Source organism: Musa acuminata, chromosome BXJ3-9 (assembly GCF_036884655.1).
Source record: "Musa acuminata AAA Group cultivar baxijiao chromosome BXJ3-9, Cavendish_Baxijiao_AAA, whole genome shotgun sequence".
NCBI lineage: Eukaryota > Viridiplantae > Streptophyta > Magnoliopsida > Zingiberales > Musaceae > Musa > Musa acuminata.
In genome coordinates this window covers 35,444,600-35,516,688 of record NC_088357.1, presented here as the reverse complement: position 1 = coordinate 35,516,688, position 72,089 = coordinate 35,444,600, and the positions used below count along the sequence as shown (strand labels likewise).

Genomic DNA, 72,089 nt, shown 5'->3' with positions numbered 1-72,089 from the left:
GGAAATATATCAAAGAACAAAACATGAATAGAAGCTCAAATGTCACATGACGATGCATTCATTTCATTCTTATCCAAAGCATGCATAGAAACATAGCCAAAGCTTTGGATATCATATCAAACACATAGAAGGTGAAGTGGGATCATAACATAAAATGGTCCATCCATTTCTGAATGACCAACAAACATAAGTCTCCCACGTCTGGGAGCTCCATCCACCCACGTCTGAGTGAAGTCATAGGGGGCCGGCAGAGCATCGCGGGCTCTAAGCATAACTCCCTTTACCATTTCTGGCAAAGGTTCACATTTATCCCACAAACACCGGAGTACAAAGGGACAGTATGAATACTGAAATTAGCATATATTAGAAGCACATGCGGAACAATGAAATGTACATATGCCTTTCGAGTCAATACGATACAAACATAATCTTTCACAATCTATTCAGATTTGAAAGGAAACAAAAGCAAGAGCATACAAGGATTCCAAGAAACCATATATAGCTCAATTGAAATAAGAAAGTTAGATAAGTTCAATGTCCAAAGAAATGAAACTGGAAGAGGCACATATCGAAAGCAAATGCGGAACAATGGGATGCATGTGTCGAATCATTACGATGCAAACATGATCTTTAGATGATAGCTGCAGATGTACAAATAAATAAAGGACAAAAGTATTGATAGAACCCTTGCAGATTCTAAACTTGGGGTTGATCTCTTTAGGGGATCGGCCTCCTTGGAACTCTATAGGGGTTCCTCCCTCCAAGTTGCTGCTCAAAGGCTGCAGAAAAGATTCATCTATTGCTTAAGAAAAGAAAAGGAATACATGGCTATTTATAGGGCTTCTAAACCCTAACTCCTAATAGGACTCCTACTTAAGACTCTTACTTCTAACTAACTCCTAATAGGACTCATACTCAAGACTCATATTCCCTTACAACTCCTAATTCTTCTCTAAGAAAAAACCTCCTACATGAATGCCCCTTACAATTAGGACTCTCCTAGCTAGAGTCCTAACATTTTTACATGAATGTCCCTCTCAATTAGGACTCTCCAAGCTAGAGTCCTAACAGACCCGCCCTCTTCAAATCAGCCTTGTCCTCGAGGCTGATGATTCATGAATTCTGGGAATTTGATTTTCAAGTCGTCATAGTTCTCCCAAGTGGCATCTTCTTTTGGTAGGTTCGCCCACTGTATTAGCACTTCATTAGTGGGTCGTCGTCGTCGAGTCACGATCCGTCGATCAATAATGGCACTTGGCTAGGTCTGGAGTTCTCTTTGGGTAGTCATATTTGGTGGGTGTCTTTGGGCTGTCTCCAAGCACCTGTTTAAAACTTTCGATTGGTTGTTGGTTTGTGGGTGATATGTCGTACTCCTTTTCAATTTAGTACCCTTATAGTGTAATTCTTTTGAGTCTCAATTGTAATGATCCATGGGCTTGGTGCTTCCTCCAATTTTTTTTTATAATCTTACTAGTATCTGAATCTTCCTACCATTCCATCTTAATATCCTTAAGGAAGTCGCTGGTCGGAAGTGAAACGGTCGAAACTTCAACTTGCTCGGGTAGCCATTTTTGCTGCTCGGGGGAAGATATCTTCTGCTCCAAGAGATATTTTAGGCTTTTATGGTCGGTCTTGATTTGAAAGTATCGCCTGATCAAGTACAATCTCCACCTCGTTGCTGCGCGCACAATGGTGAGCATCTCCTTATCATATGTTGACATATTTTGATCGGAGGGAGATAATGCCTTGCTAGTGTATGCGAGTGGTCGACCATCTTGCATGAGAATGGCTCCAATTCTGACTCCAGATGTGTCGGCCTCAATAATGAAGGGTCGGTTGAAATCTGGTAGTGTTAGCACCGGCGTCGTCATCATGGCTGCCTTAAGTTTGTCGAAGGCAGCGGAGGCTCTGTCCAACCATTGGAAGACATCTTTTTCTAGTAAGGAAGTAAGTGGTGCACTGATCTTTCCATAGTTTTTCACGAACTTGCGGTAGTAGCCTGTTAAACCCAGAAAGCCATGTAGCAATTTTATGTTTCTCGAGGTCGGCCAGTTTTGCATTGCTCCAATTTTGAAGGGGTCCACTGCCACACCTTCCTCTGATATGATATGCCCAAGATATTCCACCTTTTGTTGAAGAAAGCAAAAATTCGTGGTTGTTGTGTGTTCAAAAGGTGGTTTTCCGTATGTCTTCTTCGCATGCTCGTATTTGATGATACCCGGATCAAAGGTCCAGCTTTGTAAAGATTTGTGCTCCCTTTCATCTAGCAATTCATCTACTATTGGAATAAAGTATTTGTCCTTGATGATTATGCCATTGAGAGCTCGGTAATCAACACATATTCGTCTTGTTCCGTCCTTCTTGCGTACAAGTAGCACCGGTGAAGAGTAGAGGTTGCAACTTGGCCGAATAACTCCTGTTTCGAGCATCTCTTTTATAATCCTTTCTATTTTATCCTTCTGGAGATGTGGATACTGATATGGCTGAGCATTTGCTGAAGATTTGCCTGGAAGAATCATTATACAATGATCATGCCGACAGGTAAGAGGTAGGTTGCGCGGTTCGTCAAATATATTTGAAAATTCAGCAAGCAAAGGAAGTAGATTTGGATCTTCAAATTCTGTTGGCTCTCCCTTAGTTTGCTACTCAAGTTGTACCAAAAAGCCGCTACATGCTTTATGCAAAACATTCTCCATTTGTTGTGTGCAAATCGTTGTTATGTCGCCCTCACGTTTTCCGTGCAATGTCACCTGTTTCTCCTTACTGTAAAATTTCATAATTAGTTTCATAAAATTCCAAGAAATATCACCTAATGTCGTCAACCATTTAATTCTGAGCATGGCCTCATAATTGTTAAGAGGGAGAAGGAAGAAATCTGCAATTATCTCTTGGTCCTACAGCAATAGTTTCTCCTGCAAGCGCCTATGATCACAATTCAAAATCCGTCCGTTGGTGACCTTAACATCAAACCTGCAGCGATTCTCGATAGGTAATGATATCCGAACAGCAAACTTACTATTTAGGAAGTTAGTAGTACTGCCCGTGTCGATGAGAACAGTGATTGGTTGTTGTTTGAGAAGGCCTCCAATTTTCATCGTTTGCGGGTTTGAGTAGCTAGCTAGTGTATGTACCGTAACTTCGGTCGGTTGTGGCTCTTCTTCTGTATCTTCTTCTTCATGTTCAAGGCTCTCTTTTGGATGTTCAATGACCTCTTCTTCTATCGGTTCAATCATAAGAAGTCCCCCTTTACTACAGCGATGCTCACGGCTCCACGGCTCGTCACAATGCCAACATAACCCCTTCGCATATCGCTCCCGAAGCTCTTCTCTTGTTGACCTCTTTGGTGTAGGGACTTGGTCGATAGTAGGGTGGGCTGAGGGCTTCAATATTACTGGTTGAGGAGTGACCCTAGTCCTCCGAGCTTCATGGTTCAATTGCTCCTCTTGATATCGTGCGAAAGAGATGGCTGCCATAAGTGTATACGGTTGTCGCGCTTTAACTTCTCCTCGGATCTCCGGCTTCAAGCCCTCAATGAAGGTCCTCAATAACTGTTTTTGAGACCAATCACGAGTTTGATTAGATAACCTTTCAAACCTAGTTTGGTACTCTTGAATGGTGGAGGTTTGTCGGATCTTTGCTAGTTGTTCGTCAATATTCTCGTAATCGATTGGTCTGAAGCGAATCAGTAGTCCTTCTTTGAATTGTCGCCATGAAAGGACTCCATAAGTATGTTCAAACTAGTCAAACAACTGTATAGCATCCCCTTCAAGATGTATAGCTGCAATTTTCACCATAGATACATCCGCGATTTTGTGGTACCGAAAATATTGCTAGTCATAAGTGCCCAGCAAGCCAATCACGTGAGTGATGGCACGTGTGACTTGATACAGAATCTTTTTGCTTATTATATTTTTGGCGTATATCACTTTATAACTATTGCATAAATGCATATGTATTGTGATGTCCTTGGATTTGTGCAATGGGAATCGGATCGTGATGAGATCACGATAATGAGATCGATTCACCTTTAAACACATATCCTAAATAATCCCGGTCATAGGTTACTCGAGAGGGACATCGTGATAACCGGATAGACTGGTGTGCTGTATACCCGTCCATATGATGGATGCAGCTGGTCTCATAGTTGCTCGTGTAGGGACACTAGGGATACAGTACAGGTGCTCATTGGAGAATGAGTTCACTGATTGATCCGCTTACGGAATGCTGGATGGTTGATGATGCCTTATTGTCAGACAACGATTCCGTAGTCCTAGTGGTGTATCTGGTTCTTAGACTTGAGACACCAAGGATGTCCTGTATGAGTGCTCCACTCTTTGATACCAGACTTATAGGTTTGGCTGTTCCCAGATCTAGTACAGCTGGTCATTGGGAGTGGTAGTCGACCTTACGAGGGCTATTGAGTGTCGATAGAGGATCATCCACTCTCGGTATCATGAGAGGAATATCCCATGTGTTCTTGCTCAGACAAATCCCTGGCCAGGGTCATTCGGGTTGAGAGAGAAAGAGTTCTCCGGGAGAATCCGATTAGAGCGAGACTCAAGTAGAAATCGTATGGGTCTGACAGCACCATGCTCGATATACGGTCTCTGGGATATTAGATGGATGAGGGACTATAGGTACATGGTAACTGAGGACAGACAGGTCCAATGGATTGGATTCCCCTGTATCGTCTAGGGACTACGGCGTAGTGGCCTAGTACTTCCGTAGTCGATGAGTCGAGTGAATTATTACAGAGATAATAATTCACTTAGTTAGAAGGAGTTCTGACAGGTATGACTCACGGCCAGCTCGATATTGGGCCTAGAGGGTCACACACATATGGTAGGCATTGCGATGAGTAGAGGTTCGGATATGAGATATCCGACGGAGCCCTTGTCTTATTGGATGCAGATCCAATACCCACTAGGGAAAGGACCCATTAGGGTTTTGACACGGGATCTCTATAAATAGGAGGGATTCACAGCCTCATAGGCTAGAGTCTTTGCTTGCCCTTCCTATTCTCCTCTCCCTCTCCACCTCAGAGTAGGCCTGGAGTTTTGAGGAGCGTCGTCGCAACCCTGCTGTGTGGATCACCGCTAGAGAGGAGGACGCTTGACCTCCTTCACCCTCTCCTGAGGATCTGCAAGGAAACAGGGATATACGATCTCCCTAGGTAACACAATCTCTATACGCAGTTTTGTGTTTTGCGGATTTTGCGCACCAATCTTCGCACGACGACGAACATCTTTTTGGGAATCGGGGATTTTTGTTTTTCTTGTTCTTCCGCTGCGCATATGATGTCGCCCCCCCATGATTTCCCAACAAATATCGCTCCACGCGCGAGATCCAACCAATCGGGTCTCCTTCTTCCCATCTAGGGAAGTCCACCCTTATGTGTGGATAGTTGGGATCGATCATAGAGCCTCTCCTCCCTTGGAACTCATCTCTTCGGGCCTGGTGCGATTGGGCAAAGCTCTCTCCGTGATATGATTTTTTCGGGCTTAGTAGTCGGCCCAATCTGAGTTCGGTAAAGAGCGTCCGAATCTTATCCTCCATTCACGCCTCCAAGGCTTCGAATTTAGCATCGATTGCCTCCTTAAATGCCATAGTATATGCCTCCAAATCTATGATGTTAATATCTCTCTTTTGTTGTCAGGTTAAAGGCATGTATAGGTTGAGAGAAGTGATGGTCGAAAGGGTTGGTGGATCGGTGGATGTAGGCTACGATTTAGGCTTGTTTTGTGGCTGTTTTGGGTGCAGTTTGAGGGTGTGGTTTGGTAGAGTTTTAGGGCTATGGATGAAAGTTTTGGATCTATGGTAGATGGTAGCAAAGGTTTGACAGAAATCCGTGGAAGTTGCAGCAAGTATGTGCTGTCTTGTAAGAGTAGAATTGTCGTCGAAGAAACAACGGTTTCTCGACGTAATTTCCACCAAAAACTTGAGAGAATTGAGGAGGGAATTGATAGCAAAATCACATTTTATATGACAGCAAGGATATCTAATTTAATCAAGAAAATTTCAGCAGTAAAACAGCAAGGAAATTGGTGCAAGTTGCAATTGAAGAATTGTTGTCGAAAAATTTCAGCGGGTTACGATGAAAATTTGCAGCAACATAAAATCATTTTTAGAGATGAATTTCTTAATAGATCAATCTTAGATGGAAGCCAAGATGATCTATGAAGTGTATAAGAAATTTCATTCAAAAAAGATTGCAAATAGATGGGTTAAGGCAACGATATGCAGCTGAAATTTTCTGCAGCATAGATTTTCAAGTGCAGCAGATTGGACATAAAAGATCAGTAGTTTATATTAAGAATTTTTTGATGAAACTAAAGGGAAATCTACTGTTAGGAAGTGTTAAAAATTTCATAAAAATTTCGTAGAAATTTGGATAGAAAAAGCACAGTAGCAAGATCAAACATATGGTGCTATGCGACTTGAATTCTGCAATTCAAGTGCAGCAGATTGGACATAAAAGATCAGTAGTTTATATTGAGAATTTTTTGATGAAACCAAACGGAAATCCACTGTTAGGAAGTGTCAAAGATATCATAAAAATTTCGTAAAAATTTGGATAGAAAAAGCACAGTAGCAATATCAAACAGATGGTGCTATGCGGCTGGAATTCTACAATGTATCTTTCGTCGTAGAGATGAAAACTTTATGACGAAAAGTTTATGCAGTAATATAGGAACGATTTTTTTTTTTTTTTGGATTTTCGAATAAGGATAACTAAATTGCAGCAGCAGTAAGGTAGGAAACCAGAACCTATTGCAATTCACGGGGAGATCAAAGGATGATCCGCGGTGGTGGAGATGATGGCGGAATTCGGTGACGATCTTTTAAGCAATTGTGGGAATTGCTTTGGATGGTTGTAGAGGGTTGATGGATGGCTGTGGAAGGGCAGTGAGATGCCAAGAACACTGCTCTGATACCAGGTGATAGAACCCTTGCAGATTCTAAACTTGGGGTTGATCTCTTTAGGGGATCGGCCTCCTTGGAACTCTATAGGGGTTCCTCCCTCCAAGTTGCTGCTCAAAGGCTGCAGAAAAGATTCATCTATTGCTTAAGAAAAGAAAAGGAATACATGGCTATTTATAGGGCTTCTAAACCCTAACTCATAATAGGACTCCTACTTAAGACTCTTACTTCTAACCAACTCCTAATAGGACTCCTACTCAAGACTCCTATTCCCTTACAACTCATAATTCTTCTCTAAGAAAAAACCTCCTATATGAATGCCCCTCACAATTAGGACTCTCCTAGCTAGAGTCCTAACAGAATGTCCCTCTCAATTAGGACTCTCCTAGCTAGAGTCCTAACATTTTTACATGAATGTCCCTCTCAATTAGGACTCTCCAAGCTAGAGTCCTAACAAGTATACAGGAATTTAAGGTAATAATGTAAAGCTTAAATGAAGTAAGAGTTTTTTTCCAAAATCGATTTCCAAAGAGAAGAAACAAGGAAAGCCGAAATCGACCAAAGCTCGATTCTGGCAGAATTTGATAGGAACATTGTATGAACTATTTGGATAACCAATTATGCTTCAATTTATACAAAATAGGTGTCATTAGAAAGCTTTATCAATCTAGTTTTAGGAAAATTAAGTTTAACAAGAATTGGAATTTACAACAGGAGTTACAGATAATTTTGTAGCGTATGGTCTGAAAATATTAGCTCTATTTTACTGAATCCATAGGGTCGATGAAAGCAGATGTTTCAGTTAGCAATTGTACTCCAAAAATTTCAAATCAGGTATATACAGAAAGCATTTTGAGTCTAGCTTCGAATAAATCATACTTTATATGAATCTGAGTTCACAGCAGAAAGTTATAAGTAGTTAAGCAATAAGAGGTCAGAAATTTCGGTCCCTGTTTTACAGAATCTGTAGGGTTAATTTAAGCAGAAGTCTTAGTAGGCATTTAAATTCCAAATCGTTCGATCTTAGTATCAAAATAAAGGTTTTTTTGTCTACTTTCAAATGGAACAGGTTTGTCTAAATCAGAGTTTATTACAAAATGTTATGACCGAAATATTGCATAGAGGTCAGATTATCGAAAAATTACAGATTCATAGCTTTATATCAAAACGAAAGGAGGTCTGGTTCTTAGTTGAAATCTTTCAAATTTTGCAGAATAAAAATGGAAAAAGAGATTAAGGTTACTGTGGGATGGGGTTAGAACACTTGCCTTAAAATTATTTGAATCCCAAATGTGAGAAAATTGATGAAAAACCTCAAGCTCTTCTTCTTCTTCTTCTTCTTCTTCTTCTTTTTCTCAAACTCACGTTGGCTGCAACTCTTCAGGTTTGTTTTCTTTAACCTTTCATCTAATTATTTGGATTTTGGCTAATGCAAAAGTTGCAAGGTGTCATGCATGCATGAAAGGAGCTAGGTGTCATCTTTAGAGCAAAGATAAGTGGCACCAACCTTAGGTTAGCTAGTGACACATGTCCACTATATATATATATATATATATATATATATATATATATATATATATATATATATATATATATATATATATATATATATATATATATAAAACTTAAATCTGAATCTTTTATAAATTATATCAAACTTCTAATATTTACTCTTAGGTCCCTAGCCATAAACTTTTAATATATTATCATTGAATATAAAATAATTATTAAATAATCCTTATTTTTTACAAACAAATCTTTTACTAAATTTTTAAAAATGGGGGATGTTACAAATATTATGCATAATGCTTTAAGTTTTACAGTTTTATTAGTCATATTGAGGATGTGATCCGGAATTCCTTAAGTGCCATCATATTGAGCCATAGTCAGTTCTTTCATTAGCGTGCCAACTAATGACTTATCAGTAGATTTAAATTTGTCTTCAATAACCTTTAAATATTCATGTGCACTCGTTGAAATCGGTAACGAAGCCTTTATGTTATTTGCAATCGTCATTCTTATGAATATTAAACTAAGCTTATCAGCTCTTTCCTAAGCCTTCATTTCATTAACTTATTCCATAGTACTTTCATCAGTCAAGTCTGCGGGCTTTTCAATAAGTACGTCTATTGTGAATTGCACATGGTCTATGTTGAATATCGAATTTTGACGATGAAATTAATTGATGAGTTTATGATCTAATCTACGTTTTGAGTGACACGGGACTAACTTCAATTAGAAAAGTCTAATCAATTAAAATAGGAGGAATCAGACATTGGGCCAGAGTGGAACATGTCAGAAGATTGGACGTCGAGCCTAAGGATCGGTCGACGTATTGGCAGAAGGCTTCGTGCCATGAGTTCAGGCATCGGGGCAAAAGGATCGGACATTACACCAAGGAGATCATATGTTACGGAGGTCAATATGCAAATTGGAAAATACACCGTAAGAGAGGACGATGCACCAAAAGGATCAGACGAAGCGCCAAATGAACTAATGACATGCCGGACAACATATGATTCATGCTTGTAATCGTGTGTGTCTAGATCAAGTTAGTTAGGTCTACTTGAGTTGGATTTAGGTGTAACCATGCTAACTTAATTAGGGGTCAATTATGCCTGAATCGAGGCTAAATTAAGCCTACTATTTGGTCCATTCAGTGTCCTATAGTAGGGTCTAGCGATGGTACCGTCTAGACACAGTCTTCAAGACTGTGTTAAGCGGTGGTATCACTAAACTAAGCGATGGTACCGTCAGACTGGCCAGTGGCACCACCCAATACTAGTGATGGTACCGCCTAGTATTGGCGTTGGTACTGCCAGTACATCGAAATCTCAGGGATTTAAATTTTAGCTCCACCTTTTGAAGTCATTTTGGACCTACAAATAACCCACTCATCCCTGTTTAGTAAAAAAAAAAACTAAGAACATAAATTGGGGAAAACACTATTATAATCTTGAGAGTTCCCCTCCTCTTCTCTAAATGTATAATTTCCATTCAAGGGAGGGTTGAGTGGTTGTAAATGTTATCTCCTAAACCTGTGAAAAGAAGAAAAGGATTATAAGAGGGTAGTTGGTCTTCGCCCACTGAAGAAAGACTGTTAGTGGATGTCGGTGGCCTCAATAGATAAGGAATCAAGAGTGGACATAGGTTACGATGACCGAACCACTATACAACTCAGTTTGCATTTCTGTTTTGCTTTTCATTGTCATTGAGATTGCTTTAATTACTTATTGTACTTATTTTAAGTCAAGTACACCTTTTATCTTTTTCAATATCTTTTTTATCAAATGAAAGTTTTTGAATCGTTGAGGTTTGTATCAAAGTACTAATTCACCACCCCCTCTTAGTGCCAACTTATTTTTAATAGTTGGTATCAGAGCCAGTTTCTCTCTATTTGGTTTAACACCCAAGAGAGATAACTTTTTTCAGCTTTCAAGAGGGTCACTCTATCATTCATCCTCCTATGTTCAATGGGACGAACTACACATATTGAAAAACTCGAATGAGAGTTTTCTTGCTTTCTATAAATTTCGATTTATGAAACATTGTTGAAAGCAGTTTTGAAAAGTCTTTCAAACCAATGAAAGAATGGAATGATTTGGAGAAGATGACTTTTTCTTTGAATGCTAAAGTGATGAACGCTTTATTTTGTGCCTTAGACAAAAACAAATTTAGTCGGGTTTCTATTTATGAAACTGCATATGAGATTTGGCACACTCTTAAAATTACACATGAAGACATGAGTAGAGTTAAAGATTCTAAAATTAATCTTTTGATGCATGATTTTGAACTATTTCGAATGAATCCAAGCGAAACTAGTATTGACATGTACACCCGTTTTACGGATGTCATCAATGGTTTAAAAGCTCTTAGTAAATATTTTTCGAATCTTGAACTTGTTAATAAAGTATTATGATCTCTTTCTAAAAATTGGGATTTGAAAGTAACTGCTATAAAAGAGACAAAGAACCTAAATAACTTTTCGCTTGAAAAACTTATCGGGTCTTTGATAACCTATGAAATGATGTGTATAGTACATAATAAACTTGAGAACAACCTTCCAAAGAACATGAAGGATTTGGCACTTAGAACAAAAGAAGACCACTCGAGTGAAAGCTCAAGTGGTGATGACCTTGAACTCCTTACAATAAAATTAAAAAGGTTCATAAAACAAGAATTAAAAAATAAAAATGAACTTAAAAATGACAAAACAACTTACTATGAATGCAATTGATGAGGGCACTTCAAAAGCGAATGTCCGCAAGTGAAGAAGAAGCTACAAAAGAAGAAAAAAGCACTCAAAGTGACTTGAGATGATTCGAGTATATCTGAAGACGAGAAGTAAACTGACAAAGAAAAGATGGCGAACTATGCCTTGGTAGTTTTTGATAACGAGGTAAATGATTCAACCAAAACCCCTTTACTTTACTATGAAATTAATTGATATATTTCATGAGTTATTTTTAAATTAGTATATAAAATACAAAAAGGAGGGGGATAATGCTTCTCTTTTTAGTAATTTTAAAATATAAAAAAAATTGAGCATGACAATTGCATGTTAACTCCTTACACTAAGTATAAAGAGTTAGATTTACTTAAGAAGAAAAATGTGTTACTACAACAAACAAAATGATTTAATGATGCATATTGATTTGAAGTAATGATAATTTTTTGTGTTATACTATTGATCTTTGTCTTGATGAAATTTGTTTTTTTGATTTTAAATGATGATGCATGGTTTTGGCTTAAAGAACAATGGCATGAAATTAATCACATAGAGGAATGCATTATTTTTCTTGAAAATGACTCTATCCCAAAAGCTTATTAAAATTTTCAATAAGGGATTAATGAATCTATTTATGTTATGAATCTTGCGAACTATGAAAGTGATTTTGAAGATTTGAATTTAATGAATTTTATCAAAATCATTATCTTGATTGCTCGAGATTTATAACTTGAAATCATTTATGAATCAAGATCTCTTATAATGTGTTCTTGTATCATTCATTCTTATTGAGATTTATTTAAATGAATCATGGTTTCTCTTTGATTTCTCGGAATCATAACTTAAATTTTTTTCATGAATCAATATTTTTTATGACTCATTCTTTTACTAAAGAGGAGAATTATGCAAACAAACCATGATCTTGATAACTATAACTTGAGATTTTTATATAACTTAATATCATTCACTATGATTCCTTCGTTTTGCTAAAGAGAATGTTTATTCAAAATTTTCTCTTAATTTCTTGAAATTTATAACATAAGATTACCTTTGAAGATCATTGACTATTTAATTTCCTAAGATTTTTTTTGTTATTTACTAAAGAGGAGATTTGTCAAAAATGACTCATGGTCTTTTAGTATTCATGACTTGATCTTTCATTTTTTATGATTGAAATATTGATGTAAACTTATCGTTGTTATTAATATTTGTTATGAGTAGAGTATTGATGTAAAGGGAAATGAATTGCACCATTATATTATTCTCCTCTTCTCCCTTCTTTTTGACAATAACAAAGGGGAGAAAGTATGGTCTTTTAGTATTTATGACTTAATCTTTTAGTTTTTATGATTGAAATATTGATGTAAACTTATCGTTGTTATTAATATTTGTTATGAGTAGAGCATTGATGTAAAGGGAAATGAATTACACCATTATATTATTCCCCTTTTCTTCCTTCTTTTTGACAATAACAAAGGGGGAGAAAGTATTGCTAGCTTACACATTTCAAGGAGAAAACTTACTAGCTTGTATATTTCAAAAAGAAGAAAACTTGCTAGCTTGCATATTCTAAAATGATGTGAAATTTGCTAGCTTGCATGTTGTAAAATGATATAAATTTTACTAGCTTGCATGATATAAAACTTACTAAAATTGCTAACTTGCTCATATTAAAAGAGAAGCAAAGTTTGTTAGCTTGCACTTTTCAAAAAGATGCAAAAACATGCTATCTTGCATATCTCAAAAGATGCAAAAATTTGCTAACTTCCATATGTTCAAAACTTGCTAGCTTACATGTTCAAAACTTGTTATCTTACTAGCTTGCATATCTAAAAACTTGCTAGTTATACATTTCCTTTTTGTTGATGACAAAGAGGGAGAAGATATGATGATAATCATGCATATTATGCCTAAAATGATGATTTGAAATTATGTATAATGATTTAGAATCATGCATGTAATAATGATTTTGAAAATATACATATGAATTGGTATTATGCATGCAATACTCATGATTTTAAGATGCATGCAATGATGTGATTAATTGGTTCTTTCAATATTCATGATGCATGCAATGATGAAATAGTCATGATTTTCTAAATTTGAAGTTTCTATCAATATGGCATATTGATGGGGGAGTTTGGTTTAAACTCCATCGTCAAATTGTTGCATCATCAAAAAGGGGGAGATTGTTGAATCTCGGATTTTGATGATGAAATTAATTGATGAGTTTATGATCTAATCTATGTTTTGAGTGACGTAGGACTAACTTCGATCAAAAAAGGCAAATCGATTAAAGCAAGAGGAAACGGACGTTGGCTGGAGTGGAACATATCCGAAGATTGGACGTCGAGCTGGAGAATCGATTGACATATCGGCATAAGACTTTATGCATCAGACTAGAAGGATCGAATATTGCGCCAAGGAGATCGGATGTTACGAAGGTCAACATGCTGATTGGGTAATATGCCGCAAGAGAGGATGATGCGTCAAAAGGATCGGATGAAGCGCCAAATGAACCAATGATATGCCGGATAACATAGGATTCATGCTTGTAATCGTGTGTGTCTAGACACAGTCTTCAAGACTGTGTCAAGCAGTGGTACCACCAAACTGGGCGGTGGTACCGCTCAAACACAATCTCCCAAATTGTGTCAGGTAGTGGTACCGCCCAGTGTTAGAGAGTACTGGTGGTGGTACCGCTAGTACCCTGAATTCTCAGAGATTTAAATTTTGCCTCTACCTTTTGAAGCTATTTGGGGCCTATAAATACCCAACTCATCTCTACTAAGTAAAAAAAAAAAATGAGAACATAAATTGGGGAAAACATTATTATAATCTTGAGAGTTCCCCTCCTCTTCTCTAAAAGTGTAATTTCTATTTAAGGGAGGGTTGAGTGGTTGTAAAGGTTATCTCCTAAACCTATGAAAAGGAGAAAAAGGTTGTAAGAGGATAGTTGGTCTTCGCCCACTGAAGAAATACTATTAGTGGATGTTGGTGGCCTCAATGGATAAGAAATCGGGAGTGGACGTAGGTCACAATGACCGAACCACTATAAAACTCAGTTTATATTTCTATTTTTCTTTTTATTATCATTGATATTGCTTTAATTGTTTATTGCACTTATTCTAAGTCAAGCATATTTTTATCTTTTTCGATACATTTTTTATCAAATGAAAGTTTTTGAATCGTTGAGGTTTTTATCGAAGCACTAATTTACCCCCCTAAATGTTAACTTGATTTAAATACTCTAACTATTCTGAATAATTTGATCCGAGTAAAGGGACTCTAGACGCATGAGAATATATGGACGGAAATACCATTGCAAAATATAAAATAATATTAATGCTTTGAGTTTTTAAAATTTGATGAATTATTAAAATCATCCATATTTCACCTTTGGGTGAAATATTGACATATTTAGTGTTCATTCAAGATCATCTATGGAGGACTGATACCATCCTTATGGAATAGTATTGTTACCTTTGGGTATACAACTCTAAACTGCAAGAATATCTAAAATAGTATTATCCTACCTCATCACATAATTATTTGAAGTAGATTCTTCTTTGAGATTATCTAAATCTCTTAATTATGTATGTCATTATGAATATTATTTCTTTATTATCATTTAGGACTGATTTCTTAATATAATTTTATAAGTCATTGATCTAGGCCACTTTAATGACTATAAGACCAATACAATTAATATAAAATATAATTTAAAATACCCTATAAATGATAAAATTTTTATTATAATTCACATCCCATAAATCCATCATCCCAAGCTGCTTTGATAGCTACAAGTCAGATAAAACTTAAGGAGATGAGTTATAAATAATATTCATCTAATTTATTTAATTTAATTTATGCTAAATAGTTCAATAATAGAATAACGACCATAATAATTATTGAACATTAATCTGCAAAAAAAAAAACTCATATGATGATTATAATCATGATAACATAAGTCTATCATCCCAAGCCACTTTAGTAGTACAAATCATATAAAACTTAGGGAGATGAGTTATAAATAACATTCATCAAATTTTTTAAATTTAATTTATACTATACAGTTCAATAATAGAATAACAATCATAATAATTATTGAACATTAATATGTAAAAGAAAAAAACTTATATAATAATTATAATGATGAAAACATATAAATCATGTGTGAAAGATAAATATTATTTCATAATTTTAAATACATGCATGTGAATAACCAAAGAAATATCCAAGAACAATAATTGGATTTTATTTACCACATACAAAATATAATCAATAAGTCATTTGAGAAAACTCTAAAAATAAACCATAATTTATATTTTTTTATCAAAATTAAATCTAATCAAATAATCAAAATATAATTATGATCAAATTCAATCATAATTAAAATAAATCATATTTATCAATTTTATAATTAAGGATATAAATTAGAAATGCTCCATTTTATAAGGGCAAAACTATAATTTTATTGATAAGATATAAGGTGTAATTATGACATTATTAAAGAGCAAACCTATCAAAATACTAAAATGTATTAATAAAATATAGAAGGGTAAATATGTAATTTGACTAAAAGAAAATCCTAATCTCAAAGAAAGGGTAAAATTATAATTTGCCCAAAAAACCTAATATGTTGCATAGTCACTGCCTATAAGCGACTACCGATTGTACGACTGCCATCGGTGCGGTCATCGCTTGCGCATGGCTACCCCTATAGTACCAACTTGGTGCACGTTTATCGCTTGGGGGTGGTTGTTGCCCTCGCGCAGTCGTTGCCTGGATGTAGCTTCTACTTGTGCGTGGTCGTCGCTATGCAATCATCGCGTATGTGCGCTGTCGCCTGTGCACGTTTGCTACCCACGCTCGGTCATCGCTTACGCAATCGACATAGCATTCGGTCCGCAGCCATCACCAGCGTGGCCGTCGTGATGTGCGGTCGCCCACGACCGCTGTTGCTGCTACGGTGCGCACACTGCCCGACGCAACCACTATCGTCAGTAGATCCAGTGTAGCAGCAGAACACAGCGAGGTCGACAGCGGTGCTACACAACGACCGTCATTGCTTTGCGATCATTGAATATCACGTTACAAGGAATCTAACATCATCCGCAATCATGTTACAAGAAAGATCACGTTATAGGAATTTAGATCGATAAAATATGGATCATTCAACCATCGTAAATCAGAAAATAATATATCTAAAATATTTGATTTCAAGAACCTAGGCTCTGATACCAATTGTAAGTATAAAATATGTGATATGCTATATATAATACGGAAAAACTTTTATGTTAGAATTAAAATCAAATAGCATTAGATTGATTTTTATGATACCTACTTTTTGGTGTCATTTGAAAAAGATTTTTGTGTGATTTAGGCACAATCTTTAGATCTAAAAAATCGCTATCAATCTGTAAAGAAAATTAGACTCTCTCAACTGTGTCCTCTATGATATACGTCATATAGTTTCTAGATGTCATGTCTATTTATAGACGAGAACATAAGGTCTAGGATAAGTTATTAGGAGAGTTCTCCTCATCAAGTACATCCCCTAAGAAATTTTATTATAATCTAATTTTTTTTTATTAATCAATATTTATTATCAGAATCTAATTAATTTTATTATATATCTTATTCAATTATAAAGATCACAGTTTTTTTTTTTTTTTTTTTGCTGTTCGATGTCAAATCCATAAACGGTGACCAGGGTTTTATCAAGTTCCAACACATCCAGATACATGGATGTGTGATCTGGCGTTATGTTTCATGCACTGCACTGATGCAATCTTTAAAGTTTCAAGCATGTTTCATGCACATGCATGTTTCACATGAGGGACAAACTTTTGAACATTACAAGTTTGAGAGTAGGATCTCTGGATATTAGATTAGAACTTTGGATGTTTATGCTACGGATATGTTCAGATGTTGTGGGTATGGTTTACAAGTTGAGGTCGTAGCACATAGAGCTGCTGCATGAGGAGACAAAACAGTCGCACTTCTTTTTTCCTTTTCATGTGATGGAAAGCTTTGTCAAGTTTTGCAAGTGACTTCTGCCCATGTGTGAAACACTTGTTGTACTCGTTTGCTTTTAATGCAGCTTGAATTATTTCTTCGTTGATTTGATGAGTTTTTTTCTGGGAGTCATTTGTATATGATTGCTCTATGTTCTGGTTGGTGCAACTCACATTAGTTGTCTTTGACATGTATAACATATTTGCTTGTGAGAAGTTGAATTGAAAGTGTTAATTTGTTTGTCGTTTTTTCAGTTTTATTAGATTGGCAGTCTTATCATCATAAGACATGATTAGGAGAGGCTTGATTTGTCATTATCACCTCATTTTTTCCTGCAAGTTTTCAGAGTTCATTTGCGTTCGTCCAAACTAAACGCAAATTGCACTGACAACGATGTTTGAGGTCTTTCGAAATGGGAACAGGGGGGGAGTCAACCCTGCAATTAGATAAGAACTCAATATGTGGGTACCGGACAATGGTGATGAGGGTTGTAAGAGGTCCCTTCACTTGATTAAGCACTCTATCTGCTGAATACCATAATTTGATATTTAAAATCAAGCGTATCCAGGATGTTAACCTTTTTATAATGAAAAACAGAGTACAATAATTCTGTGTGCTTCAACCAAGGAAAACATTGTCTTGTTTAAAAGATAAAAACTATTCTGCAGCTTGTCCTCATCACAATTCTTAGATGACCGGAACAAGAAGATGACACGTTATATCGTTCGATCTCTCGGTTGCAAAGGTGTTCATTTGACAGCATTTCATAGAGCGATCATGTTTTGGGTGTTTAAAGTTTGTAGTGGAATGTTTATCACCTTCCAAGTTGCATCAAAATCTGACAGTTTAGTCACTTTTCAGATCTCTAAGGCTTTGAGATAACAGCATTGTATCGTAACTTTAAGACGATCAGTTCACTGCTGTCCATTCTTCTCTCTTTCTCTCTCTCTCTCTCTCTCTCTCTCTCACTCTCACACACACGTATACATACATATGTATATGTATATGTATATATACATATATATAACAATACACCTGCAATGAGTGTTAGTTTTAAGCATTTGGAGATTAATATTTCTTTTAACTTCTTTTCTCAAATTTGATTATTTTGAAATTCTAAACCTTAACCAATTTCTTTTGTTGCTATTAGTCCTAGAAAGATAAATTTACAATACAATTCTTGCTGAAAATAAAAACTTCATGTGACTGTTCTATAAATTAGTCCGAAACATTATCTTTTCTTGTATTATGGCTCCTCCTGCCAGATGTTGATGAAATGGGTCTTATAAGAAAACCTTATGTCGCGGAAGCCAACACAAAACAGGCGGGCGGCCAAGGTGACAGGGGTGGCAGGGCGTGGCCACCGGAACGTGTTGGGTGACAGTGCGCGCACGAGAGACGTCCCCATGCATGCACATCGGCGCGTGTCGAGTCCCGCCCACATGACCACACACCGCCCGCCTCAATTCCCTCCCCACTCCCACCACCGCCACCCTCATCATCATCATCGTCGTCGGTTTCCCTCCCCACCTTATCACCATTTCTCACGCTAACTCGCCGACTCACTTCGCTCCAAGTCGGTCTGCGTCGGACACCGTTCACGCCTCCCTGCGTGCATGGCGGCGTCTGGTACGTCCAACTCGGGCACTGCCACGCGAGGGAGATGCACACGTCGGGCGTGAGACGGTCCGGAGCCCGTAACCCAATCCGAAGGGCCGCGGACCCGGCTCGCGGCGTGGATTCGACCACGTCGCCGTCCGCGCCACGCCGGTCAAATCACGTTGGTGGCGTCGTCTCGCCGACGGTCGACACGCCGGCCACGTCACGTGGGTGGCGCCCTTATGCACCCTCATCTACGTACACGTACCCGCCGCCCCTGGACCCTGTAGCGGTATCCCATCACAAGGGACCGTCTTGCTCTCTCGCTTCCTATATATGTTCTCTGCTCGAGAATTTTCCTGGTGCCGCTCCTTCTGTGGTAGAAGGTAAGGGAGTCGGAGATGATGGCGGTGGGATGGCTGTTGGAGAAGGCCACAGAGAAGCTCACGTCCCCTTCTCCAGTACACCGGTAAGAGTTGTGGAGAGAGGATGGGTGGAGAAGTTGACAAAGGATAAATCCAGGCCATGATCATAAGCTCCTGAGAGAGGTGGCATGAGACGCACACCGCGTCGTACGATCACCGTTGAGGATTCCGGTCGTGCCACGCTGTGTGCGTCTGATGCGCCCCCTCCGGTATCACCCACCATTCGACCATTAACGCCTTCTTTCTTCTTCTGCGTCGGGAGCTTCACCTTCTTCACTTCAGGCGCTTCGTCTCCTCCGTCGTCGTTGTTGACGGCGCAGAGAAGAGCTCAAACAGAATGTCTCCGTGGGTTCTGTTGTTGATTTTTCTGGTTATCTTTTACGTTGCCTACATCGTTTCTGATGGCTGTAGGATCGATCGAACGAGCTGCTCACGGCAGATGGAAGAACACAACGTTGGACGGGCGCTTCTCCATGGCGTCTCCTGCATGCATGGGGGGCATGGTCGCCGTAGGTACGTGCCCCGATCGCGAAATCATAGAAAAGCCCCTAAACATTCGTAGAATCACGCAGGAATCCTCGTAATAGTGGAATTCTTCTTTATCACCAGAGATATCCTAAATTACACGACTAAATCTGTAAATTTCAAGATTTCCTACACATATAAATACTCTAAAAACATTTAATCCTCGGGTTACATAATTATTGTCTATATTTGCATGGATCCTTTCAACACAAGTATGTACTCCATGAAGCTTATAGAACGAACTCGTTATCATAAAAGAATTATGAAACTGCATGGTTAAGGTCAGTTCATAATTAAGATAAAAATGGGGGCATGTAGGTAATTTTATGCTTTATATGCAAATTACAAATTTCTTATCATGATAGGTATTTTATGTTTTATGTCCTTTAACAAGACAATAATAATGTCGTGTGTTTTAACGAATCCTATTATACAATAGGGAGATATACGAAAGGATCTTAATATTTTGGAAAGATGTATATAATATTGATTTATATGATAAGTATAATATAATCGAACTTTCATTTCAGACGTATAATTTCTGGAGGAGCGAGTAAACAGAAAATTAGGAGGATGTCTATTATATAGTATTTAGAAGAGTATGTGTGAAAATATAATTATGTGATGGGTTTATAAGTAAGTATGTCGCGTTATGCAAATTATGTAAATCATCGTTATGATGTCGGTTTATGTAACGTTTCGGTTACGTTACATCGCCTGCGTTATAAACTCCTCCCATAAATGCTCCTCCAGTGGTCGCCCGCTTTTCCTCAAGCCCACAGGGATCGACCACCGGCGGGAAGGGAGTAGAGGGAGGACGCATCCTTGCGTCGATGACCGGGGGCAAGATCCAGAAGAAGGGGCTGCGTCGGCAGAAGCAGTAGCAGAGCGGGGAAAGGCAACACATCCTGAAGAACCCGATGTTGGCGGAGGCCAGCGACCACTAGATCGGCTCCGGCAGCGGAGTGGAGCATACCAGGGAGCTCCTCGAGGTTGCTGTGTCCGCCTTCGACAATCGACACGATGGTTTCGCGGTGCCCGGCACGCGAGTTGCCTCAAGGTATCTTCTTACCATCGTTCGTAATGTCCTGAAGCCCTACATCGCATCCAAGCTTTTAGTTTCCGAGGGACAATTTGGTCTGCAGTTGTACCCATGTCGTGATAGTATCGTGTTTCCCAGTTCATTTCCGTTGATCTTGTCGATTCTCAATTTGAAGTGAGAATCTTCCTGGAATTGTTTATGGTTAAAGATTCCATCTTCTGACTTCCAATTCATGACTTTTATGTAATTGAAGATCTTCTTCTTTTCCTCTGAAAACAAAAGGGGGGGTGGGGGACAACTTCTAAGCATTTTTGGATTGTTAGATGGCTAAAACAAAAGACCTTATGGCTTTGATGATCTTTCGTAGGGAAATGGTCCAGTAAGCTGGAGTTAGTGAGAGAAAAAGAGCCTGTTCCTGGTCATCATAGCAAAACTGATGTTGTAGGTCGGATCAACTTTAAGAATGAGTAATTCATGTTGATATGGGATCCATATGAATGGCCTGAATCAGGTCCAGCTCATGAACAGCTCTTAACAGGGTGTAATCTGTGGTATCTTTTGTGTTTCCATTGTTTACCCTGTCATATACCCTTCTATCCATTTTGCTCAACTTTAGATTACAAAACTTCGGTATAATTAAGAAAGTTTGATACTTTTGTGGTGTTGAGGTACATGTTTAACACATGCATATATAAGATGAATTTCTGTGTGATTCTGGATCCGGGGATGACTTTTACAACTGGAACAGTTCATAAATCATGCTCAAGTGGAAAGAGGTAATCACCAAAAACTCTTATTGCATCGGTAAGTATGAAAGCTTCAACAAGTATGAAAATTTCTATAGCTATTTTCTAGAGCTTTGAGAAAAGAAACTGACGGTTCTTTTTGTTTCAATTATGCTTAAATTGAGTGTTGTCAGCCCATGCCTCCCTAATGGTTATTGTGTTCTATAAATTGCCCTAAAAGGTTTGCTACATATGCATCTATATGTACCTTCACATTCTGTTACAATCTCGTTCTTTTTGGCAGTGTCTTCTGGATAGGCTGTCTGTGTAGCTTTGGTCATATGTGCTTGACTCGATCAACCTTCATAATTGAAAGTTTGGTCAAGTAATGTCTTCTTGCGGAAATTATAGGCTTTTTCTTTTTCAGCCTTTTCATTTGATTACGAAGCTGATTCTTAATCAAATAAGTGTATCTACAATCATTTTAATGGAATCAGTCAAATCTATATCATTATAAAGAATATCTTGAAGATTCCTAGGAGTAGGAAAGATTTTAGATCTATCATTTCATCTTTATGTAATGAGTCATGGTTGGTGCGGACCTGTGGATTGAGTGACAGGTCGGATGCCTAAAGATTAATAAATTAGTTCAGAGATGAAGGTGCAGAAATATTACTTGACGGTCGATGTCGGCCTTTTGGCATCTGATTTGTGCCTTTTTTATCATTGTTGCCCATTAGTGTGGACTCCAAGATGAACTCGATGGGGAAAATAATTTTTTACTATTCCAAGAATTTCATTTTAGATGGCATCAATAAGATGGTGTGCGATATATGCCAATTTTCTGTCAGCATACCTTTTCTCTGAGTTAATCGATCTTTTACAATTTATTTAAATGCAAGAAAGGACTCAGCTAGCTAGAGCAGAAACTAGTGCTGATTTTTCAGGTAAGCTCACTGAGAAGAGTGATGTTTATGCATTTGGAGTTATCTGCTGGAACTTGTGATGGGAAGAAAGCCAGTTGACAAAACAGCAGCACCATCTCAATGCTAATCACTTTTGACATGGGTATGATTCCTAAAGTTGTCTCATATATTGATGTTCACTTGGTCTTATCAATGGGAGGTATCAACAATTTAACAATATTTTCTGTCTCTCAGTAGTCGGAAACACAGTGGATCTCAAACACTGGTATCAAGCTTGTCATCGGGCTGATGTATAGTGCTCTCTGATCTGTCAGAATGTTCATTGTTGATGAATATATTATGTCAGGGTGGAGGCTGCTGCCGTAGCTGTATTGCTTGTCAACTCCAATATCTAAAGCTCTTCCTTGCAGATATCCCCTGTTCTTTTTGTGTATTCTACATGTATTAGCGAGCTTTCTGAGTCACTTTTAATCGAATTTGGTCACTTGTACAGTTGAGAGGAGATAGATTGCTTAAAGGAAGAACCGTTTTGTCACACCTTGAAGACGAATATGTGGCTTGCATACAATTTATGATGACATGTTTTTTCTTCAGAAAATTTGAAGGAAATTGAGTTACTTCATTCCAACACTCGAAATACATGGTGAATGTGATATTTACATCTAAAACACTTTTGTCGACAATATCTTTTAGGACAAGATTGGACACCAGCTTGTGTATGCCAAGTTGGAAACCTGCAGGGGATTTGATTTGATCCTACTCTGCTATGTACATGATGCCTAACTGTTTCCAATGTGATTAATACATTTGTGCAGCTGCTACCTGGATTCACCTAATTTAGCTTGTAAAGAATAAGATAGATCATAATCTGTCTCTACACACATCCTTTGCAGATTGAGAATGCAATGTAATCCCAGTGACCTTGCATCTCAAGTTGATGCCAAGATAATGATCCTTAAAAGATATGGATATAAAAGCAGCAGAATTTTTAACAGGAAGAAATAATTTTTGTTCACATAAATTAGACATTCGGAGATCCAAATTAGAACCAAGCCAATACAAGCCTATGTAATCAAGTCAGCTACAACTCTACAGCATAAGAACTTGGCCGCCAAGTCAACTTGTATTCTAGAGCTTTAGAGACAAGTCAAGCTTAGGCAACTCCTCACCACCACCGCCGCCACTGACACGCGGCTTCCCTCCCACTGCCGCAGCCGCCTCATCGAACTTGGCCGCCACCTGTGCTCTTCCTGTGCCGTAGAACTCTTCCGTGAGCAGCCGTCCTATGGCTGGTTGACGATCGGCCATCGGAGGCTGCGACCACGCGTGTCGCCAGTAGATCAACGAGGTAGCCGCCGCCGACGTTGGTGTTCCGGTATACGGCTTATGAATCATCGAGTGCACCTGGACGCCGAGCGGCCTGCCGGCGAACAACCCTTGTCGGGGTAAGTTTGCTAGGTTTACCGGAAACCTGTAACCGGCTCCACTAGCGCCGGCATGATCACCGAAGGCCACGTCTGCGCCACCGCGCTTGGCAAGGTTGCGCTCGCGCTTGTGCGCGTTCTGGTGCCCGCCGAGCGCCTGAGAACTGTAGAACTTCCTCCTGCAGTAGTTGCATGAGAACACCCGCGGCTCCTCCTCCAGCGGCTCGGGGTTCGCCGAGGCAAGCGACCCGATGAGGTTGAGCTCCAGCACCGGTAGCGACGAAGACGATGACCCGTCGATCGCGTCGGTGTCGGCCTTCGACTCTTCCCGTTGAAACAGCTGCTGCGTACTGTGTCCCCTCTCTTCTTCCTTCTCTCCTCTCTTCTCCTCTTCCTCCTCCATGAGATGCCAAGATGACGAACACTGATCCACCTCCTTCTTCTTCTCCCGATGAATATAAAGAGAGAGTGAGAAGGCATGAGATGGCAAGGGATTCAATGCAATCTCCCAAAGATCAGAAGGATATCTAAAAGAGCGGAGAGAATAGCATACAAGGAAACTTACACAGTAGCTATTAATCTCTCCGACACTCCCTCCTCGTCTCTCTCTCCCTCTATCTCAAGGCATAAAGAACAACATGAGCACGACGCGTGCATGGCATTTATTTACTACATGAGATATGATGTTTATTTTCAACTTAGCACAAAGTCCATACATGCATGGAAACACATGACAATTGGGTGATTACATGCTTGTTTTGGGGCCAAGATTTTTTGGGTGGATATCTCTCTAACTTAATGTTTGCTTTTGCTTACTTTAACATTGCACACGTTTCATTTATTTTTTGAGGAAGAGTTGGTGATTAGCAACGTGGATGAACTTGATCCAGTACTTAAAAGTGCATGATCCTGTGAATGTGTGTATTTATAAGGAAGAATACATCCGAATCTATTAAATTTGTGGGTGATTGCATGGATATACATGAGATTCACTGCACGTAAAATATCCGCTCGCCTTGGTTAGAAAAGGATAGTGGAGTTTGTTATGGTTCTATGTGTAATTAGATTTTTTATGCTCAAACAGAGCTCAGTTATAGGTTTAACTTGCCATGCAAATATTGATTAGGGAGGAGATGATACTGTAACAACAATAATAATAAAATCATAAATCCTAATTATTTAACATCGATTATATAAGATTTTTTTAATCTATAACATAGTTCTTTGGATTTTATCAACAACACTTGCTCAGCGTGTTTAACTTTTTCAATAAAATAAATCTTAAATCAAATAATATCGACTCTCCATATTTTTTCTACTCACTTGATCTTTTATAAATAAGTAATATTTATTCTTCTTTTATCATAATATTTACCAAGTTTAATTTTTTTTTTTAAAAAAAATATTTATATATTTTAGGTTGCTATCATAATCTTTAACGAGAGAATTCTTGTACACTTTGCATCGCATCTAGATGCAGATGCAAATGCGATGCGATGCGATGCGATGCTTTCAGACAACCTCCCAATCTTACCGTTTGTAATTCGAGACGTGTAAGTAGTAAAGATGCCTCACATCTTATTCAAGTAATGATCTAGTTCTATGCTATGTTCATATTTATAAGATTTGACATAGTTTAATGCTAGTTGTTAATGATTTAATATAATTTTTTATTTTTTTATCCAAACTCAAGATGGAGATTGATAGTGTTGAAGACCGTAATACTATTTAGCATAATTTAACTTAGTTACCGAATTAAGATAATCGAAGGAGAAGAGCTCAGAAGATCTTGAACAGTTTGAATTATCATCATACTAAGATTTATACAAAAAGAATCACATAATAAATAATTTTAAATAGGGTAACAAATAATCTAAAAAAATTAAGCTGCCAGAAATGGTCCAATAATTTACTTTGCACCTAAATAACTAATTCCGTAGTTATTCTTTTGTACGATTCTAAAAACTATTTACTAAATATCATATTAAATTATGTGTCCCATCACCCCACTAATTATTTCACATGTTCTTTCTATTTTGCCCTTTTTCCTTATAAGTAACGATACGAGGGAAAGAGGCTGGGAAACACCGATAACACATTTCCTACGCGTTTCCCGTCTACCCAAGCTGTGAGTGGTAATGTCAGCGGGCCCCGCGTGGAAAGATGCGGGGGTAGAGTTCTGAAACGTCTTTCCATCGAGGATCTCCACGCGTCCCTCTCACCGACGGCTGTAGGGGCCCCATACCTTCGTCCTCCGACAGTCGCCACGTCGTCACGAGTACAATTAACCGGTTCCCCTAATGTCTCAATGAGAGAGCGCTCGAGTCCCGTCACCGCCTCATCACTTCCCAGCCCCCACCCCTTCGTGGCGACAAGATTGGAAAGATCTTTTAAGCTGCGGTTGTTTCTGCGACGATCTCTGCCTTTCTGATTTTATTGCAGGAGAATGATTGGCGAAGATAAGAGCTTTCTGATTTTATTGCAAGAGAATGATTCATTGGCAGACAGAAGAGAGGCTCCAGATCTGATAAGGAAGGCTTTGCTGCAGATTTTGATTGGGAGGAGAGGGATGCGGAAGAGAAGATGTGATTTTATGTGAGGAGGAGGCGGAGGAGAATGGGTGGTTGACAGAAGAGAGCGAGCACACGGCGGGGGGAAATGGTATGGTATGATGCTGTTTCCGTTGCGTGCTCACTTCTCTTCCTGTCAACCCTTGCTATCATCGTCGCATGCTCTCGCTCTCTCTCTCTCTCTTCTCTCTCTCCCAGCAAGGAAAAGGGGAAAAGATGTAAAGATGATATCTTTATCTCGGGAAATGGCTACGCGTGTGGCGATCGCTGCGTTCTCGATTCATCAAAATGGTTGTTTATTATTATTCATTAACATTGCCCTTGCTGCAGCCGGTCGTCTCCCTTTAATTTCTTGTCTTTGATATATGCGTCAGTCGTCGCGAGAGGAACACCGCGACGGATGATTTCCGAGGACGATGGTGATGTAATCGCTTGTACATACGGCTCTCCGAATGATCCTTATCCTTTCTTTCTTTTGTGAGAGGGTAGGGAAAATTATGGGGAGAAGCAGAAACTGAAGCCGTGGAACCCTGAGAAAAACGTGGCTTTTGAGGAGCAGAAGGGGGCGACCGTCCACCTCTCTTCGGGAATCGGATCGGGTCGGATGAAGGTGGGTAGGGTTGCGTACATGCATCTCCCGTGCACACTGTGCGGATCTACGGAAACCACTGTTCGGATGTTCTTTTTTCCTTTTTCTTTATGTCATCCTTTGTGCTACGACTCTCTGGAAGCATCTTCGTCTCTCTTGTTTGCTTTCTATTCTCTTTGGCTAGGGGTTGTTCTGGGCGTTTCGATGGTGGCTGATTGAGGTACCAGATCCGGATTTGTTTCTCCCCAACATTGTGTGTTCGTAGAACCAAGATGGAATTTTGGCGAAGATCCTGATTCGTAAGCACCGTGTTCTTGATATTCTTGTTTTTTATTCTCTATATACCGCTTTAATCTTTGTTCTCAAGGTCTCGTTTTTGGGCTTGTTTTAGACGCCAGGGCTTCTTGTTGGGTTCCTTTAGGGTCCAAAAGAAGATTGTTCCTCGAATCTTTAGCTGTCTCTTGTACTGGGATTGTTCCTCTTTATTATTTTCTTTGTTCTCGGCGTTTAGATGGACTGGCCGTGGAGGATGGAGGAAGCAATAGGGTGAAAGTAGCGACATCTCGTCTTTTTTAGTTTGAGGTTTCCATATTTGTGGTGATATAGTGGTCGCAGTACCTCATTCCATGTTGGTTGCCTCCTTGCTTTTCTTCGTTTGGTTTAAGTTTCAATAGCTTTTGACCGCAGAAGTTAAATGAGTTGTGCATATCTTGATTTGTGACATCGCTTTAGCTGCATGAATGCCTTTTTTTGTGCTTCTTGCTCGACAGTAGCTTTTGTGTAAAGGACTGTCACAGATGAGCTTCTTTATGCCGCGAGGGCTTTCGAGGAAGACACTTCCTTTTAGTTTGTGGTCCATGTTGTGGTCCGGTCCTTCATTTTATTCGTTCTTCTGTTTCGAGGTGAAGAAATGAATCAGTGGTTCTCTAGCACGTGTCATTTTATCGAGGAACTTCTTCATGCTTCGGAGGTAATCCAACTTCACTGGATTTTTTGGCCTGCCAATGTCGTTTTTCACTCTTCTCGATATGTTGTTTACCTTTTTAGTTACTTTAGGATATAATTCTTTTCCAACTTGAGTCCTTTCTTGGGAAATTTTTGTCGTGTTTGTTTGGCATCTGGAAATTCTAACTACGTTGCTGGTGTAGGTCACATATTGATAATAGATGTCTTTTATAAGGGTTTGGTGAATTGTGGATATGATGTGAAGGCTATAAGTGGATGGTGCCAGTTAAAGTCAAGTGTTACGCAGGTGAACTGTCAAGTTGAGGTCTCGCGAAGATCACAAAGTGTTGTATGTATGAACAAAACTTATTTTAGCTAATTTATGGTATGTCTGGATTCATTTTCCATTGGTTGAAACTACTACATGCTAGTGTAAAGGTGGATGTGATGCTTTATGTTTGCATAGACATTTTTGAAGCAAGGAGCTGCACTTTTTTTCTCAAGAAGAAGTGAGGATTTTTAACCAATAGAAAGAAATTTGGTACTAGCAAAACCAATTACATCAATAATCCAAACCATGAGTCATCAACATATCAAATAAGAATCCCAAGTCTCATTTCAGTCAGTAGCTTTGGATAACAACTAAAACATTTTTACGAATTACAAAAATATAACACAGCTTTTTACCTATCTTCTTGATTTGTATTACAAATCAACATTTCCCAATGAGGGCCATTGTCATAAGATATCTGGATATACTGGACAAAATGATGGTGCTTTTGAAGCGTCCGATTTCAAGATTACATCTTTTGTTGAAGTCTGCCACCTTGGCCGGCAGTGCTTTGACTATGTAGGTATTGATCTTCTTAGGGTTTTTATGTTAGCACCATATTATGATCAATGCGAGGAGCTTTTTTTCTTAGAACTGGAAGGTTGTGCATTGTATAGTTATTAATCTTGCATGATGTATATTTTTCATTTTTTAAATACTGATTAGTTATTTTGAGATCATGATACATGTGATATAATGAGATGTTGTCAACATCCAGTCCTGAGTTCTTCAGATTGATCTCTCAATTACATATTATCCTCTTCATTGGTCTGACCATTGTGACAGATTTCTTCAACTTATGGTGTACTTGGGTTACTCTCTTGAGACTCTTAAAAGAACTTTTGAATTGGTAGCTGTTGGAACCTTCATATCGTCTCTACTGAAGCCTGATAATATTTCACAGCCATAATAAATCATGTTCTAAAGGATCGGTAATCTCAATCTAGATGGATCAGTTTCCTCAGCTCCAAGAGACAATATCATGTAATGCTTTGACACTCTATAAGGTTCTTGGAAATAGATCATTATTGCGGTCTTTTAATTTTGATAACTGCCTGATTACTGATCCTCTCTTGTTCGAACCATGACAAAGATTATGCATGACCAGGTCTCCTAATCCATTCATGATTAGCTAGTTCACCTTTGATATGTTTGTTTAGTATCTTAAAACAACTATCTTATTTGTGAGAATTTTTCTGAAATACTTCTATCACCCAAAAAAGTTGAAGTTTTGCTCTCTTTATTTTTACACCTATTCATGCTTAGGGCAGTGGTTCATACTACATTGGCCATCAATTAGTTTGCATCCCTGGGGTAGTTCTCATGCTCATTAATTAGTTCATACTAAGATGGTTGTATGTCAGGTAACTTTTAATGGGATGGTCCATTGTAGAATCAGAAAGAATACCAAGATCAATGTGTCAGATAACTTTGGATGCTCACTAACTTATTGATCTATGTGATCAGAGATTGATGTTGGCATCACAAGATTTTTATAGGTTAATGTTACTCCAGTTTTAGTCTAAGGATGTACAAAGTTCTCAAGTTCTAACTTGATTTAATTAGTTTAAGAAGCTACTTTTTTCCTTGGCTGACGAGCAGTGGCGATTTGATTGAATCCTAACAAACTGAGCATTAGCTAATTTTGAATTTTGTTACGTCAACAAGTCATTGGATGTAATACCATATATGTAGATCAATTGATACACTGTCTTAGAAAGAAGAAACTTTCCGAGATAGTCTATCTTAGTGTTGGCCATATACACAAAATTATAAGTATAAACATATGATTCTAAAAGAAAATGGTGACATCTATTATTGAACAACATACTCATTACATTCATACGTAAATTGGATGATCCTTATAGCCTCTTTTGTTACATTTAAGATTGGAATTTGCGTTTAGCTTTGTTAATCTTTTTTAGGCATTGAAGAGGAATATAAGTGTTTTAGCCAAGGTTAGTCGTTTCAGGTATTGGACCCATCTTGGAGATATGTCGAATCGGTACATACTGATTAGTACCGATGTAATGTCACATGATACACCAGTATGTACCAATGGAGAACAGAATAGGAAAAAGGGGAAAAGAAGGAGAGGAACTGGTGAAGGAAGACGGAATAAGAGGAGAAGAGGTGGGAGCATATCGAGGAAGAAGGAACGTGGGGCAATGGCATGATGTGATAGTGACAATAGTGTTTGGAAGCAGCGACGGTAAAGCTGCAGTTGCGACAACAATGATGGCAATAACGTTGTAAGCGAGAAGACGGCTCATGTTCGTGAGCCCTAATTTGTTTCTTTTTCTTTTTTAATGGCAAGATGGATGGGCCCCATCATTTTTCTGATTTTGTTATTATTTTAACTGGATCATCCAAAACGGGGGTGGTCCGCGTATTTGCTGTTGCTCAGATTGGTACATATCGCCTGTACCACATCGGTTCGGGCGGTACAACAATCCTTGGTTTTAGTCCCAATAATCCAATCTACTTTGCTATATCTTGGCATAATGTTGTTGAATTCCTTTGAAGTCTTTAATTTGGGATTAGGTATAAGGTAAAAGCACACTTGACCATTAAAAGTTGACAGTCCTTTGTTGTCACAATATCTGTTTTAAAGTCATTTATGATCCTAAAAAAAATAATATCGTAATAATGTTTTGTGCACACCCATCAAACAAATAGTAAAATTTTCTTTTATTTTATCATGAATCTAAAAAATATTTGGACGAAACTTTTCCTTGCAGCTCTGCAAGAAAATATGCTTGTAGTCTGTGCTACATTAATATATACTGTCCTAGTAAGTGAGACATGAATATGCCATAACTGATAGCTTGTTTTAATGGCATTGTGCTTGAGCTGTTGCATATTTTATACATTTGGTGAAAAATGGAGTAATAATAATTAAAACAATGGAAATTTTCAATCATCTTTATGTTGTTAATCACCAACTTGTTCTCATTTGTTCATTTGGATTGAATCAAGGGTCATAGTGTGATTTATGGGTCTTGAGTTCTGTGAAGCACTGGCAATCATAAGTAAATGCAGAGGTTTATAATCATATTGTCATGGGTTTCATCCTATTTATTACTAATTAAATGCATGGAATTAATCTTTACAAGATTCTTGTGTGTTAAGATGATTATCTGTAACGTAAACATCAATGACACTTCTAATTTATCCTTGTAAGCTTTGAATAAGGCTGTATGTTTATCAGCAAGTTGGACCGGTGACTTAATTTTGAAATAGAATCTTGAATCAAATCCAAGCTGCAATTACAATTCATCTGCCACATTCTGGACCAATTTCAATCAAATTATCATAAATTGTCATGATTAAATTTCTTTTGAGGCGATTAATTGTTTGGATGTGTGGAAGTAGTATTAGGACCTTCAAATTTGTAATTTTTACTAGTTGGTTGTATCTGAAATGGTGTCGAAAAGGTTTTTCTTCTTGTGTTTTATATTTGAAAAGGTTTGGTAGATAGCTGAACAGTGAATAAGATTCTTTGTCCTTGTTGAGATGTCAAATCAAATGATTGAATAAGAACACCCATCAGATCTGTGTCAAAAGAACATCTAGCATTGGGTTTTGACAATTGACCCCAATATGATTTGTGACAAAATCTTGCATTGGGTTTTGACAATTGACCCCAATATGATTTGTGACAAAATATCGTTTGTATCAATCTTGGTTAAGATGACAAATCAAATGACTGAATTTAGCAAAGAAGCTCAACCAGACCCGCATCCATAAAAATATCTATAATTAGACTGGAAAAAGGCTTGGCGCTACTTGAACTTTGTCTAATTGAATATGATTTGATCAAATGGATGCACTACCACCATTCGAAGTTTTTGAGAAGCATAATTTAGGTGTAATTTACAATTTTTCATTGACTAATTCACATCTAGATGAAGCTACAATTTAATTCGAGAGCCTTGAACTCACAATGAACAGTGTTAACTAAATCTGAGACAAAAATTAAATTATATGGATCTCGATTTGGATCTGATAAAAATTTCAGGTTACTTTATTTTTTATCTGACCTTTTGGATATGCTGACCCCGAACATGGTAGCCGTGTTTTTTCCTGATGATTGGATGATTTTGTTAACCTCCATCCATTGGCTAAATTGTATAGCTGATTGTGTTCTCAAACTTTCTGAAGAACATCATCAATCACCATATTTTCACTGTGGATAGAGGATTTTCACATCATAGATTAATAAATAAATAAATTTTACTTGATTGATACAATTCCACAGGTTCTCCTTACATGGAGCACGGAATAATTTGTCTTAATATTTGTTTGACAGGTATTGTCAAGGTATGAGACTTGCTAATATGTATAAAGGCTGACATATTCTGAGTCCCAGCCATATGTAGGCATATCAAACATGGGTTAACGTTGTGGGTGCTGTTATCATTTTGCCAAAGTACATTTCAAGCTTTTACGATAAATGTTGATTGTTATGACGATCCTCCTATTTGTAGTTGCATTTGGTTATGTAAGGAATGTTCTCAATGTGTGCTAAACTATATTATAAGGCAACTTGAACTAGTTGGTTATTCTTTTTTGTCTCATAAGGTTATTGCATAAATATGACCATACCATCATATTTGATGCAAATTCATAATGAACAGTATAAACATGGCATGTTGACAAGGTTGATAGAGTCACCTAAATTGGAAGTAGTTTAAAATGTGACACAAACAGAACATGAGACATGATCATCAAATCCCATGGCACAATTCAGCTTGGTGATACTATGATTAATATGGCATTTGTTGTTGCATCTCTGTATCTTTTCTTGATGAAGTGATCAATGACCTGTTCTGGCAAAATGAGTACTAATATTATGAGAAGAGTGAGTATGATGGCATTGTTGCCATTATTTTAGATGCTTCACTTAGGATTTTAACCTGTATCAGCATTTGGACCTCATAATTTTGATGAGTTTGTTATCTATACTTGTGAAAGATTTGTCTTCATATTAGTTTCATTGGAAATTCTTCACATTAAACAAAAGCCCTGTTGCATTGTTTGCCTTTGGTTACCTCAGACTGGTTGCCATTCGGTGATTTTGTTGGGAAACCGTCTTCCATTGTTACTTCCAATTTAGTATTTGGAGAGCATCACTTGCGAACTCGTTTATGCTACAATTCAGATTGTCCATGCAACATGCTTCTTGATAATCGTAATTTCATCACCTTAACGATTAGGTATCGGGAAATAGCGAGGAAGATGATTCAGAGTATCTGTTGTGCCCTTAAAAGTACATTTATCTCACCAGAGTCTCGGTCACCTGGAATGTTGGAAGTGCAACCTGCACCCCTTAGCAGATAAAGTACAATTTTTCATACATCAAAACCAACACACGAGTACTTGAGATGGGATATTCTTTGATGTATAGAGAAGATGGAAAAGCCAAGAGAAGATATTCTTAATTACTTCTTATGGAGCAGGTTAGAAATGATTTATGTTATCTTTGCTTCATTGTTGATGTCTGCACAAATGAGATTGTGTCTAGTTCATATAAAAATTTGCAAGGATACGAGCATTTGAGCTATTCCATTTTCACTCAACTCTCTTCTGTCTTGAATGTCTGACTAGAATTTCTTTTGGTTTAGTGATCAACCTATCCAATTTCATGGCTCATATGAATTGGTCGTATTAAACAGGAAGAAAGGTGCTGCATTATGCTAAACTATGTATACAGCCACAGCTACATTTTTTCGACGTCTACTCCTGTGCTCTGGTTTCCACATACACTAGTGTTTGAATATACTTAATGACCATAAAAACATTTATTATTTCTTATGCGGTCTTTAACATCATATTGGGTTTATAAATTTCTGGCAGCTTCAGAGGATTCATAAGTGAACAAACGAAAGCAGGCATAAAGAAAAAAAGAGGGATACATGGATCAGGGAGTTTGGTGGTGCTCTTGTAAGCATGCATCTCTGCTATTGTGGAAGAGGAGGACAGTTGGGCTGAGGAAACAGACGAGAGGGGTAAGGAATACTACAGTTGTGGCTGGTCATACAAGAACACCAAGTGCATGTGCTGCCTTTTATCACTTTGGATGATCATGCTATTATTGTACTTTGTGTTTGAGATTTTTTTCGAGGGTTCCTAGTTTGTCAGTTTCATCAATAATCTCGGTTGAACTTCCCATCTTTTGTGGTCATGTGATTGGTATTGCTATCAAAATTATATATTGGTAGTCAATCATTTTTTTTTATTAGTTCTTCTAAGGAATCTGACTTGTGTTTTTCCTCTTTATGTGTTTTTCTTGTGCCTATTCTGCCAATGTGTATGCCTATCTATATAGATCAGATACTTGTCTCTTTTTACTGGTGGATTTAGTTTGGTGCCCTCCCTAGTGATGGAAACCACAAAAACATTACTTCATCTAGTCTTTTTAAGTCCAACAACTTTTTATGTACTGTTATTGATACTTGTCATTTACGTGTTAGAAATTAAAACTCTCTCTTCTTCTAGTTTGTCCATAAATGAGAGATTAGTCACCAAAATTTATGGTAATTTTGTTATGCAAAAGTTTAGTCGTACCAGATGTCTTATCCTCCTATATTTAGAGGGTTTCATTTGGCTTCTGGAAAACCTTCAGAACCCTCTGTTGTCTCCATAAATAAATTAGATGCAATAGATTGTATGTAGGTGCAAAATAAACGAAATGTATAATGACGATGTAACACTCGAGTAAAATGTACTTGAGTAAGTGCAGCAATTCATAAAGAGGCAATTAAATAATAGTAAAATTGTGTACACTATATACTGATATTAACATAGTGGTTAATGCACTAGTCCAACTGCGTTATTCTCAGAAGAAAAGTTTCCTATGTTACTACTGTACGCGGGTCAAACTCCATCCCGATGACGTCTGTCGCCTGCCGTTTCCTCCGTCTACGTGGTTCTTCAAACTGGTTTTTCACTTTCTAGGCTTTGGATAACTGACGGCAGACTGCCGTCCGTCATTTCCAGTCAAAAAGCGAAAAGAAACCCCCTTCTCTCCATCTCGCCCGCTCGCTCGTTCGCTCGCATGTAAACTCATCCCCCCACCCTCTCTCTCTCTCTCTCTCTCTCTCTGCGAAGTTGCAAAGACAGAAACCCTAGGAAGGATTTCGTAGCTTGCATGACGGAGGAGAAGGCGAGCTCGGCCGACGAGGGCGCAGGCCGAGCGTCTGTCGATCTCGGAGTTCCCGTGGCGGAGGAGAAGGCGACCTCAGACGGCGGGGACTTGGGAAGGACGGCAGTCGATCTTGAAGCTTCCATGTCAGACGAGAAGGCGAGCTCTGCCAGCGAGAAGGCCGGAAGGGAAGCGGGCGGTACGTCGACCCTGCCATCCTCCGACGCGGAGGAGCATCTGCCCGCCGATCGCGGCGCCGGTCCTGAGGCTGCAGCGGAGGGCGGTGCCCTCGACGCCGCGCCACCAACGCCGAACACCGGCGGCCGGTCTTTCTCGCAGCTATTGGCTGGCGCCATGGCCTCGCCGACGGGGAGCCCCCACCCGGCGCCGATCGTGACCGTCCCTGTGGTTGCCGTTCCGTGCTTCTTGACTCCGGCCGCGTTGATCGAGTCGCAGGGGTTCGCGGTTAGTGGCCCTGATCTCTACCTTCATCCAAACCATTGTTTCTGGATTTTGCTAGGGTTTATAAAAAGGGTTATATTTTTAACATGTCTTACTGTGAATTTTGCTGAATTTTAGGGTTCGTAGATTATATCTCTTTGCTTGTGTTACTTTTGATATTTAGATTTAGGATTTTAGTGAGATGATTGACTTCCACATAAGAAGGGTTCTCTGGAAACCTTATGTTGCTTTTTTTCCCAGTCTTGTTGGTTTTTAAACTCTCTTTTTTCAGATCAAATGATCGCACTTTTATTGCTTCAGTCTAAAATTCGGTGTATATATAAATAAATATATATATATATATATATATATATATATATATATATATATATATATATATATATGTATATATGTATGTATGTATATGTATATATGTATGTATGTATATGTATATATGTATGTATGTATATGTATACATGTATGTATGTACACACATACATGTATACATGTACACACATACATGTATACATGTACACACATACATGTATACATGTACACACATGTATATATACATATATATATATATATATATATATATATATATATAATGACATATAGTAACTTGATGTCATGCCTATCCTCTGTGGTAAGTCTGGAGATCGATTTTATATCCATCTTGAACTTTTATTAAATCTTGATTAGTTAAGCCTTTTCCAGTAAAAAGGGGACCAACTTTATTTCTATCTTGCGATATATAATGAAAACAAAAACCTACAGTCTACCATCTGCCTGATCTTAACATCGAAACATGCAGGATAGTTTAGTCAAGTAATGTTCTTAAAGCATCCACTTTACTTGAGGCCTATAAGATTAGGCGACCTTCAGTTTGGAAAATCAGATAATGCAGTTAAAATCCTATCCAAGATTATTGACTATTTCATCAATTCCTTAATTTATCATTTTTCTCACCTTGAAATTTTTTAATGTGACACCAACATGTGCCTTATTAATGTGTTATATTTGATATAATCTCACAAGAAACATTGGTAAGTTTTTCCTATTTTATAAAAGTATAAATCAGAGGACTCACTTCTACCCTTATTAGGAACCTTGGCAGGTTAAGAACTTCTTAAAAGTACAATAAGTATCATTTCTTCTACCCTTCTTAAGACATGATCATTTTGTGAATGAAATTCCATGAGTTCCAGTTATTTATTTTTTTGTGGTCTTCTACACACTGCAACTGTTAATATCTATGTTTTCATGATCGGCTCTCAGCCAATAAAGATGATTTAGGAGTGTTCCCAGAACAACTTTTGCTGGAACTTTATTGTGCCTTTTGATATATCTTTTTCTTGGTGCTTATGTTCATCTGTTCTTTGTTCATCATTCAAAAATAGGGGCAGTTCGCGATGACTCATCAAGCAGTATTGGCAACTGTCACAGCCCAAGCACAGATGCAACTGCAAGCTGTATGCTCTTCTTCTTCACCAAAACCAATCGCAGATTCGTTTCCACAGCCTATGCTATCTACAGCCAGCCCCATACCATTGCAACAAATGCCACCTCCAACACCTGAGTTAAATGTCTGTTCACCAGAAAGGCAGGAACTTGGTTGGTTTCAAATCTTAACGTAATCTGAATCTATTCATTTTGCTTGTGTAGAAAACTTCAGGTGATGTTTATAACTGGCGGAAATATGGGCAGAAGCAAGTGAAGAGCAGCGAGAATGCACGAAGCTACTATAGATGCACAGATTCCAATTGTTCAGCTAAGAAAAAAGTTGAACGTTGTCCTGATGGCACAATTATTGAAGTAATCTACAGAGGTAAACACAACCACGATCCACCTCACAAGCATAGGTACACAAAGGATAGAGGATCTCAGTCTGGTGGACCCCCTTTAGAGAATGATGGTTTAGAACATCCGAGCATCGGACATAAAGAATCAGATCCTTCATCATGTAAGATTGAACAGAAATCTAGCAATGAAACTCCTAAACAACAGCTGTATTGCTCAAGTGATTGTTTGTTGGACGTTGGGACCAAGAGTGAAGAGGATATAGTTGATGAACCAGATCCAAAGCGAAGGCAAGTAATTAAGGTATTCTACTTCAATTTTCTTTTCTGTCAGTTGTGTTTCATTTTTTTATTACTTTGTTGTGCAGGCTTTGTGAAAACTCAAAAAGTTCTTCAGCACCAGTTCTTAAAACAATTAGGGAATATATTGTACAGACTGAAATTGATGCAAGACATTTGACTGATGGTTATAGATGGCGCAAATATGGACAAAAATTTGTCAAGGGAAATCGTAATCCAAGGTATACACTTATCGCAGTCTATTATTGTATCAAAGGTTCTAGCATAAGAAGCTTGCTTATGATGCTCTAAATGTTGCTAATACTCCATTAAGAGATTTTGTGTTATTCACACATATTTTAACTCTTTTCATGGTCTTGTTTAAAAGATAATTTCCTGTTCGTTATCATTCTATTCTTCCATCTTATTATGTGAAGTTTAATGCCTGTCATGTTTTAAAGGCTGAGACCCTATTAGTCTAACGGCTGGAGATGATGATAAGGTGAATTGGTGTGTATGATTGACTTGACCAACTACAGCTAGTGCTAGTTCGGTCTAAATCCATGTAATTAGTTCCTAATGACTATAAACTATTTGGTTAAGTAGTCTTGCTACTTCTATGACAACCTGCATGGTGTAACCTTGCAGGCTCTCCATGTAAGCTAATACGTATCAAGATTTTGTAACTCGGGTTGATCCAGCCTAGAATCCTCAAAGTTGGATGCTAGGTTATGGGCAATCATGGCTGGGATAAATAAAGTGTCCATGATTTTAGGACTTCAAATGACGTTTTAATATAGCAATGTTCCTGCAATGGAAGATCACGATAAGTATAGTTCACAATATTGATTGAATCTGATATCCAATTTTGATCAATTTAATTGGCCTTATAAATAAAATTGGTGAGGAATGACTGAATCAATTAAAATCAACTGGAGTTGGCTGATCTTGTTAATTATAACTGATTCATGGCCTCAATAAGAAGTGAGAAAAAGGGATGTTAGGAGAGGAAGGAGAAGAGGTAAGCAAAGATAGACACAAAAAAAAAAAGAATTAAAGGAGAAAACATTTAATATTGTTATTATCTGATTTTTTGTTACAACCAATTGTATTTATCATCTGCTACTGTTGTTGCAATATCTACCATGCACCATATGAGAGAAGGGATAGACAGAGAGTAGCTCTTAATTTCTTTAGAAGAAAGTATTGCTATCATAGAAAATGCAGATGTAATATAATTCTGAATTTGATCCCAAATCTTTTTTGTTTCTGATGGCATTGTGATTAGAGAAAAATGAGGTCATACTGGACTAATATTTATTATTAAACTTGCAGGTTGATAAATTTTGAATTTTTTGTATTATATATAACTATAATAATATCCTTACACAACATGGTTATTATTTCTATAAAAAACATATAAATTATAACAGTTATTTTTGATGAATTATTCTTTATTATTATTATTTGTTATTGTTATATACATTCTTATATCTTCTTTGTTTAAATATTTTTTAAAAGATACTTACCTTATTAAATATGAAGATAAAATAATTTCTAAACATAAAATATTTCTCTGATATTATATTTTATCTTTTCTTCCAAACAAAGGACAGTTAGGGGCTATCAAAGACCTAAATGGGAATTTTGGATTGTATCGAGGGATGAGAAATTCTTTCCTGCTGTTGCTCTATCTGATTGGATATGGAAATGCTATGTCAATTATCCAAACAATCATCTAATGATGAGCCAACATGACATTATTGCTAATGAATGTTGTAGCAAAGGCCAGATCCTAAAATATAGTTACTGGAACATTTGATCATGTGAATGGAGGAAAGAAAAATAAGCCAGAGGAATGTAGGTGGAAAACATCTTTTGAATAGAAATTCATCTCTCTGATGGATTAGACACTGGGGCATGTTGGTCACAGTATCAGTGTAATTTTGTCACAGTATCAGATGTAATTTCCTTACAGAAAGAAATTATCAGCAGGACATGCAAATGCATGGCAAGATGTTTTGGTTGTAAAATATGAGTGCCACCAAAAGATAACAAACTTAAAATAGGAGGGAGAAGAAACTACTACAGACATGGCCTGGGAGATTTGACCTTATTATTATAGTGTATCATCTTGTATGTGGGACAGGCTCTTGGTCACTAATTACAACATGAGTGCAACTGCAGTCCACTGAACTTGTGAATGTCAATCAAGGTTTCTGGAAGCAACTATTAAATAATACTGGTTTGGCCGAAACAGGCTGATTGAACCTGTTAAAAGCTAATCAGCTAGCACACTCTTCAACTTGGATAATGAGTAACTTTTCATGCTGAATTGTAACTAATAAATAGTCTTACTTTGAAATGAGCATATTTTTGAACTACACTATTGAGTGCAATAAACATATTCTGTAATAGTCGATGCATTGAATGCTCCTGTTTGTTGTTTGCAGTTTGATGATAATTGTCCAGCTTAAATTAATTTGACTTTGTTGCCTTTGATATATTGCAGGAGCTACTATAGATGCACCCATAGTGGGTGCCCTGTTCGTAAGCATGTTGAGAGAGTACCACATGATGCAAAAGCTCTTCTTATCACATATGAGGGCGAGCACAATCATGAACAGCCATCCTCAAAATATGCTAGTGAAACACTGGCTACCACCGCTAAAAGTAACATTGCAGCAGGGGTGGCTAGTGAACAGCTTGGTATCTCAGGTGTGCAGTCAGTCAAAAAATTGTCAGACAAATCACATCCAAATAACGTATTAAAGAAAGTAGTTAGTGATCCGGAATTGGAACTCGGAGGTGATCGAGCACTAGAATCTGCTCAAACTCTTCTAAGCATTGGATGCAGCCCAACTTCTGCGGAGGGCACTGCCGCAAGTAACTCCGAGTGCATGAAGAGTCCCATTTTCAAAGAAAATCCAGCTGTAGTGTCGGTGCAGAACACTTAAACAGGTTTATAGCAATTTTGGTGTATGTTGTTGCTTATTTACTTGTACTAGGAGCGTGCATTATTGTAGTATGTGCTTCTGTATAGTCTCGAGTGGCTTCACCGAAAGAATCATCTTAGTAACCCCCATTTACCTGGGGAAAGAAGAAGATACTGACTTCAGCTGTAGGACATGATTTTGTCGATGCTCAGTCAAAGAGTCTGTCTCCCAAGTAACTAACTTTGTGTGTGCCTTTGGAGAGTGTAGGGGACAATGTTCAACATCTGAGCCCCACAACATCTGGTACTTCCTACTCGGTGACTTGCATCAACGTCTGGTAAGTTGATCATTAATCTACAATTCTTTTCTTTTGTTTTCTTGTCTCTTATTTTTATACTTTTTGCATGGTTTGCCAGAGTACGCCTCAGCGTTCGAGCTGCCTGCTGCACTGCAAACACAGGGTGATGCTCTGGACCAACCGACAAGGTGCAATCTCTCTCTCTCTCTCTCTCTCTCTCTCTCTCTCTCTCTCTATATATATATATATATATATATATATATATATATATATATATACTCAATTATCGAAGAGGTTGATCGAACTCAGATTTGCGTGCCAAATTCAAAGAACCCTCATTGATTGTTCATTCAAACGAGGATAGAAGAGTAGATATGATGCCAGGAACATTCCATCTATTTCAATCGGGGTTCGAGGGAAAAGACGATTGTTTCCTGGATGGAGTTCAGATATGGATTCGAGCAGGGAGGCAATTAACAGGCTTTCGGGAGAAATTGGTAGCTCGGTAAGCGTATTTTTAGGTGGTTATAACCATAATTATCAGATTCGATCCGGTCAAATCTTGAATTGGTGGATCGATTGATCGAACCATATATTTCATATTTTTTTAATAACAAATAAAAATATATTTATATTAAAAAATATAAAATATATGTATAATATTAAAAAAATTATAATATAGTGAAAAATGATCGTATGAATGAAATAAACATATTGAAGGGATGAGATAGTAATAAATAGGGCATAATAAAACCCTCTTTTCAATCGTCATGAACAAAAGGATTTAATATACTCATGAGAATTTAAATATATTAGATAATGAATAGAAAAGGCAAAAGCATTCAAATCTTTTTAAAGTTTAGATGATCTAATTACTAAACAAAACCAGTTTGGAGTTTGCTTTTCTATTTTTGTAACTCTCTGTTTGGTATAGACGAACCTTTTGAGTAGTTCATACTTATATAAGTATCATATGAGCTACAGATGCCTAGTATTTTTTTTATTTTTACAAGATGTGGTTTGGTTTGAAGTATATGATCTGATTGGTGAAGAAGTTTGCTAATGTTGCTCACTCACACAGTTTGACCTAAATATAGCCGTCCTCTCTAGGTCGTCCTCTGAGGAGAAAAAAAACAAAACAAAAGAAGAGGAGGTGGAGGAGAATATTTTCATCTATTTATAAAAGGATAATTTAAAAATATTAATTTTTTAAAAAATAGGATTATAAATAGTAAAAGGACGGTGAATAATAATCTTCATAGTAAAAAAAAGAAAAAAAAAAGAAATACGAATCGAAATCTCCATCTCGGTCAAAAGGTCTGACTTGTGTTTTTCCTGTTCGACCCATCTTATATTTGGTAAGCTCACAGCAAACAATACATGAGTTCCCCAAGGAGTATGCACACAAAGGGATAATAAAAATGCACTCGATGGAAAAGATTAAGATGATCTCAAAAAAATGACATGGCGACTCAAATATGTGACGACCCCCACACACTCAACACATCTCTTTTGTTAGATATGAAATTGCAAATATTATTAACCCCTACCTTCATCACATCCCAAGACATCGAAAGAAACACAGTTCCACATTCATCTCAGTTCACATGGCATGACAGGATACATACAGACCACCGCGTGACAAATACTTTTTGTGTCAAACGTTTCAGTAACAAGTAATACCCCCACAGATTACAAACTCAACATCTTCCATCTCGAGTATATGTAGCATACACTTTCCTCTCTCATCACATAGCATTGTTTTAGTGCTTGCTATAATACCTAATCAGCTTCATTTAGGACATCTGAGATTCAATAGAGAAATAAATATCATATCAGGGTTTTAGTACCAAGTAATAGAAATATGGTACGATGAAATAGATATGCATCACACATAATGTGCATAGATTCTCAACGATTAATAACCCATTAGTTCCACTGATTTACTGGCATACTTCATGTTCTGCCAAGCCTGATATGGAATCCAGGACAAGCCAATCACCAGGAAATATGGTTGTTGGTCCTTACAAAATCATGTCACCCAGATTGAGTGTTTTATATTTAATCCCAGCAAAAGAAGATCTTAATCAGAATGACCAGTGCAGAGGTATCTGATTAAGACATCATGAGATCCATGAGATGATTTTGAGCTGGGCAAATGATAGATAGCAGAGCAATCATTTGTCCACCACCAAGTAAATTAAATGTGCCCACCACCTACCACTGAGAGGACAACACCAATAGCCACTGGGACCCGCAAGTAATTCTGGACATGTGTTCCCTCACCTGCACAAGTAACAGATTTTGTTCCCCCACCCATCATAAAAAAGACAAGGCAAAATGACCCAACATCATTCTCCGACATGAAGATTGCCCTCTTTGCTTAAAACCAAGAAGCATAAATAAATCTAACAAACAACTTTATTCACACACACAAACACACACAGCTGCTACCTTCTCTTCTGCAAGGAGTAAACCCAGCAAAAGCAGTATGAATGGTGGACACAACTAGAGAACTCACCATCACAAACAGCTAGGAAATGCTTAGCTCATCCACATCTCTTGACAATTCCACAGCGATCACTACCATCGGTTCCTGATCTGTACTGGTCTTATCTTCTACCTTGGAGTCGAGCCTTCCCTTAGCCCGATCAGCTTCATCTGTGCTCGAGGATGCAGCAGCTATGCACTCTACGAAACGGAAGCAGCTGATGAGGTGGTCATTCGTCAGTCCAGCTGCCTGCATGAAGGAGTATACGACTGTCGGGCCCACACTGCGAAAGCCCCTTCGAACCAAGTCTTTGCTTATGACATCTGCTTTCGGTGTCTTCACAGGAACCTGACGTGGATAGCGGATTTTGCTGACAATGGGTTTGTAGTTCACAAAGCTCCAACAGTATCTATCGAATGATCCAAACTCATCTATTATCTGTCACAAATCAGAAAGAGAGCAGGAAAGCTAAGCGGTGAACCTATCATGACTCAGATTAGTCGTAGATCACATGTGTTTGTTTACTTATGTTTCAGGATGAGAATTTTCCAAAATTGACCAACTCGCATGCAATTTCTTAAACTTTATTCGGTGGGGTGCACATGCAATAACTTTCCTAGACAAAGAAATATGGATTTCTAGTTTGTGGCAACTATGATGACAAATGACAAGAAAATGACAGGGAAAAGAAAAGTGAGTGAGACCAACCTTGAGTATCTGGCGTGCATTCTCGATGATGGCTCGCAGCTTTGGCTCTGACAAAAGGGAGCTAGCAGTGTTTCCAGGCACTACAATCTTCTTCTCATTCAACTTAGAGACTGCAACAGGATCGAAGTCCAAGAAAACTTCCCTGAAATGGTGCTATATAAGCACTAATAATGATGATATTTTGAATTTCCCAACAGTTGCAAACCAGTTATAAGCACTTGCAGTACCTAAACATGTGCCTTTTGCCAATGATAACAGGCCATGTAAGCTCTGCTAATGCACCAGATAGTACAAGAAGTTCGAATAATTTCCTGTAGATTTTTTGGGGTTACCAGACACCATTAGTTCATACAGTCTAAACTAGAAAGTTTTGTTCTCTTGAAAAATCAAGAATAAAGATCACCATTGCATACTTATCATCATGGACTGGAACTCCCCATTCTTCATCGTGGAAAGAAACATAACATGGTTCTGTTGAAACACAAAAGAATGAAAATAAAACTATGCCCAGATTTACTGTACATGAGCATTTGAAGACATTCTTTTACAAAATAAGAAGAATGGTAAGCAAATCAGGGGTGAAGGCAACATGTAACTCTAATTAAGAAGCAATAAATAGTAGAAGACTAGGACAGCAAGCAAAGCATAATCAGATGTCACAAAATAAACAAGCCAGTCTTGATCCAAGAGTTACCAAAAGGAAGCTTAGATATGCCATAGTCTAGGTCAAGCAGAATATCACTTATTATTATGGATTATATTGATACTATGAACGGCGAACTGTAACGTGATCTGACAAAATTAGAAAAAAATTGAAATAGAAATTCAATACACTTGAAATGAATATGTACAATATCACTTGGATTATCAAGAAAATCTGAAGATTAGAAAAGCTGCATGCTGTAAAAAATCCTTTCTAGAAACAAAAAAACGTGATAATAAGTTACACCAAAGGTACACCTAAAAGGAATAGGAGAAGCAATTACTCATAAAAGAAATACCCATTATAATTCCATGATGTGCTATAACTTCTTAGAAAATTCTTGCTTCCAGACAATCTCTGAAACAGCTTAGGTTTGTTGACTTTCTAACTGCACAAATATTCAGCCTTTACCAGATCAAATTGAATTAGTGTCATCCCAACCTTTGCCAGATCTTTCCAGAAAGTTAACTCTTCGGTAACAATAAGCCTCAGAGTGATGCTAAGAACATAAAATATACTAGAATAAACAACTAATATTCAGCCAAAGTGAGTACACTCAAATTTTGGCATTATCCATAGATAGGATCAATCTAATCATCATGAATCAGATTCTAATAGAACTAGTTCGGCTCCACAAACAGCATCCTTTGCTAAGACTCATCTGGGTTCGGCATTGCCAACTCAGATGCATGAGGGTGAGATTATTAACACTTTCTCAATGTTCCTTAACAACAGTTCTACACCCATGCACTCTACGAGTGTCCTTGTCCATTCTATTCTCCAATCAATTCACAAGTTAACCGAGCTTTTTTCCACCTAATATTGACATCTACCAAATAGAAATCCAGAGCACAAGTTCTCTTCCATTTTCTTCCCTGGTTGAGTGCAGGGATAAATAGGCACAACATCGTCAATGCTTCAATTATCATGTAACTTGAGGATTGTGGACATCTGGCAGATGAAGCCTCATTACCCCTGTGCACTACAAGACCCTAGCTCAGTTGCCAAGAGAATAATCATGGAAAGAACAAAAAGAGGAGTGAGCAAGAAGTCCACAAGGACAAAGAATTTATTTCAAGAAAAGAAAGAAATTCAAGCGAACCATTTTTTGCATCACTGTCCTTGGACCTCTCCAATTCTATCTTCCTTAACCTCCCTTCTCACTTTGTCTCATTTTGGCTCACTAAACCCACACATCACTTCCTACAAAAAAGTGACATTTTTCCCTATACCAAACATGTGATTCCAACCAAAAGCTTGCCAACCAACCAAAAGCTTGTCAAGACCAACACAACAAGAAGTGCTTACGACTATGTAATTGAAAAAAGACCATATTATAATGTAATAATACTTCTTTATAAAATCCTCAAACATGTGATTCCATCAAGGATAAAAAATATTGCTTAGCTCCAGAAAAAAATGAAACAGAAAATCAAGGCATATTAGAACAACAATTTTGTGAGAAATCAGAACAATAATTTTTCCAGTAATCAGAAAGGTAGGGGAAATAAACAAACTCACCTGTATTGGGTGTCACCCAAGCACACTTCCGCTTCCCCTGCACAATTTCTGGTGGATGCATGGTTGAATCATCCGCAACATTCTTCTCCACCTTCGCCAAAATCTTGGCTGTCCTTGAGATACTCTCTCTCCGCTTGCTGGTTGAGCTTGTCCTACCAATCCTCCCAGTGGAGGCTCGGCTGCAAAAGGAGTCTGTGGATGCATCAGAGGAGCAAGAAGCATTCAGCGACAGGTTTGACTGCAACAGCATCTCATGCCTCCTAAGCGCTGAGGGAGCGCTTAAACTAGACCTAAGCTGTGGTAGATTCGCCCTAGGACTAGAAGCCTTCTTCTTCTTCTTCTTCTTCTTCTGCTTCTTCTTCTCATCAGCTGCTGCAACCTCAGTGCTCTCAGTTTTACTCGGAGGCTTCGAAGCTGGTTTTTGAGCGGTTGCCACTGACCTGGCCTTGTTACCGCCGGGTACAAGGACTGGCCTTGCATCGGGATCGGCCACATTGAGGGAACGGGCCTTAGGAGCTCCCGACATATCACCAAAATCCAAACTTTTCCACGGATCCACCACTGTGGCCCTAAACCTGGCCAAGACCCTTCACTTGCTGCAACAGAATCAAATGATAGTTCGAATATTTCATCGAGATTCTCAAGGCTCCTATCCGCTCGCACCACTGCACTCCTAAGAACCAAATAGCCAGCGAAATCGAAACCCTCCACCCCCCAGCTTAAGCAAGGCCAAGGAAGCACCCCAGAAAACCCTTCTTTGACCCGCAACTTCCTTCAGCAGCACGGACCCCAGACCAACCTAGGGTTCCCAAGACAGCCATTTCCAATCTAACCGTCGAACGCACCACGAAACCCGACGAAGGTCAAAATCAGCGCAACACTGCCCAAATAGACAATATCGACACCAACGCGCGCGCATTCAGCGGCTCTTCGCCAGGAAACCAAACTGGTGCCCCGGAACCCTGAAATGGCCAGCTAAATCCAGAGAAGAAACTCGGAGTCAACTCAATGGAGGGCCGAGAGCCGATCGGAGAACAGGAATCCTTGAAGGGCACCCATGAGCTCTGATCCGGCGCCAAAAGGGCAGCGGATCCCGGAAACGGGAAGCGAAACCGATACAAGGAGTTTCCAAGATAGAAGAGAGAGAGAGAGAGAGAGAGAGAGAGGTGGCGGATGGCGTTTCACAGTGAATAAGAGAGACGCCGGCGCCGTTTAGTGTCCTAAAAGGAGAGACCGGAAAGTACCGGTGGGGAGCAGGTGGACAACCGGATATAGCCGGTGTCGCGGTTCCTTTATCCATTATAATAGCACGATATATTAAAGGGCTCGTGTTATTACAGCAATTGCCATCCAAAGAACCAATTTTTTTTGGCTAACAATACAAAAAAAAAAGAAAAAAAAAGAGTAGAGAATATTATGGAAAACCAATTTTGATTCCAATAAAAAACCAATTTTGATTCCGATCTAGCTCTCATAAACCCAAACTCCCAACTAGATCCACTTATAAATGAACACAATCCAATCCACCGTGATGAAAGCCGACTTCTAAAATTCATAATGTCTTTATCATGTATGATAGGACATGATAAGTATAAAATTTATTATGGAAATAACACCTTATTTAATTTAATTTTAATTATCACCTTACACCAAAGCAACAATTATATAAGTATACCATGATTCTATTTGTAAAAAGAATCTCGATTGTTGTTTTCCCGACCACAACATTATGAATATTATCAGTGAATCAACCGTGTAGAGATGATGGTTGAGAAAAAGTGAATAATAGCATTGTTACTAGAAAGCATACTATTTTATAATTATCATGACAATAAGGGGACAGCAGAAGGTAATAGGTAAGGGCAATAAGAGAATCTAAAGTAGAATAAGGTTAAAAAAAAAAAGGTCTTGAACAAGTGGTTTAGTAGTATTTCTATTTCATCTTGAGAGAGAAATACATCTCAAAAATAGTAACCATAGATAACTCGTAACATGCACCACAAATCCAACCACAAACTTATCATAACTCGAATAGCTCTTCTTTTATCTAAAACAAAAAAAAAAAAAAAAACCAAACGTTTACGTTAATTGTTCACTGACCTTCGTATGGCCGTCGATGATCCTAAAATAATAAAATAAGGGATTCTTATGCATAACTTATATAACCAGCTTTGAAAAACTGTATTATATGTTAAATTTTTTTGTTTAATTTCGAATTTTGATGATGAAATCAATTTATGTGTTTACAATCTAATCTATATTTTAAGAAAAGTGATGTAAGACTAACTAAAAGGTAAAATAATTAAAATAAGAAGAATCAGACATTGGGCTGGAGTTAGAAAACAAGCATCGAAGCAAAAGAATCAAACATTGCGCCAAAATTGAATGTTGTGGGAGTCAACGTACCGATGGATCGGGCGACACGTTGAAGGTTCAAACGATGCGCCGAAAGTTCGCCGGGAGTTTGGATGAACAAATGATGTGCCGGACAACTAAGATTTCATGATTTATAATTGTTTAAGTCTTAATTATTGTAGTTAGATCTTAATTTGAGTTAGTTTTGGGAGTAATCCTACTAACTAAATTAGGGGCCAATTGGGCTTGATTTAGGGTTGAATTGGGCATGTTGTTTGATCCATTCAGTGGCATGTTGCAAGGTTTGGGACTTGGTGGTGCCATCGCCAAAAGCACAAACTCCCAATGCATGGGCCGTGGTATTGCCTAAACTAGTAGTGGTACTGCCAGAGCCTAATCTTCGAGGCTATCAGGTGGTGGTACCGCCTAGTGTTAGTGTCAGATTAGGCGATGGTACTACCTAATAACGACGGTGGTATCGCTAGTACCTCGGAAACTCGGGGTGAGACACTTTTTAGCTTCATTTTTGAAGTCATTTGGGGCCTATAAGTACCCCAATCTTTCCTGCTTGATAAAGCATGGAAAGTGAACAAAAACTTATATAACCAACTTTAAAGAAATGCATGACATGCTAAAATTTTTATTGAATCTCATATTTTGATGATGAAATTAATTGATGAGTTTACGATCTAATTCATGTTTTGAGAAAAGTGACGTAGGAGTAACCACGATCATGAAAAGGTAAAACAATTGAAGCAAGAAAAATCAAACATTGGGCGGGAGTTAGAAAATAGGTATCGGGTCAGAAGAATCGGACGTTGCACCAAGATTAGATGTTGTAGGAGTCAACATGTCGATGGATCGAGTGATATGCCGAAGGTTGAGACGATGCATCAAAAGTTCGCCGGGAGTTTGGATGAACAAATGACATGCCGGACAACTAAGATTTCATAATTTATAATTATTTAAGTCTTAATTGTCATAGTTTGATCTTAAGTTGAGTTAGTTTTGGGAGTAATCCTACTAATTCAATTAAGGACCAATTGGACCTGATTTAGGGCTAAATTGGACTTGTTGTTTGGTCCATTTAGTGGCATGTAGCAGGGTTTGGCGATGGCATCGCCAAAAGCACAGACTCACAGTGCTTGGGCTGTGGTACCGCTTATACTAGTGATGATATCACTACAGCCCAATCTCCAAGGCTATCAAACGGTGATACCGGCTAATGTTAATGTTAAACTGGACGGTGGTACCACCCAATGTTAGAATGATAGATGGTGGTACTGCCAGTTATCAGTCTAGTATATAATGGTACTATCCAGTTAATGGCGATGGTACTGCTAGTACCCCCAAAACTCGGGATGAGACACTTTTTTGACTTATTTTTGAAGTCATTTGGGGCTTATAAATATCCCAATCATTTTTGCTTGACAAAGCATGAAAAGTGAACAAAAACTTGTGATCTAAGTGAGAAAATATTGTTGTAATTCTTTGAGAGTTCCTCTCTTCTTGTTCTAAGTGTAGATTTCTGTTTAAGGGAGGAGTGAGTGAGTGACTTGTAAATGTTTTCTCCTAAACCTATAAAAAGGAGAAAGAGTTGTAAGAGGATAGTTGATATTCACTCATTGAAAGAAGATCGATAGTAGAAGCCGGTGGCATCAATAGAGGAGGAATTGAGAGTGGACATCCTATTTATAGAGGTCTCTTGTCTACTTAACCTTAATGGATTCTATCATATTGGGTATTGGATCTTCATCCAACTACCCAGGCCTCTTAGATTAGTGGATCTCTATCCAATAATCTCTCATGGGTATTGAATATCAGATTTTGATGATGAAACCAATTGATACTATTTATGATTTGATCTGCGTTTTGAATGACGTAAGAAGCTTCGATCAAGGAGAGACAATTGAAGCAAGAAGAATCATGTTGGGCCGGAGAAAAACATATCAGAAGATTGAACGTCGAGCCGAAGGATCAGTCGATGTATCAACAAAAGGCTTCGGGCCATGGGTTCGGGCATCAAGCCAAGAAGAGCTGAAATTGCGCTAAGTAAATCAGAGTTACAGAGGTTAATTGGCCGATTGGGCAATAGGCCATAAGAGAGGATGATGCACCGAAGATTCGGATGAAACGTCGATAAACCAATGACATGCCAGACAACACTTGATTCAAGCCTTGTAATAATTGTCTAGGTCGAAGTGGGCTTTAAGTGTGTAGGATTAACTATGATAGAAAGGCATAAAGTAAAATGAAGTCTCGGAGTCAAGAACGAGATTTCGTTGTGACTTCGAGAGTTCGTCGGAATTCCGAATGTTCATCAGAAGTTTTGCCGGAATTGACCAAGAAGTCCAGGAGCTTGCTAAAGAAGCTCATCATAATTTTCCAAGAAGATTGTCATGAAGTCTAGGAGCTTGCCGAGAGTCCGCTGGAACATTGCCGAGAGATCGTTGGAAGTTCACCGGAAGCTCGCCAAAAGAAACCAAGACTTAACGGACTTAATTAGCTTAGTGCATGCCTTAAAATTTATAGTTAGCATATAATTAGGTTGGAATTGGGCTAACTCAATTAAGGGCCAATTGGGCCCAAGTTTGGGTTGTGTTGGGCCAAGTGCAAGGCCCAAACAATGACCCAACAGGTGGCACCTATTGAATCTCGTATTTTGATGATGAAATCAATTGATAAATGTTTATGATTTAATCCGTGTTTCGAGTGACATAGGATGCTTCGATCAGGGAGAGATAATTAAAGCAAGAAAAATCATGTTGGGCCGGAGGAAAACATGTCAGAAGATTGGACGTCGAGCCGGAGGATCGATCGACATATCGATAGAAGGCTTCGGGCCATAGATTCGGGCATTGGGCCGAGAAGAGCGGATATTGTGTTAAGGATATCAAAATTGCATAGTCAACTGGCCGATTGGGCAATAAGCCGCAAGAGAGGACGATGTGCCAAAAAATCGGACGAAGCGTCGATGGATTAATGACATGTCGGACAATATGATTCAAGCTTAGTAATAATTGCCTAGATCGAAGTGTGTTTTTACATGTGCATGATTAACTACGATAGCAAGACATAAAGCAAAATGGAGTCCCGAAGTCAAGAACGCAATTTCATTGGGAGTTCAAGAGTTCATCGGAAGTCCGGACGTTCTGTCACGGACAAACTTCGAAACAGGATGTTTGATGTAATGCTTATGTATGTCCGTGTCTTTTGGCATGTTCATGCCTTGTACAGCATGTAGAGGGGCGGCCGAAGGCTTAATAGTCCCATTTTAGTTGGGTTGATGGCCTCTTTAGGCTTGTAAATAAAGGATATGTCATGTGGACACGTGCGAGAGATTCTCGGTCTGTAATGGACCATTTTACCCTTTGTTGTGCCACTGTTCAGAGCTTGTAAAGTCTGTTTGTAATTTGCATTGTCTATGAAGTGTTTTTCGGAGATGTTTGCTTGTGGATCCCGATTGAGGCGTTCTCTCTTTTGTTGGTCCTAAGGGACAATGGGAGGCTTCGGGGAGGCCGACCTTTGCGGACGGACACGCAAGAGTGCCGCACGACTTAGGCAAAACCAGCTAAGTCCGTGACAGATGGTATCAGAGCGGGACAAGCACTCATAGAAACACTTAGCGTGCAAACGTGGGGGACCTAGCGGGGCTGCGTTGAGGGCAGTCAGCACACGCACGACCATTTGGGGGAAAATGAGCATGGAGATGTGGGGAAAAGGAGTCGCTCGGAGGAGCGGGCATCTGACATTGGCATTCAGAGGAATGGCCAACCCTTCGCGCAAGAGGCACCATGAGAATAGGCAAGCTTGGAAGAATGCGGAGCGCACAAAGGTTGGGATGGCTGAGTTTGAGCTACGGCTCAACGTTGACAACTATACTTGATGGTGCTCAAGGCAAGCGAGGCGCTTGGTAAAGAATGAGACCATGCAAGGTGGAATGAGTTGCTCAGCGATCGAAAGAGTTGTGCAAAGCTCACAGAGGTGAGGGGAATTGCTAACTCAAAGAATTCGGTACTCATGCATGGGCTTGTATACGGACGACGGAATGTTCACGGCCATCTTAAGGCGATCGAAACTCAGCGCCATGGAGCATTGGAACTTTCTCTTCGGCATGTGAAGGATACGTCCATAGGAGGCTGAAGTGTGCAACGAGTTCAGGATGTTGCTGGGCCTTGAGTGGCGCAGCGGGGGCTGTATTGACGTAGAGTCGCAATCTAGCAAGTGCGTTTGCAGGAGGCAGAACATACACAGTTTGTTCAGCAGATCGGAGTAGTCTAAGGGGATGGTGGTCTCCGAAACGAAGAGAGATGTTGCTCCAATGGGACAGTTATCTAGGAGGGATAAGTCCCGGCTCTCCAGAGGGAGAATCATGTGGGACGGACCTCACATGTTGAGGAGGAGTACCTCAACAAACAACAACTCCATGAAGCTCAATGGACTGAGCAAGCGGCGAAGAGTTGTCGCATGATCTCGCTTGAGAGAATGCATTGGTGGATGCATTGCAAGATCAAGTGGGGGAGCGACCTAAAGCAACTTAAATGAAGGCATACTTGGAGTCGATGTGGAGATCGGACTCAAGGGAGGGCTGACCCGTGGAATGGTGGGCGCGAGGGCCACCATCGACTCAATGCAAAAACGAGGAGCGGAGCAACTTGGGTGTAACTTGGCGAAGTACCCAAGCCACATGAAGGGAGCCAGCATAGAAGTTAGAACATGGAGCAGAGGCAAAGTGCTTTCCTTGGACAGAGGTTAAGGACATGAACTCTTGTAGAGGCAAGAGCAAGATCATGTTGTTCCATGGGCCATTCATTCTGTCGGAGTGGACTCATCTTGCATGGTGTCAAAGACGAAGGGAGCTTCTGGGCACATGCACCTTATCTCGGAGGAGCATTTGATGGAGGAACTAAGGCGACTCAATTTGCGGAGGCGAAGTTGAGTTCAGAAGGCCTTAGCACGAGGCAAGAGGACTCAGAGGTGGGTACTCTTGAAGAATATGCCACAGTGTTGCCATTCAAGTTGCCGTGAAGGAAGCGGTGCGCAGCGGAGATTGTGCTGGTAAGGGCAGAGGCCCAGGATCCAGACAATGGTGCACAAATTACAGAGAAGTCGGTGGAATTCGGGAGCTACTAGGCGACGGACTGTCCTAGAGCGGTGCTTCATCTAGGTGTGACCCAAGAGTGGGTGGATGAAGGTCGATTGCCAAAGGGGCGAACAAAATCGAAGGTGGAAGAGACCCTGGGATGTATTGGCAGAGGCCACACATGGAGGGTTCATAATTCGAGTTTATTCCACAAGGATCAGAATGCAATGGAGATGTCACTAGGAGGCGACATGGTGCAGCGGATCATGGTGGAACAGTTCGTGGCAATGCGATACACACAATCTAGTCCCGTGAGGGACTAGATCATATGGAGGTATGATCGGGAGCTATTAGAAGCTCCACTTCAGTGAACAACACGACGGTAAGAAGGGCTATGGATTCAAGGAGTGAAGGCCATGGTACCGCAGAGGCGGGTCTTTCGTGCGTGCATCGAATTTTGCATCGGATGAAAATCTTGGTCATCAGCATATGGGGGCTGTGTTCCACCAAGGGAAAAGTTCGAATGCAAGTACCAGTGAGTTCCATGGGGGGGACTTGATCATGCAGAGGTATGATCGAAGCAGCTGGAGAGTTGAACTGCTCCAGAGCTCATATTCGCTTAAGGGAGCCCGGCAAGTCAGAGGACAAGGCCGAGTAAGCGAACGTTGCTACCAAGGAAGCTAAGGAGAACAGAATTGGTGCAAATCCTATAACGTGATGGCAGAGGCCATGCATGGGAGTTGTAATCTATCTTTCCATTGACCAATTGGATTGCTTGGAGAACACAGAGGTGTTGAAGCAGGGGGTCGAAAGGGGCGAGGAAGCGACGACGAGTCCAGAGGGACTTAGCTACCCAAAATCTGTTGAATCTCGTATTTTGATTATGAAACCACTTGATATGTGTTTATGATTTAAACTGCATTTTGAGCGATGCAGGTCTACTCGATCAGGTTTAGACAGTTGACACAGGAGGAATTGACGTTGCGCCGGAAGAGATCACGTCAGGATATTGGATGGCTGAATGCTTCGGACATCGGGCATCGGGCCAAGGAGAGCGAAATTGCGCCAAGGATATCGGGGTTGCGGAGGTCAACCGCCGATTAGGCAACAAGCCGCAAGAGAGGACGATGCACCGAAGAATCGGACGAAGCGCCAACCAATGACGTGTCGGGCAACAGAATGTCAATTCACGTTGTAATAATTGTCTAGATCGGAGTTGAGTTTTGGTTTGTGTGTGCAGGATTAACTATGATAACGATGAAGATATAAAGCGAAACAAAGTGCTGGAGTCAAGCGCGAAGGATTCGTTGGGAGTTCGAGAGTTCGACGGAAGTCCCAAGGTTCGTCGGGAATGCTGCCGGAAATAGCCGAGAATGAGTAGGGAGCTTGCCGAAGGGTTTTTCGGAAGCTCGTCGGAAGGTTCGTTGGAAGTTCGCGGAGCTCACCGAGAAAGATCGGAGCTTGCCAAAGAAGCTCGTTGGAACTCGTCAAGATCAAATCGTGAAGTCTAGGAGCTTGCCGGGAGTCCGCAGAATGGTTTCCGAGAGTTTATCGGAAAACCGTCGGAAGTTCGCCGGAAGCTCGTCGGAAAAAGTCTTGACTTACGGACTTTGTAATAGCTTAGAAAATGTCTTTAAATTCGTAGTTAGCACATTAATTAGGGTTAGGATTAGGTGTTAATCTTATAACCCAAGTAGGGGCCAATTGGGCCCGAGTTCGGACTGGTTTGGGCCAAGTTTGGAGCCCAACCAGTGAGCTGAATTGGCCTAGGCGGTGGCACCGCCTAGGCTGTTGGGAAATCATGGGGGCAACATCACATGCGCAGTGGAAGAACAAGAAAACAAAATCCCCGATTCCCAAAAGATGTTCGTCGTCGTGCGAAGATTGGTGCGCAAAAATCCGCGAAACATGAAACTGCGTATAGAGTAGATTGTGTTACCTAGGGAGATCGTATATCCCTGTTTCCTTACATATCCTTAGGAGAGGGTAAAGGAGGTCAAGCGTCCTCCTCTCTAGCGGTGATCCACACAGCAGGGTTGCGACGACGCTCCTCAAAACTCCAGGCCTGATTTGAGGTGGAGAGGAAGAGGAGAATAGGAAAGGCAAGCAAAGGCTCTAGCCTATGAGGCTCTGAATCCCTCCTATTTATAGAGGTCCCCTGTCAAACCCTAATGGGTCCTCCCCTAGTGGGTATTGGATCTGTATCCAATAAGACAAGGGCTCCGTCGGATATCTCATATCCGAACCTCTACTCATCGCAATACCTACCATATGTGTGTGACCCTCTAGGCCCAATATCGAGCTGGCCGTGAGTCATACCTGTCAGAACTCCTTCTAACTCAGTGAATTATTATCTCTATAATAATTCACTTGACTCATCGACTACGGAAGTACTAGGTCACTATGCCGTAGTCCCCAGACGATACAGGGGAATCCAATCTATTGGACCTGTCTGTCCTTAGTTACCGTGTACCTATAATCCCTCATCTATCTAATATCCCAAAGACCGTATATCGAGCATGGTGTTGTCAGACCCATACGGTTTCTACTCGAGTCTCGCTCTAATTGGATTCTCCTGGAGAACTCTTTCTCTCTCAACCCGAATGACCCTGGCCAGGGATTTGTCTGAGCAAGAACACATGGGATATTCCTCTCATGACGCCAAGAGTGGATGATCCTCTATCGACACTCAATAGCCCTCGTAAGGTCGACTACCACTCCCAATGACCAGCTGTACTAGATCTGGGACAGCCAAACCTATAAGTCTGGTATCAAAGAGTGGAGCACTCATACAGGATATCCTTGGTGTCTCAAGTCTAAGGACCAGATACACCACTAGGACTACGGAATCGCTGTCTGACAATAAGGCATCATTAACCATCCAGCATTCCGTAAGCGGATCAATCAGTGAACTCATTCTCTAATGAGTACCTGTACTGTATCCCTAGTGTCCCTACACGAGCAACTATGAGACCAACTGCATCCATCATATGGACGGGTATACAGCACACCAGTCTATCCGGTTATCACGATGTCCCTCTCGAGTAACCTATGACCGGGATTATTTAGGATATGTGTTTAAAGGTGAATCGATCTCATTATCGTGATCTCATCACGATCCGATTCCCATTGCACAAATCCAAGGACATCACAATATATATATGCACATATGCAATAGTTATAAAGTGATATACACCAAAATATAATAAGAAAAAAGATTCTGTATCAAGTCACACGTGCCATCACTCACGTGATTGGCTTGTTGGGCACCTATGATTAGCAATCTCCCACTTGACCTAAAGCCAATCACCTATGTGTCTGATCCCCATCAGACCCTTGTGACGCTCAAAGACAAAATGAGACAACGGTTTTGTCAGTGGATCTGCAATGTTATCTTCGGATGGAACTCTTTCCACTGCTACATATCCTCGGGTTACGATCTCTCTGATAAGTTGGAACCTCCTCAGAACACTTCTGATGAGACCCGGGTTCCCTTATTCGAGTAATCGCCCCATAGTTGTCGCAATATAAGGAGATCGGCTCCTCGCTACCCGGCACGACTCCCAAATCTGTGATGAACTTCTTCACCCAGACTCCCTCCTTATCTACATCTAATGCAGCAATGTACTCCGCCTCTGTGGTCGAGTCAGCAGTGGTATCTTGCTTGGAACTCTTCCAGCACACTGCTCCTCCATTCAAGGTGTACATATACCCTGAATTCGACTTGCTATCATCGACATCAGACTGAAAACTTGAGTCAGTGTAGCCTTCAACCTTAAGGCTATTACCTCTATATATTAGTAAAAGATCCTTAGTCCTTCTCAAGTACATAAGGATACACTTTACTGCTTTCCAGTGCTCCAAGCCTGGATCCGCCTGATACCTGCTCGTGACACTCAGAGCATGTGCTATATCAGACCTAGTACATAGCATGGCATACATGATAGACCCTATTGCTGAGGCATAAGGTATCATATCCATGTTCGCCATTTCTTAGAATTTTCAATGCCAAACATTTTGACAATGGTTCTATGTACCTGGACTGGGACAAGCCAAGCGTCCTCTTGGATCTATCTCTATAGATTCTAATCCCCAAGATATAGGATGCTTCCCCTAAGTCCTGCTAGTCATAAGTGCCCAACAAGCCAATCACGTGAGTGATGGCACGTGTGACTTGATACAGAATCTTTTTGCTTATTATATTTTGGCGTATATCACTTTATAACTATTGCATAAATGCATATATATTGTGATGTCCTTGGATTTGTGCAATGGGAATCGGATCGTGATGAGATCACGATAATGAGATCGATTCACCTTTAAACACATATCCTAAATAATCCCGGTCATAGGTTACTCGAGAGGGACATCGTGATAACCGGATAGACTGGTGTGCTGTATACCCGTCCATATGATGGATGCAGCTGGTCTCATAGCTGCTCGTGTAGGGACACTAGGGATACAGTACAGGTGCTCATTGGAGAATGAGTTCACTGATTGATCCGCTTACGGAATGCTGGATGGTTGATGATGCCTTATTGTCAGACAACGATTCCGTAGTCCTAGTGGTGTATCTGGTTCTTAGACTTGAGACACCAAGGATGTCCTGTATGAGTGCTCCACTCTTTGATACCAGACTTATAGGTTTGGCTGTTCCCAGATCTAGTACAGCTGGTCATTGGGAGTGGTAGTCGACCTTACGAGGGCTATTGAGTGTCGATAGAGGATCATCCACTCTCGGTATCATGAGAGGAATATCCCATGTGTTCTTGCTCAGACAAATCCCTGGCCAGGGTCATTCGGGTTGAGAGAGAAAGAGTTCTCCGGGAGAATCCGATTAGAGCGAGACTCGAGTAGAAACCGTATGGGTCTGACAGCACCATGCTCGATATACGGTCTCTGGGATATTAGATGGATGAGGGACTATAGGTACATGGTAACTGAGGACAGACAGGTCCAATGGATTGGATTCCCCTGTATCGTCTGGGGACTACGGCGTAGTGGCCTAGTACTTCCGTAGTCGATGAGTCGAGTGAATTATTACAGAGATAATAATTCACTTAGTTAGAAGGAGTTCTGACAGGTATGACTCACGGCCAGCTCGATATTGGGCCTAGAGGGTCACACACATATGGTAGGCATTGCGATGAGTAGAGGTTCGGATATGAGATATCCGACGGAGCCCTTGTCTTATTGGATGCAGATCCAATACCCACTAGGGAAAGGACCCATTAGGGTTTTGACACGGGATCTCTATAAATAGGAGGGATTCACAGCCTCATAGGCTAGAGTCTTTGCTTGCCCTTCCTATTCTCCTCTCCCTCTCCACCTCAGAGTAGGCCTGGAGTTTTGAGGAGCGTCGTCGCAACCCTGCTGTGTGGATCACCGCTAGAGAGGAAGACGCTTGACCTCCTTCACCCTCTCCTAAGGATCTGCAAGGAAACAGGGATATACGATCTCCCTAGGTAACACAATCTCTATACGCAGTTTTGTGTTTTTGCGGATTTTGCGCACCAATCTTCGCACGACGATGAACATCTTTTTGGGAATCGGGGATTTTTGTTTTCTTGTTCTTCCGCTGCGCATATGATGTCGCCCCCTATGATTTCCCAACAGTGGTATCAGAGCCAGGTTGTTCGTGCGAATGATTGGTTTTGAACTGCGTGTATTGTGTTTAGGAAGAATTTTGACGTCAAAATCGTTGACGCAAAAGCAAGGAAGGGCAACAACAGTTGCTGCCCTCGATCTGCATGCCTGCAGCCACCTGCAGCGGCAGCCGCAGCCGCAGCCAGGCAGCACAGCGCCGGCGCATGCGCAAGCGCTGTGCCTGCAGCAGCCGGCCGGCGGCCTGCTTGCAGCAGGCTTGCTGCCGGCGGGGCTGGCAACCCACGGGCAGAGGCGCCGCAGGGCAGCGGCGCCTACCGCCGAAAGGAAGCGGCGCCTGCCGCCGCAGGGCAGCGACGCGCGACGCCTGCCGCCGCTGCTCCCGCGGGCGAAACCCCCCCCCACAGGGGCGGCCGCCCGACGGGACAGCACCGCCTGCGGAGGCAGCGGCGCCCGAAGAGGGCGCCCACCCGCAGCGGCATCGCCGCCAGCGGGCGTGCCGCCTGCAGGCGAGGGCAGTGCCCTCGCCCCGCCGCACAGGCCGCCGCCGGCAGGGTGGCGGCGGCGGCAGCAGCGAAAAGGGGAAAGGGTATTAGGGTTTTCTGCGCAAAAGACAGTTTTGCCCCTCGGAATTTGAGAAATTCCAGTTTCTGTCTTTTGTCCAAATTACGAAAATACCCTTAGGAATTGAGAAATTCCCTATATATCCCTGATTTCAGAAAATATTAATTAATTAAAAGGTTTAGTTGATTATTATTTTTATTATTATCTAGTAGTCCTACATGATGATGATTATTTATACATGTGATGTATGATGAGTGGACGGATGATCATGGACCGTGTGATGTGTGTACTTGTGATTATTATTATTGAGGTCTGCGAACCTCCATTATATTTCTCGTTTATTGTCGGGCCTGCGTGCCTATGATTAAGTTGTAATCACATGAGGAGGCGCAGCGGGAGCGTGGATGCGATAGCGGGACCCACGAGACGGACGATCGTGATGCATGGAGATGCATTAAGATGTCGACGGAACCGACGAGGACGAGATGGACGATCACAGGGCATGGAGATGCACCGTTGCACACATAGATCTTGATGTGAGTGATTAGGCCTACTGGCTCGGGCCTAATCATATTAGGTTGTGGTCCATGATCATCTGGTGTGATTGCTTATACACATACTAGATATGTATATATATTTGCATGCGATGTAGATATATATTAAATATGTATATGTGTGACATGTCATATTAGGAGACCAAATCATAGAAACATCTCTCGATAATATTAAGTCGGTAAACGTGAGGCAATTAGATTGACCCACGTGGCCTTCCATCGTTATGAGTAGGAACCGAATCCCGGTGTAGGTTGAGTTGGTCGAGTCCCTCGAGACTCACCTATATCGCGATTCGCTATCTTGCTTACGACATAGAGATGTCACCGGTGACCTGAGGGCATGATATGCTTGGTCGAGTCCCTCGAGGGTATATCATCAAATCAGACTCATCTTGTAACGAAGGTGTTGACTTAACCGAGCATCATGGTTGGTCGAGTCCCTCGAGGCCATGGTGATTCGGAGGCCGAACAGGACGGGAATCACAAGGAGTTGTGATCGGCAAGAGTTGTCTACCTTTTAGGCTTAGTGTGATTGGTCGAGTCCCTCGAGGTTACACTAAGACGCTGATTGGATCCTGATCCCCACTAGAAGTCTGTCGGAGACTTCCGTTTCACGTGCTGAGGGTGTCGCGTGACTCGTTAGTAAAATAGTGGGAGCATATTAAGATAGAAGTCCATATCTTGATAGTTTATTTCTTGCAAAATCTGCATGTTATTCATTTTTGCTACATCTTTATTTTCAGAAAATGTCGTTTTCAAATCCCTTACGTGGCATACTTGATGTCAACCGCCTCACTGGTCCAAATTATACGGATTGGCTCCGTAACTTGAGAATTGTTCTCACAGCGGAGAAAATCGTGTACGTCCTTGATACAGTGATGCCTACGCCCGAAGAAGGGGCAAGCGAGGATGAGATCGCTCGCTACGTGAAGTACATTGATGACTCCACTCTTGCTCAGTGCTATATGTTGGGCTCTATGACTCCAGAGTTACAGAGACAACATGAAAAGATGGATGCCAGATCCATTCTCCTACATGTCCGCAAATTGTTTGAGGAACAGGGAAGGACTCAACGATATGAGATATCCAAGAGCCTTTTCCGCGCTAGGATGACTGAGGGGACACCGGTTCAGAACCATGTCCTAAAGATGATTGAGTGGATAGAGAAACTCACAGGTCTAGGAATGGTCCTAGAGGATAACTTGTGTGTGGACATTATGCTTCAGTCCCTACCAGATTCCTTTTCACAGTTCATAATGAATTTTAATATGAACAAGCTTGAGGTGACTCTCCCAGAGCTCCTCAATATGTTGAGGGAGGCAGAGAGTACTATTAAGAAAGAGAAGCCAGTTCTCTACACTGGTGAGACCAGAAAGAAAAGGAAAGCAGAAAGGTCCCTTAATAAGGGAAAGGGCAAGGGCAAACAAGGTAAAGCAAAGGTTGCTAAGAAAGACCCAACAAAGGACAAAGGCCAGTGCTTCCACTGTGGTAAAGATGGGCACTGGAAGAGAAACTGCAAAGAGTACCTTGTAGAAAGGGCGAAACAAAAGCTTGATGAAGCTTCAGGTACATTCATGATCAGTCTCCATTTGTCAGACTCTTATGATAACACATGGGTATTAGATACCGGTAGTGCTTATCATATATGCAATTCGTTGCAGGTTCTGGCAAGGCCTAGGAGACTAGAGAGAGGCGAGATGGACCTCAAGATGGGTAATGGAGCAAAAGTTACTGTATTAGCTGTTGGCGAGGTCGCCCTACATCTGCCTAGTGGAGCTTTTATTGCATTAGATGCATGTTATTTTGTTCCTTCTATTATCAAAAACATTATCTCCATTTCATGTTTAACAGTTAGTGGATATAAATTTGTTTTTGAGAACAATGGTTGTTCAATATTATTAGATGATAAGATCATCACGAAAGGAACATTGCATAATGGTTTATTTATGTTAGACACTACTCCACATATCATGAATGTAAATGTGTCTAAGAGGAAACGAGATGAGTTGAACAGTGCATACCTGTGGCATTGTAGACTAGGTCACATCCATGAAAGAAGGATTCAAAAGTTGTTAAATGATGGATATCTAGATCCATTCGACTATGTGTCATATGCAACTTGTGAGCCTTGCATTCGTGGAAAACTGACCAACTCTCCATTTAGTGGAACTGGAGAGAGAGCCACTGAGTTGTTGGAACTCATACATAGTGATGTATGTGGACCCATGTCAACTCATGCCATTGGAGGTTACTCCTACTTCATTACATTTACTGATGATTTCTCAAGGTATGGATATGTGTACTTAATGAAGTACAAGTCCGAGGCCTTTGAGAAATTCAGAGAGTATAAGAATGAGGTGGAGAACCAGACTGGAAAGAGTATCAAAACTCTTCGATCAGATCGAGGAGGTGAGTACTTAAGTACAGAGTTTACTCATTTCCTCAAGGACCATGGGATATTATCCCAATGGACACCTCCTTATACACCTCAGCTCAATGGTGTCTCTGAAAGGAGAAATCGTACATTATTAGATATGGTACGGTCCATGATGAGTTTCGCTGACCTACCCATCTTATTCTGGGGATATGCCCTAGAAACCGCAGCTTACCTTCTGAACAGAGTTCCAACTAAGTCGGTGGTGTCTACACCATATGAGATATGGAAAGGGAAGAAGCCTGATCTTAAAGTAGTTAAGATTTGGGGCTGCCCTACCCACATTAAAAGACACAACCCCGATAAGTTAGAATCAAGGACAGAGCGATGCAAATTTGTGGGATACCCCAAGGAAACTTGTGGGTATTATTTCTATCATCTCGAGGACCAAAAGGTCTTTGTAGCTAAGAGAGCAGTGTTCCTTGAGAAGGAACACATTCTTGGCGGAGACAGTGGGAGAATGATAGAGTTGAGCGAGGTTGGAGAACCAAGCTCAAGCACCACTCTACAGCCCGAGTCTGTTCAGGTATCTAATACACAAGTTTCAACTTTACGCAGGTCTGATAGAGTATCCCATCCTCCTGAGAGATATGTGGGACATATTAGAGCAGAGGATGTAGAGGATATTGATCCTCAGACCTACGAGGAGGCTATTATGAGTATAGACTCCGGGAAGTGGAAAGAAGCCATGAATTCTGAGATGGATTCTATGTACTCCAATAAGGTTTGGAACCTAGTTGATGCACCCGAAGGTATTGTACCCATCGGTTGCAAGTGGATCTTTAAGAAAAAGATCGGAGTAGATGGAAAGGTAGAGACCTATAAAGCAAGGCTAGTGGCTAAGGGGTATCGTCAAAGGCAAGGTGTTGACTACGACGAAACTTTCTCACCCGTAGCAATGCTAAAATCCATCAGAATTCTATTGGCTATTGCAGCACACTATGATTATGAGATCTGGCAGATGGATGTGAAAACCGCATTCCTCAACGGGAACCTGGAGGAGGAGGTGTATATGATGCAACCTGAGGGATTCGTGTCCAAGAACTGCCCAGATAAGGTGTGTAGGTTGCTTAGATCCATTTATGGACTAAAGCAAGCTTCCCGAAGTTGGAACATAAGATTTGATGAGGCAATCAGATCTTATGACTTCGTTAAGAACGAAGATGAGCCTTGTGTATACAGAAAGGTAAGTGGGAGCGCTATTAGCTTTTTTGGTGTTATATGTGGATGACATCCTCATCATTAGGAATGACATAGGAATGCTATCCACAATAAAGGCTTGGTTATCTAGACACTTCTCCATGAAGGACTTAGGAGAAGCATCTTATATCTTGGGGATTAGAATCTATAGAGATAGATCCAAAAGGATGCTTGGCTTGTCCCAGTCCAGGTACATAGAAACTATTGTCAAAAGGCTTGGCATGGAAAATTCCAAAAGAGGTCTCATACCGATGAGACATGGGATATCGCTTTCTACGAGTATGTCCCCAAAGACTCCAGAAGAAAGGGCGAACATGGATATGATACCTTATGCCTCAGCAATAGGGTCTATCATGTATGCCATGCTATGTACTAGGCCTGATATAGCGCATGCTCTGAGTGTCACGAGCAGGTATCAGGCGGATCCAGGCTTGGAGCACTGGAAAGCAGTAAAGTGTATCCTTAAGTACTTGAGAAGGACTAAGGATCTTTTACTAGTATATGGAGGTAATAGCCTTAAGGTTGAAGGCTACACTGACTCAAGTTTTCAGTCTGATGTCGATGATAGCAAGTCGAATTCAGGGTATGTGTACACCTTGAATGGAGGAGCAGTGTGCTGGAAGAGTTCCAAGCAAGATACCACTGCTGACTCGACCACAGAGGCGGAGTACATTGCTGCATCAGATGCAGCAAAGGAGGGAGTCTGGTTGAAGAAGTTCATCACAGATTTGGGAGTCGTGCCGGATAGTGAGGAGCCGATTTTCCTATATTGCGACAACAACGGGGCAATTGCTCAAGCGAAGGAACCTAGGTCTCATCAGAAATCTAAGCATGTTCTGAGGAGGTTCCACCTTATCAGAGAGATCGTGACCCGAGGAGATGTAGCAGTGGAAAGAGTTCCATCCGAAGATAACATTGCAGATCCACTAACAAAGCCATTGTCTCAGATTGTCTTTGAGCGTCACAGGGGTCTGATGGGGATCAGACACATAGGTGATTGGCTTTAGGTCAAGTGGGAGATTGCTAGTCATAAGTGCCCAACAAGCCAATCACGTGAGTGATGGCACGTGTGACTTGATACAGAATCTTTTTGCTTATTATATTTTGGCGTATATCACTTTATAACTATTGCATAAATGCATATATATTGTGATGTCCTTGGATTTGTGCAATGGGAATCGGATCGTGATGAGATCACGATAATGAGATCGATTCACCTTTAAACACATATCCTAAATAATCCCGGTCATAGGTTACTCGAGAGGGACATCGTGATAACCGGATAGACTGGTGTGCTGTATACCCGTCCATATGATGGATGCAGCTGGTCTCATAGCTGCTCGTGTAGGGACACTAGGGATACAGTACAGGTGCTCATTGGAGAATGAGTTCACTGATTGATCCGCTTACGGAATGCTGGATGGTTGATGATGCCTTATTGTCAGACAACGATTCCGTAGTCCTAGTGGTGTATCTGGTTCTTAGACTTGAGACACCAAGGATGTCCTGTATGAGTGCTCCACTCTTTGATACCAGACTTATAGGTTTGGCTGTTCCCAGATCTAGTACAGCTGGTCATTGGGAGTGGTAGTCGACCTTACGAGGGCTATTGAGTGTCGATAGAGGATCATCCACTCTCGGTATCATGAGAGGAATATCCCATGTGTTCTTGCTCAGACAAATCCCTGGCCAGGGTCATTCGGGTTGAGAGAGAAAGAGTTCTCCGGGAGAATCCGATTAGAGCGAGACTCGAGTAGAAACCGTATGGGTCTGACAGCACCATGCTCGATATACGGTCTCTGGGATATTAGATGGATGAGGGACTATAGGTACATGGTAACTGAGGACAGACAGGTCCAATGGATTGGATTCCCCTGTATCGTCTGGGGACTACGGCGTAGTGGCCTAGTACTTCCGTAGTCGATGAGTCGAGTGAATTATTACAGAGATAATAATTCACTTAGTTAGAAGGAGTTCTGACAGGTATGACTCACGGCCAGCTCGATATTGGGCCTAGAGGGTCACACACATATGGTAGGCATTGCGATGAGTAGAGGTTCGGATATGAGATATCCGACGGAGCCCTTGTCTTATTGGATGCAGATCCAATACCCACTAGGGAAAGGACCCATTAGGGTTTTGACACGGGATCTCTATAAATAGGAGGGATTCACAGCCTCATAGGCTAGAGTCTTTGCTTGCCCTTCCTATTCTCCTCTCCCTCTCCACCTCAGAGTAGGCCTGGAGTTTTGAGGAGCGTCGTCGCAACCCTGCTGTGTGGATCACCGCTAGAGAGGAAGACGCTTGACCTCCTTCACCCTCTCCTAAGGATCTGCAAGGAAACAGGGATATACGATCTCCCTAGGTAACACAATCTCTATACGCAGTTTTGTGTTTTTGCGGATTTTGCGCACCAATCTTCGCACGACGATGAACATCTTTTTGGGAATCGGGGATTTTTGTTTTCTTGTTCTTCCGCTGCGCATATGATGTCGCCCCCTATGATTTCCCAACAAGTCCTTCATGGAGAAGTGTCTAGATAACCAAGCCTTTACCGTAGATAGCATTCCTACGTCATTCCCAATGATCAGGATGTCATCCACATATATCACTAAAAAGGTGATAGCGCTCCCACTTACCTTCCTGTACACACAAGGCTCATCTTCGTTCTTAACGAAGTCATAAGATCTGATTGCCTTATCAAATCTTATGTTCCAACTTCGGGAAGCTTGCTTTAGTCCATAAATGGATCTAAGCAACATACACACCTTATCTGGGCAGTTCTTGGACATGAATCCCTCAGGTTGCATCATATATACCTCCTCAAGGTTCCCATTGAGGAATGCAGTTTTCACATCCATCTACCAGATCTCATAATCATAGTGTGCTGCAATAGCCAATAGAATTCTGATGGATTTTAGCATTGCTATGGGTGAGAAGGTTTCGTCGTAATCAACACCTTGCCTTTGACGATACCCCTTAGCCACTAGCCTTGCTTTATAAGTCTCTACCTTTCCATCTACTCTGATCTTTTTCTTAAAGATCTACTTGCAACCGATGGGTACAATACCTTCGGGCGCATCAAGTAGGTTCCAAACCTTATTGGAGTACATAGAATCCATCTCAGAATTCATGGCTTCTTGCCACTTCTCAGAGTCTATACTCATAATAGCCTCCTCGTAGGTCTGAGGATCAATATCCTTAACATCCTCTCCTCTAATATGTCCCACATATCTCTCAGGAGGATGAGATACTCTATCAGACCTGCGTAAAGTTGAAAATTGTGTATTAGGTACCTGAACAGACTCGGGCTATAGAGTGGTGCTTGAGCTTGGTTCTCCAACCTCGCTCAACTCTATCATTCTCCCACTGTCTCCGCCAAGAATGTGTTCCTTCTCAAGGAACACTGCTCTATTAGCTACAAAGACCTTTTGGTCCTCGAGATGATAGAAATAATACCCATAAGTTTCTTTGGGGTATCCCACAAATTTGCATCGCTCTGTCCTTGATTCTAACTTATCGGGGTTGTGTCTTTTAACATGTGCAAGGCAGCCCCAAATCTTAACAACCTTAAGATCGGGCTTCTTCCCTTTCCATATCTCATATGGTGTAGATACTACCAACTTAGTTGGAACTCTGTTCAGAAGGTAAGCTGCGATTTCTAGGGCATATCCCCAGAATGAGATGGGTAGGTCAGCGAAACTCATCATGGACCGTACCATATCTAATAACGTACAATTTCTCCTTTCAAAGACACCATTGAGCTGAGGTGTATAAGGAGGTGTCCATTGGGATAATATCCCATGGTCATTGAGGAACTGAGTAAACTCTGTACTTAAGTACTCACCTCCTCGATCTGATCAAAGAGTTTTGATACTCTTTCCGGTTTGGTTCTCCACCTCATTCCTATACTATCTGAATTTCTCAAAGGCCTCGGACTTGTACTTCATTAAGTACACATATCCATACCTTGAGAAATCATCAGTAAATGTAATGAAGTAGGAGTAACCTCCAATGGCATGAGTTGACATGGGTCCACATACATACATCACTATGTATGAGTTCCAACAACTCAGTGGCTCTCTCTCCAGTTCCACTAAATGGAGAGTTGGTCAATTTTCCACGAATGCAAGGTTCACAAGTTACATATGACACATAGTCGAATGGATCTAGATATCCATTATTTAGCAACTTTTGAATCCTTCTTTCATGGATGTGACCTAGCCTACAATGCCATAGGTATGCACTGTTCACCTCATCTCGTTTCCTCTTAGACACTTACATTCATGATATGTGGAGTAGTGTCTTGCATAAACAAACCTTTATGCAATATTCCTCTCGTCAATCTCCCCTCGGCTTTGCTAGAATTTACAATAAATTATAGATGTAATAAGTAATACTGGTATCCAATACCAATGCACTATCACAAAAATCTGCCAATTGGAGATTGATCATGAATGTACCTAAAGCTTCTCCAAGCTTCTATTTCGCCCTTTCTACAAGGTACTCTTTATAGTTCCTCTTCTAGTGCTCATCTTTACCACAGTGGAAGCATTGGCCTTTGTCCTTTACTGGGTCTTTCTTAGCAACCTTTGCTTTACCTGGTTTGCCCTTGCCCTTTCCCTTCTTAAGGGACCTTTCTGCTTTCCTTTTCTTTTTTGTCTCACCAGTGTAGAGAACTGGCTTCTCATTCTTAATAGTACTCTCTACCTCCCTCAACATATTGAGGAGCTCTGGGAGAGTCACCTTAAGCTTGTTCATATTAAAATTTATTATGAACTATGAAAAGGAATCTGGTAGAGACTGAAGCATAATGTCCACACACAAGTTATCCTCTAGGACCATTCATAGACCTGTGAGTTTCTCTATCCACTCAATCATCTTTAGGACATGGTTCTGAACCGGTGTCCCCTCAGTCATCCTAGCATGGAAGAGGCTCTTGGATATCTCATATCGCTGAGTCCTTCCTTGTTCCTCAAACAATTTGCGAACATGTAGGAGAATGGATCTGGCATCCATCTTTTCATGTTGTCTCTGTAACTCAGGAGTCATAGAGCCTAACATATAGCACTGAGCAAGAGTGGAGTCATCAATGTACTTCACGTAGCGAGCGATCTCATCCTCGCTTGCCCCTTCTTCGGGCGTAGGCATCACTATATCAAGGACGTACACGATTTTCTTCGCTGTGAGAACAATTCTCAAGTTACGGAACCAATCCGTATAATTTGGACCAGTGAGGCGGTTGACATCAAGTATGCCACGTAAGGGATTTAAAAGCGACGTTTTTTGAAAATAAAGATGTAGCAGAAATGAATAACATGCAGATTTTGCAAGAAATAAACTATCAAGATATGGACTTCTATCTTAATATGCTCCCACTATTTTACTAACGAGTCACGCGACACCCTCAACACGTGAAATGGAAGTCTCCGGCAGACTTCTAGTGGGGATCAGGATCCAATCAGCGTCTTAGTGTAACCTTGAGGGACTCGACCAATCACACTAAGCCTAAAAGGTAGGCAACTCTTACCAATCACAACTCCTTGTGATTCCCGTCCTGTTCGGCCTCCGAATCACCATGGCCTCGAGGGACTCGACCAACCATGATACTCAGTTAAGTCAACACCTTCGTTACAAGATGAGTCTGATTTGATGATATACCCTCGAGGGACTCGACCAAGTATACCATGCCCTCAGGTCACCGGTGACATCTCTATGTCGTAAGCAAGATAGCGAATCGCGATATAGGTGAGTCTCGAGGGACTCGACCAACTCAACCTACACCGGGAATCGGTTCCTACTTATAACGATGGAAGGCCACGTGGGTCAATCTAATTGCCTCACGTTTACCGACTTAATATTATCGAGAGATGTTTCTAAGATTTGGTCTCCTAATATGACATGTCACACATATACATATTTAATATATATCTATATCGCATGCAAATATATATACTTATCTAGTATGTGTATAAGCAATCACACCAGATGATCATGGACCACAACCTAATATGATTAGGCCCGAGCCAGTAGGCCTAATCACTCACATCAAGATCTATGTGTGCAACGGTACATCTCCATGCCCTGTGATCGTCCATCTCGTCCTCGTCGGTTTTGTCGACATCTTGATGCATCTCCATGCATCACGATCGTTCGTCTCGTGGGTCCCGCTATCGCATCCACGCTCCCGCTGCGCCTCCTCATGTGATTACAACTTAATCATAGGCACGCAGGCCTGATAATAAACGAGAAATATAATGGAGGCTCGCAGACCTCAATAATGATAATCACAAGTACACACATCACACGGTCCATGATCATCCGTCCACATATCATACATCACATGTATAAATAATCATCATCATGTAGGACTACTAGATAATAATAAAAATAATAATCAACTAAACCTTTTAATTAATTAATATTTTCTGAAATCAGGACATGTAGGGAATTTTTGAATTTTTAGGGGTATTTTCATAATTTGGACAAAAGACAGAAATTGGAATTTCTCAAATTCCGAGGGGCAAAACTATCTTTTGCTCAAAAAACCCTAATGCCCTTTCCTCCTTACGCTGGTGCCGCCGACGCCACCTTGCCGGCGGCGGCCTGTGCGGCGAATGAGGGCACTGCCCTCGCCTGCTGGCAGCGCTGCCGCTGCGGGTGGGCGCCCCCTTTGGGCGCCGCTGCCTCCGCAGGGGGTGCTGTCCCGCCGGGCGGCCGCCCCTGTGGGGGGGGGTTTCGCCCGCGGGAGCAGCGGCGGCAGGCGCCGCTGCCCTGCGGTGGCAGGCGCTGCTTCCTTGCGGCGGCTCGCGTCGCTGCCCTGCGGCGCCTCTGCCCGTGGGCTGCCAGCCCCGCCGGCAGCAAGCCTGCTGCAAGCAGGCCGCCGGTCGGCTACTGCAGACGCAGCCCCTGTGCTGCCTGCCTTCAGCTGCTCTTCACACACGCAGATCGAGGGCAGCAACTGTCGCTGCCCTTTCTCGCTTTTGTGTCAACGATTTTGACGTCAAAATTCTTCCTAAACACAACACACGCAGTTCAAAACCAATCATTCGCACGAACAACCTGGCTCTGATACCACTGTTGGGAAATCATGGGGGCAACATCACATGCGCAGCGGAAGAACAAGAAAACAAAATCCCCAATTCCCAAAAAGATGTTCGTCGTCGTGCGAAGATTGGTGCACAAAAATCCGTGAAACATGAAACTGCGTATAGAGTATATTGTGTTACCTAGGGAGATCGTATATCCCTGTTTCCTTGCAGATCCTTAGGAGAGGGTAAAGGAGGTCAAGCGTCCTCCTCTCTAGCGGTGATCCACACAGCAGGGTTGCGACAACGCTCCTCAAAACTCCAGGCCTGATCTGAGGTGGAGAGGAAGAGGAGAATAGGAAAGGCAAGCAAAGGCTCTAGCCTATGAGGCTCTGAATCCCTCCTATTTATAGAGGTCCCCTGTCAAACCCTAATGGGTCCTCCCCTAATGGGTATTGGATCTGCATCCAATAAGACAAGGGCTCCGTCGGATATCTCATATCCGAACCTCTACTCATCGCAATACCTACCATATGTGTGTGACTCTCTAGGCCCAATATCGAGCTGGCCGTGAGTCATACCTATCAGAACTCCTTCTAACTCAGTGAATTATTATCTCTGTAATAATTCACTTGACTCATCGACTAAGGAAGTACTAGGCCACTACGCCGTA

At 40.5% G+C, this 72,089-nt stretch overlaps 3 protein-coding genes and 2 long non-coding RNA genes across 37 annotated transcripts; 3 read left to right on the top strand and 2 right to left on the bottom strand.

Annotated features, from left to right (window-relative positions):
• Nucleotides 1-20,504: 20,504 nt before the first annotated feature.
• On the top strand, nt 20,505-23,034 carry LOC135649565 (uncharacterized). 2 transcript variants are annotated; one of them, XR_010501311.1, is made up of 3 exons: nt 20,505-20,779; nt 22,434-22,554; nt 22,647-23,034. It is a non-coding gene; the product is annotated as an uncharacterized LOC135649565 (long non-coding RNA). The 2 variants fall into 2 exon arrangements; XR_010501310.1 differs by having other exon boundaries at nt 21,129-22,554.
• Nucleotides 23,035-23,428: 394 nt separating this feature from the next.
• LOC135649247 (zinc finger protein 1-like) lies at nt 23,429-24,402 on the bottom strand. The gene has a single exon (XM_065167456.1). The coding sequence runs from the start codon at nt 24,237-24,239 to the stop codon at nt 23,541-23,543; it is 699 nt and encodes a 232-aa protein (XP_065023528.1). The 5' UTR covers nt 24,240-24,402; the 3' UTR covers nt 23,429-23,540.
• A 1,742-nt stretch (nt 24,403-26,144) lies between these two features.
• LOC135585997 (uncharacterized) lies at nt 26,145-34,512 on the top strand. Of its 28 annotated transcripts, none has more exons than XR_010500905.1 (6): nt 26,145-27,965; nt 28,144-28,293; nt 29,058-29,255; nt 32,584-32,703; nt 33,491-33,733; nt 34,131-34,512. It is a non-coding gene; the product is annotated as an uncharacterized LOC135585997 (long non-coding RNA). The 28 variants fall into 28 exon arrangements; XR_010500908.1 differs by having other exon boundaries at nt 26,146-27,965; nt 29,176-29,255; XR_010500925.1 differs by lacking the exons at nt 29,058-29,255; nt 32,584-32,703 and having other exon boundaries at nt 26,145-26,502; nt 26,605-27,965.
• A 785-nt stretch (nt 34,513-35,297) lies between these two features.
• LOC135649796 (probable WRKY transcription factor 32) lies at nt 35,298-41,105 on the top strand. 2 transcript variants are annotated; one of them, XM_065168620.1, is made up of 5 exons: nt 35,298-35,883; nt 37,260-37,331; nt 37,525-37,949; nt 38,027-38,179; nt 40,450-41,105. In XM_065168620.1, exons 1-5 carry the CDS (start codon nt 35,425-35,427, stop codon nt 40,892-40,894), a joined length of 1,554 nt encoding a protein of 517 aa, XP_065024692.1. In that variant the 5' UTR covers nt 35,298-35,424; the 3' UTR covers nt 40,895-41,105. The 2 variants fall into 2 exon arrangements, with proteins under 2 accessions (XP_065024692.1, XP_065024691.1); XM_065168619.1 differs by having other exon boundaries at nt 35,299-35,883; nt 37,260-37,445.
• Nucleotides 41,106-42,780: 1,675 nt separating this feature from the next.
• On the bottom strand, nt 42,781-47,786 carry LOC135649797 (uncharacterized). 4 transcript variants are annotated; one of them, XM_065168622.1, is made up of 6 exons: nt 46,595-47,784; nt 44,784-44,841; nt 44,598-44,681; nt 44,371-44,512; nt 43,693-44,100; nt 42,781-43,457 (listed from the first exon to the last, which is right to left on the bottom strand). In XM_065168622.1, the coding sequence occupies exons 1-5, from the start codon at nt 47,118-47,120 to the stop codon at nt 43,705-43,707; spliced, it is 1,206 nt and encodes a 401-aa protein (XP_065024694.1). In that variant the 5' UTR covers nt 47,121-47,784; the 3' UTR covers nt 42,781-43,457; nt 43,693-43,704. The 4 variants fall into 4 exon arrangements, with proteins under 4 accessions (XP_065024694.1, XP_065024695.1, XP_065024693.1 ...); XM_065168623.1 differs by lacking the exon at nt 42,781-43,457 and having other exon boundaries at nt 43,575-44,010; nt 46,595-47,786; XM_065168621.1 differs by lacking the exon at nt 42,781-43,457 and having other exon boundaries at nt 43,575-44,100.
• Between the last annotated feature and the right edge of the window lie 24,303 nt (nt 47,787-72,089).

Bases quoted from the DNA above. Each gene is read 5' to 3' on its own strand.
- LOC135649797 (XM_065168622.1), bottom strand. From the start codon at position 47,120: ATGTCGGGAGCTCCTAAGGCCCGTTCCCTCAATGTGGCCGATCCCGAT. The intron at 44,513-44,597 runs GTACTGCAAGTG...GCACCATTTCAG, and splicing joins GGCAAAAGGCACATGTTTAG to GGAAGTTTTCTTGGACTTCG. The intron at 44,101-44,370 runs GTTGGTCTCACT...GATTTGTGACAG, and splicing joins ATGCACGCCAGATACTCAAG to ATAATAGATGAGTTTGGATC.
- LOC135649796 (XM_065168619.1), top strand. From the start codon at position 35,425: ATGACGGAGGAGAAGGCGAGCTCGGCCGACGAGGGCGCAGGCCGAGCG. The intron at 35,884-37,259 runs GTTAGTGGCCCT...ATTCAAAAATAG, and splicing joins TCGAGTCGCAGGGGTTCGCG to GGGCAGTTCGCGATGACTCA. The intron at 37,950-38,026 runs GCAAGTAATTAA...TTTGTTGTGCAG, and splicing joins GAACCAGATCCAAAGCGAAG to GCTTTGTGAAAACTCAAAAA.
- LOC135649247 (XM_065167456.1), bottom strand. From the start codon at position 24,239: ATGGAGGAGGAAGAGGAGAAGAGAGGAGAGAAGGAAGAAGAGAGGGGA.